A 72,089-nucleotide genomic window follows, 5' to 3' on the forward strand; every position below is an offset into this window, starting at 1 on the left:
TTAGCTGGATCATAAGTCTCATCATCACTATCAATCATGTCGAAATAATCAACACTATCCGAATGAGCAATGTTGCCATTGTCATTGTCTAAATGTAATCGCTCAAGCATTTGTAAGTCCTTCACATTTTGCACCTCATCTCCAACGTCCTCTTCAATAACCGTTTCATTGTCTACTTCCATTCTGATCGCTTCAGTTAAGTCTATCTCAAACCTCCCTTCTAGTCCCTCTTCTTGAAAGAACTCTCCGTCATATGTGTTTGGGTCTAAGTTGTAATCTTCATCGTTTGGGACAGGCACTTTACCGTGTGGCGATACCCTGTGCACAATATCCCAACCCTTAAGATGCCTTATGGTTTGACACGCATATGGGAGATAATAAACTTGCGTGGCCTGTTGGGCCACAATATAGACATCGTCTCCTGGTAAGACAGAATCCTGTCGAATTTCGACTAGCCCAAGATTACAATATGTCCGCCTCGTTACTTCAGGATCAAACCAATGGTATTTAAATATGACGGGATTAAAAGGTTTGGAACCATGAAACTTGAGTTCGTATATTTCTTCAATTCTTCCATAATACTCGACCTCATCAACGCCGGGCGTAAAAACTCCGGAACTTGTGGTTCTTCGATTGGGCCGACTCTGCTCGTAGCTTGTTGTGCGAAAGCGATATCCATTCACGTCATAACCAGAAAATGACCTGACCCTATAGGCAAAGCCATCGGCAACCTGTCTCAACTCGGCTTAAAACCTTGCTGAGATATCCGAAGAAGTTGCTTAAAACCTTGCTGAGATTCTTCGGTTTGCAAGCATCGTACGTGATAACTTGCTTAAAATCTTCTCAAATTTTTATGACAGCCTCCACATATGGTATCATGATATCTTGACAAGTTTCAAGATTTTCGGACTTTGTTTGCTTTTTATACAATTTAAAAACAACTCGATCGCAAGTTCGTGGTCATGTTTCGTGACCTTGATATTCGAAATTGGTGGTATGTTCCTGGATACGGTCTCACAATATACTAAATAACATGAATATCATTTTTCCATTCATTTTTTTTCATTATTCGAATGACTAGCAGTTATAATTTGAATTATCCAAGAAAATTCAATTAATTGAAATGAATTAAAGAAATATAGAAAAAGTCCAAGAAATGTGCCACATTGGAACATGGAGTACCAGGTACTGTATGAGTACTGTAGAAAAAATTTGGAGGCCAAAAGGAGGGAAAAAAATTAAGGTTTGCCGAGTGTTAAAAATTACACTCGGCAAAGACCCTCTTTGCCGAGTGCCAGATGTTTGCCGAGCGCTTGCTCTCTGGCACTCGGCAAAGATACTCCTTTGCCGAGTGTCCTATTTCTGGCACTCGGCAAAGAGGGTCTTTGCCGAGTGCCAGATGTTTACCGAGTGCTTTACCTCTGGAACTCGGCAAAGACCCTCTTTGCCGAGTGTCCGATAAAAAGCACTCGGCAAAGTATGGGACACTCGGCAAAGACGCCGTCTCCGGTAGTGTCCATTGACCTGCATGTGAAGAGACAAGAAAACACACTTTCTATCCATTCCAAGAGCTCTCTGCTCTCGTCATCCTCAACTCCGAGTTAGCACATATACCTCCATCCAAACGACAAGTAAACATGAAATGTGTTAAATCCCCAAAGCCCTCCAAATCTCAATTTCAATAAATATATCAAATCCAAGACAATTATTCATCACAAGTCATTTATCGACCATGCATGGTCTCTCAACTAAAAAATCGTCACGGCGTACGCAAGAGTAGCATTCGATACTCCCAGCTGTCGCACAGCAAGCCCTTTAAAATACATAATCTCCGGGTACGCATAAGTATACATGCTGCATACGTATACATACTTATTGACGTACGGACATACGGTGGGGGTATAGTACGTGGAGCTCGAGCTATAGCTTCAGTTGAAGCTGATGGGGTAGACGTGCTGCATGTTGGGGTAGAAGAGCCCCCAGTTCTGCTCCACGCCGCTCTCCTTCAGGTTCTCGTTGAACATGGAGAAGAGGTACGTCTCGGTGGCGCCCGGGTGGCGCGGCGTTCCCCGCCCGACGTGGTTGATCAGGTTCTGGTTGTAGATACTCGCGTACTCTGGCGTCGCCGCGATGCCACCACTGGACGGCCACCCGCTTTCCGACACCACCAGCGGCACGCTGGAGCCGCCGTGGTTGCCCATCGCCATGTAGAAGGCATCGACGGTCACGTCGAAGAGGTTCTGGTACCCGTAGGCGCCGTCCTGCACGACGGTGCCGGGAGCTGTGAAGAGCGCGTAGTTGATGTCCATGGCGTTCGGGTTGTAGGTGTAGCTGAAGTAGGGGTAGACGCTGGCCATGAGCGGCGCGCCGGTGCGCTCGAGAAACTTCAGGACGGGGCCCATGAATCCCTGCGCCTCGTCGGTGAACTCGGCGACGGAGGGTGGGCTGTACACGCCCAGGATGGACTGCGACACCGACGTTGTGACCTTGATGTGGTCCAGCCCGGCGGCGACCAGCGCGGAATGGATGTTCTCCATAGCCGGGGCAAGGTTCTGCGCCGCGCCGCCGTCCACCTCGTTGCCGACGCATACGTAGCGGAAGGAGACGGACGGGTAGGCCTGGATATTGTTGCGGACCCAGGAAGCGGCTGCGGTGGGGCTGGCGGCGATGCTGGACAGCACGTCGTTGGGCGCGCCGACAACGACGCTGATGCCTGTGCCGCCCACGGCCTGGAGCGCCGCCTGGTCTGGCGCGTACAGCCGCATCGACGAGATGCCGTTGGAGCTGTACATGCCGATGACGGTGCTTGCCGGCGGTAGGTTGGTGCCGCTCATGCCGTAGGACACCCCGATGGACTCTGCGCCTGCACGTATGATACATACCTTCCGTTAATCCTCTAGTCACACTTAACTAATCACAGTAAAATCATGAATTATTCACCGTCCATGTTAAATCTCTACCAGCTTCTACCGTGAACTATGGAGAGAAGATGATGGAAAAAGGAAATGGTGCATAAAATAACAAGAGCGCCGAGCAGGGGTGGTAGGATATATGCGATGCATGTAGAAAGCCTTTTGACTTGTTGTAGGAAATCCACTAATTTTGTAACTCTAGATCGAAAGGTGCAAGTACAAATCTTGTTACATGAGTGGATATAAATGTGCATGTGTATGCATCGCCATGTGATAGAGATCAGAGATGGTATCTGATAGGTGATTAACATGGGTAGCATGCAGCTGTGTTCACAAGTATGGGAAATCTTTGGTGCAAAATAGCAAATAGTTGCAAACGTGCCAACAAGGAATGTCATCCGTCTGATCTATCGAAAGATTACGGTTGATCCCATCGTATCACCAGTGGAGAGGTTATGCATATGTAGTCTGTCAACTTTGGAAATGGACTAGGTAGGGGTATGCTTAGATGGTAGAGGGGCAGAGGGAGAGAGGATTCTGGGAATGGGTTAATGCTTAATTTTAGTCCAATGTCCGCACTAGGACCGTTGGATAGTCCACGTATGATCGATATGGATCGCCAAAGCGGTTAGCTACCGCCGTGCCATGAGGCTAACGGCCGGCCGGCCAGCCTAGCTCTCCTCTCACGTGTGCTACAAATATCACTACTACACGCATGCATGTTTAACACAACGCTAATAACAACATAATTGATCCTACCCATCTATATGAAGGCTATACACCTGCTAAATTAAGCCATTTATTCAGCACATATCAAACTATGGTACTATATATGAATGTACGTATATATTCCAGCATATATCGATGATGTGTACTGCGGCTGACATGATTGATTAGAACAATTCATACTCCAGCAGCTAGCTAATGATATGCACCTGAGCTAACCCTGCGCATATACTAATTATTCTACTATATATCACCAAGTGAGTAAGTGATTTAGCAGCTAAGCTAGTGCTACAATTAAGATAAAGTGCATGCTAAAGATCGACGCTTAGCGATGCTTTATATATTACAGTATCATATAGATGAGGTAGCTAGCCAGCTATAGGAGTCAAACGATCGATCAAATCAATGGATTATTTGTACTTTTGAAGTGGCAGCTTGGACTGATGGACTCGATCGAGAGTCAACAATGGCGAAAAGCGAAGACGGAATTCATTAATTAAAGTGATTAGCCACGTACTGTGCGTGTGACTGATGCTAATTGCTACTAAGACCCTAGCTACCTTTGGTTTGCATTGCATGGATGCATGACGAAAGCGATCGAGGTTAACATGGCATTGAGAGAAATTAAAGATGGATATAAAGAGACTATCTAGTTATCTTTGCATGACATTGTTGATGAGAGAAAGGTGTGACTGTGTGTGCTTGTCTACTCCTATAACATAGTATATTATAAACAAGCTCACTCCATGGCTAACTAAACCTACCTAATCATTTTTGGGAACGAGAGAGAGAGAGAGAGAGAGAGAGAGTCACTTTGAGGGATCGAGGCAAAGACCCCGAGGAGCAATGCCGTAGCTAACATGGAGGCTACACCTTGCCTTGCCATTCTCTCTCTCCTCTCTAAGCCGCCTTGTATTCAAGGCTACTATATATCTTCTGGCTTTATGCTAACACGTCGCTCCAAAACTCTCTGCTTGTTCCTTTGCTCCTTTGCTGAAACAAAGCACTGCCTGCAGCCCCGTTATATAGAGTTGAGTCCGATCCGTTTTTGGCCCAACGTCTCCAGCACCGACATTGATTTAGCCTCTTCCAATTGACGAGCCAGGGGCCGGCCTCATCACACGGTGTCCGGTATCCGTGTTGCAACGACATAGACATTTGGGGTGTCGGTGAGTAGGCACGTCTCCTATTTTTACATGTCGAACCGATCTAATCAAATATTTATTAGACATGTGTGATCTCAGATCGATTAGAGTTAAATGATACGTACCTATATTCAAAGTCAACTTAGTTTCCCAGCAAGTTTCTTTTACGTAACTACACATCTTTTAAGCCGGTAGTTTTCTCAACTTCAAAAGATGAAAAAGGGAAAGGGACATTAGATATTAATTCTTGAATTTCACCAGAGATTATGGTATATAGCTGCAGTAAAATTTGTCTGTGCGCGGTAGCATTGCAAATACATGCAAAAAAAAAACAGAAGTTCTTATTAATTTTATGTTAACTCGAAATAATTCAGGAGATGATCTTATTGGATAGATGACCTTGAAATGGTCAATGGTAGTTAAACGCTAATTAACTTTACATGCCGACGTCAAGAGCGAGATCAATCGGTATATATAACTTTTGTTGGCAGATAGAACAGAATTGAAATAATATTTCTTTTGGTAAAGCATGGCCATCACATTCAGAAAGGGACAATTAATCGCATTCGATTGAAATGTCATAGCTCACCGCTAGCTTAAAGCAGACGATCGATATAACATAGACTCTGATAATAGAATAACCAAGATGTTTGTATGTATATATCCAAGATGGTGCACACAACAATTCCTTTCTGTTGGTTATGTTGCACCTATTGCTATGTGGATACCATGTCACCTTAATAAAGTAGCACATCTCTATCATACTTATGTGGACGCAATAACATACATCTTGTGCTGTCAGTAGGCAGCTACAGGCTAGCTGTTGATTGATCACGTTCGCTTGATGCAATTCTCTTCACGGTTTTGCTGGCCTCGCGAAGTGGTCAACTTCTTGGAGTGTGATTCTGCATTCTACAAATGTATCAGCTGTATGTTGTTTTTCGTGTCCGCAGTTTTTAGAGGTGGATGGCAACCCATTTTCACAAGCGTTTAGACATCCGTATCTGGTCAAAGACTTGTGAAAATGGACAATTTTTACATGCGCAAAATAGACTCCATATGGAAACCTATTATCAGAAACGGTTCACTTAAAAAACCTCTTGTGGTGATAGATTTTCACAGGCAGTTCCTTAAATAAATCGTTTCTAGTAATCGGTCCCTAAATCAACATTTTTTGACCCAAAAAAATCAAAAAAAAATTAGCTTGACCAAGCACCCTCCACAGCCATTACTAGTCACAAGTCACAAGATGTTTTACACAAAATACGTGCGTGTGTGGTACTCGAACCTAAGACCTCTTAACTTGTGAGATACATCATTACCATCACATCACAAAAGTACTAGTGATATTAATAGCATATACAATTATTTTGATCTCTTATGTCTGAAATTTTAAATGATTATTTAGATATCTAAATTACCTCAAATGAAAAATATTTCAACTACAAAGTTGTAGATCTCATCGAGGGCTACAACTTTCATATAAAATTTATCCTCATCTGATTTCGTATGAAAAAGTTATTGATTTTTTAAGATGAGCTATCATTACTCGAGATAATTCACATAAGGAACCGTCTCTAAAACTGACCTTTTACATAGGCGGTTTATATAAGAAATCGCTTATGGTAATTATCACATTTTTAGAGATGGTTCACGCAAGAAATCGACTCTAGAAATGACCTTTTACACATACGATTCGTATAAAGAACCGCATGTGGTAATTATCCCATTTTCAGAGACGGTTGTCGTAAGCAGCCGTTTATGGAAATTTATTTCTACAGGTGACCCGAAACTATAAGGACCTGCGGTTTGTCATATGAGCCGTTTGTGAAAAGGCACATTAGATGTCTCAAAAATAGTTTTTTTATAGTGCCTTTTGCTTTTGTTTGTTTTGCCGAGTCATTGCTCATACAATTTTTCTATAGCACCCCATGTTATCCTTATATTTAAAAGATGACAAAATCGTGGGAATTTTTAATTTTTATAAAATTAATCCAAATTAAAGTGTATGTATATTTGTTGAGCAAAGCACATCAAGTTCACTCAAACTTTAAAACTTCCAAATCAAACCATGCACAAATAAGTCCATGCCTCCATTTAGTTTATTTTGTATTTTACTGAATTTTTGTTTGAAGGTTTGAATTTTTGTTGAAGTAACAAAGTAGCAATCAAAGTAATTGTCAAACTGCTGCCTCAGCTCAGCCTTGCATTTAAATAATGACAGCAAGTTCATTACACATGAAAAAAAGTCTATATAATAGGACATGATGAAAATAAGTTCATGCAAGTCTTCCTCCACTGTCTAATTTTTCCTCTTGTCCTCCCATACCTGCTTAAGCCATGCAAGCAAATCTTCCATTTGGTGTTTTTAAAGTGATTAACACATCATGATTTTTTTAATAAGAAGTTGAGCGACACAATAGTGTTCATCACTTCCTTCTTCATCCCCAACCTCAATAGTTAAATCCAGCAGTTGAATTATCCCATCTTTAACATGGTCAACCACTACAGAAGGTGTAGAATTTTTGTTGCTTTCATCCTTCTTCTGGTATGCATCCGCCAGCCGCTTCATAAATTAATCTCTAAAAATTTTCTTTGGCAGCCTTACTTCAGGAGAATCATTAGCAACTCTTTTCTTTTTGCCACATTTGTCAACAATGAGTGAGACCATGGGTGCACCACTCATTCTCACCTCCATTTTCAGTATCTACGGGTGCTGCTCAATGAAATTTTGGAACAACTAAACTCTCATTTGTACAACTAATAGTTCCAAACATGATATGTAGTTCTTCATGCTCAAGTGGTGCAATTTTAAATTGGATACAACTTAGCATAGCCTAAAAATAGATACACCAAATACATTAGACCGATAAAAAATTATTCATGTTTATAAAGATAACATAATAATTACAATTCACAGCATTTTGCTCTAATCACCACTCTTCACTAGCTGCAATACATCCAGTCATTGGATCTCTTCCCAAATTGGAGGCTCTTATATTCAAAATCTTCCACTACACATACATTTTCTTCAATACATCTCACGTATTCTTAAGTTGGTCACAACCATATGTCCTCTTGATGTGTTTATGGAACTTTCTTATTAGATTTGCATAGCCTAAATTATTCAATCATTGTTACCGCATGTTGTTGGCACTAACCTCTTGCACACAAATATCTATGAACACCTTGCTAGAAAATGAATCCCAGTTTTGTAATAGTCTCTGATGATTTTTCCATCTATTAGTTGCATCGGAATCCCAACTAAAATTAGCAAAATTGACATGTATACAACAACAAATTCACACCAAAACATGAGACATTCATCTAATTAACACATATACATGGCAGCTAATCCATCGATGGAAAGTATGAGCCATCCATCTAATTGTTGCAATACATCGATTCATCATATAACTGCAGCTAATTCGCATTCCAATACACGAGCCAGCAGAACATGAGCCATACATCGATCCATCATATAACAATAGCTAATTCACATCAAAACATGAACCATTCATCTAATTGCTACAATCCACCGATCCATCATATAACAACAGCTAATTCGTATTCCCATCTAGCAATTTTTATCACTACCTAGCGAGGGGGGAAATAGGGATGAAGGAGTATCTTTGCATGGGGGTCATGGGCCAAGGTCGTCTTAGCAGTATCCTTTGCTGATGGAGACAACGCAGGAGCAAGGGAGCCACGCCAGGGCCTTGTTGAGCAAGGGAGCCAACATCACTCTGGCCGGCTGCTGCACTGGCCGCTGGGGAGGCAGATCCAAACACCTTCAGTCGGAGCGGACGGGTGGTAGCGGCGTAGTTCGTGGCTGGCGCAATACGGGCTCCAGTGGCAGTGAGGGAGCAATACGGGCTCCACGTAGTGCAGCAGAGAGGAGGCCAGCGGTGGCGGTTCTAACGCCTAACCCTAGAAGTCGTTATGGATGAGGAGCAAGTGAGACTGGTGCACTATTAAAAAACCAGATTTATATATGGACCTGTCACTACTAGTTACTAATAGACCGGTAGTGATCCAAGTCAAAAGCCATGCCAAAAGAATCAATGAATGTGGCTTATGAACCAGTAGTAATAAAGGGTATCATTGTTGGCTGATGGTTTGAGTCGACAGTGATGCTTCAGTAGTGATACCTGAACTATCAATATCGGTTCTAGCTACGAACCGACAATGGTAGTTCGTCAAGTATCACTGTTGGTTCGTGTTATGAATCGACAGTGATAATGATTATCATTGTCGGTTCGTACGACGAGTCGACAATGATAATAGATGACATGTTATCTTAAAAAATTTATAATGTTTTCATATGAAGTTAGACGGGAAAAACTTATTACAAAAATTGTAGCTCTCGATGAGATCTACAACTTTTGTAGCTAAAAACTTTTTACATTGAGGTTATTTAAATGCACAAACAATCTTAACAAAGTTTTAGCTGTTATCGATGACAGCCTATCTTAAAAAATTCATAACATTTTCATACAAAGTCGGATGAAGACAAACTTTATAGAGAAATTATAGTACTCGATAAGATCTACAACTTTATAGTTGATCATATTTTTATTTGAAGCCACATAGATGCACAAATAAATGCCTAAAGTAGTATAGAGGGAGTCACATGTCTGACCACAAACTTTTGACCTGGATCTAGTGTAAAACACTAGTAGGAATTATTGAAAAATACATAAACAAGACCATAAAGTTGAAAATTACAAAGTTAAATATTTGTATCGTGAGTTTGGTAACTCAGATTGATGAAACGTCTACGCAATACTAACTTTCAGACGTAGCACTATGTCTAAAAAAAATTCAAGAAAATCGAAGAAGGTCAATTTTTAACAAAAACTTTAAAGGTCCTGCCGAGGAGGGTTTTCCAAACCTTTTTGGGGTTAATAAAGATATAGGTCTAAAGTAGACTTGTATTTTTTCCGGACCTCTCTAGGTCTAAACTTTTAGACTTGTAGTTTTTTCAGGTTTAAGAAAGGTACAGTTCTAAAGTAGACCTGTAAAGGTCTACACTTTTAGACATGTCTTTTTTTTGATACGCCTCCTTGTTAGCTTCGAAAGTAGAGGTCGAACGTTAAAATCGGATTCCGTATGCAAAAATTATGGTTGTTTTACTGAACACTGCACAGATTGAATACAAACTTTTTTATACAGAGTCAGATGGAGACAAACTTATATTAACATTGTAGAACTCAATGAGATGTATAACTTTGTAGTTGATGACCTTTTCATTTAGGATCATTTAGATGTGCAAATAGTCATTCAAACGTTCAATCAAAAAAGGTCAAAAGGATTGATTTTGCTATTGTACTTAAGAATGAATGAGAGGTGAGATGGTTAGAGAGGTCACACGCGCATAGCTTCTGATCGAGGTCGTGAGTTTGAGTCCTGAAACTCGCGTAAAAAACATAGCGAGTGATAAGTGATCAATACTTGAGCTTTGGTCGAGGGCGGGTAAGCATTAGTTGGTCGGGTGCCTTTGGTCGGAAAAAAATTCTTGTTTTTTCGACCACAAACACTTTGAATCAGGAACCGGCAATCACTGTCAGCTGAAGCCTTTAACCATCAGTGAAAACCGACTATCACTGCCGGCTGAAGCCTTCAGCCGGTAGTAATAACCCTTTCACTACTAGTCTCCAGCCCAACAGTGATAGTCGGGGACTATCACTGCCCGTTGACCACTGTCGACTTCAAAACCAAAAGTGAAGGAGGTTTTAAAACTGACAGTGTTAAGTTTCTACAGTAGTGGTGGGGGCATCGGGACGAGCACGGGCTAGGGCTGAGGCTGGGAGGGCATCGGGGCAAGCAGTGGTATGGTGGGTAATTTCCATAAATATAAGAGGTTGTGTCAAGGAGGCCCTTATCAAGCTTGTGCGCAAGGGCGCGAACGTCACACCAGTGCTTATCAAGCGTCGGGTTTGAAATCGACACTGAAAACTATATCGGTACCGATTGATGGCTCCAACCGACACTAATAGTCAGTGACTATCAATACCGGGCTGAAACCAACACTGAAAACTATATCGACTATTTAGAGCCACCAACCGGCACTGATATGGTTTTTCCCGATTCAAACTTCTTGGGACCAAAAAAAGCAAGAATTTTTTTTCAACCAGAGGCATCTGACCGGTCACGTTGCTCTCCCGATCGCACAAGTCACGCGATTTTTGCTCGCATGTGGTAATCAAGACTCGAACTCACAACTTCACAGCAGACCCTCGCGTGTGACCACTCTAACCATCTCAGCTATCGTTCATTCTCGATTATAATAGCGAAATCAATCCTTTTGATATCTTTCGACCAAATGTTTGAATATCTATATGGACATCTAAATGACTACAAATAAAAAATTGATCAACTAAAAAGTTGTAGATCTCGTTAAGAGCTATAATTCTCATATAAATTTTGTCTCCATCTGATTTCGTATGAAAATGTTATGAATTTTTTAAGATGAGTTGTCATCGAACACAGCTGAAACTTTGTTAAGATTATTTGGGTATTTAAGTAACCTCAAATTAAAACGCTATCAACTACAAATTTGTAGATCTCGTCGAGATCTACAATTTTTATATAAAGTTTTTCACCATCCAACTTCGTGTGAAAAAGTTATAATTTTTTAAGATAAACTGTGACAATAGCAATCATCAGTGTCAGTTCGTGGCTAGAACTAGCACTAATACTGATTTATCAATGCCGGATTGTGGCTGGAACCGGCACTGATATATCTTTTCGTACCGGTTCTTAGTGGCTCACTCATTTTTCGCGCATGGAAGCTTAAGAACTGACACTAATACATCTTCAGTTTCAGTTCTAGTACAACTCACCTGATGTATCGCTACTTTTAACTCGTTCTGTAGTAGTGTACTTGTAGTGACATACTAGTTGACTTCTAAATATCAAGCAAGAATTTAGCATGTCAGCTTAAAATAATGAATAGGGCGGCAAAAAAATGTGCAGAAGAACAGTTCAAAGCCTTCCAATCCAATCCATTGATAGCATGATCATTGAAGCTTCAGCATAGAAAGTGCTACATCATATTCATACATGCATAGAAACAGTAAAATACTGCACCATGAGCAATGGATCTGCACTTGACAACCAACATCCTGAAAACCAAATTTCATTTTTCTTCCCTTCTTTTCCAATCTGAATTTCCACTGAGGTTAACCGCTAACATATACCATCTGCTATGCCGAAACAGGATGCCTCAGTACGGCCGGTACCCATAATCCATTCTTGATCTGCCTCTGCTTCCACTGAAAGCATAATCGTGTGTGTTGAGTTCACCTCCCTCCACTGTAATCGTGAACTCCACCAAAGTAAAGAAATAAAGCTCTTCAATTTTATTAGATGAGAGTAGAGTAGGGGAAGAGGTAATGCGGAACCTACTCATGTTTTATATAATAGAGATTAGCATCATGAGACTATAATTAATTCACGGAAGAATAATCGATCTGATGTGCAGCCCCCTCTGCCTTTCACCCTTAATTTTATTAATAGGATGCACTTATAATATAGTTTGCAAGAAAAGAACAGAATTAGATCTTCAATTGACCCCAAAAAGGAAGCAAAAATTGTCATATGTTACCGTCGTGTGTGTACATACATACATACATACATGCATGCATGCATACATACATACATATGAAGCCTTTTCTGTACTCCCAGGCGTACATACTCCTTCTCTAATAGGTGTTCAAAAATGAGTATGTACATCTTCAAAATTAGTATATACATCATAGAAAAAGAATATACTTCACTTATAAAAAATACACATATCAAAAAATAGTATATATATACATATCATAAAGTAGTATATACATATTATAAAATAGTATATACTTCCGTTATAATGGGATCAACTGTGTGTAGAATAACTATTCTACACCTAGACCCACGTGTAGCCAGTCCAACCCCCCGTGCGCCCCCGCCCTCACCCACGTGTGCATCCTGCGCCAATGCCCACTCGCCCCATGAGAGCGTGTGCACCCCTGTGCTGCAGAGAGAGAAGAGAGACGGAAGATGTGGGCTATCCTGAGGGTAATGAGCACGCATGGGCCATAGGTAGCGAAAATCCTACCTGTGGGTACCGTGCTTGATGAGCATGGGCATGGGCATGGGCATGCTTTTTTGCTCATGAGCATAGCGGGTCAGGGGTAGGTACGTTACTTTAACCGCAAGTGGCCACAGCGAACCCGAAATGCCTCCCACTCTACTAGGAGTTTCAAATTCATCTGCATATCTTTGATTCCGCCCCTTTTGTCCATATCTAAACAAGTCAACTGTCAAGGCCTTATCTTCTCCCACCGTCCATCCCTATCTGACTGCTCTCTCTCTCTCTCTCTCTCTCTCTCTCTCTCTCTCTCTCTCTCTCTCTCTCTCAGCCATTTTTCTCACTCTCGCTCAGATCCACATAGGAGAAGCACCGAGAGCCCCTCAACTCGACTGGCTACTCCACGCATTGCTTCCTCACTGATAACATCACGTGTGCGCCCATCGTCCTCAACACCGAGCTCGGGCCACCTTGATAGATCTCGGGTCATCCTCAACACCGAGTTCGAGCCACCTTGATAGATCCCAGGTCATCCTCAACTCCAGGCTCTGGCCGGATCTTTGGGATCAAGCCACCATGATGGTCCTTAGGCCATGGGAGGAGCAGATTGGCGTCGTTGGGGCCCGAGCCCATGGTGCTAGACGTGGCCCTACCCATCATCATCGCTGTCGAGGCAGCCCCCACGTCATCGTTGATAGCTACGGGTCATGGCAGTGGGGTCAAGTTCACGACGAGGATGAGTTTCTGTGGTGGTACCATCATTGGAGGGGTGCTCCCGTTAGAGGAGCCAGGTTCTGCAAGCTCTAGCAGCAACAGATCATGGGATAAGGAAGAGGAGAAAAGGGGAAGAGGAGGAATAAATAAATGACGTGTGGACCTATCTATGGGAAGAGTTTTTTTGGCGGATAGTAAAACCCACGAACAACCCACGAGTTTCGTGTATCCGGCAGGCACGAACACGTGCACAAAATTTTGTTTGTCGGCCTTCACAGACTCAAGTCGGGTAGCATAATTCTGGTATCAGGTCAGGCACGAATCTGCTCCGCCCGCACCTGACCCAACACATTGCCATCCCTAGCCGTAGAGGATGTGAGGCGCTCGTGGGCCAAATTCAAGAACATGCGTGCAGGCCATGTGATCGCATGGGTTGACACATCCAGTTATCCATCGTGGAGATCCTCTCTGTGGGTGGTTGCATGGGCCTCGAACGAAGCTCGCAGGTTCTTTTTGGATCTTAATTGTGTAGTTTCTTCTCTCTTTTTTCTTCTTTTTATTTATTATTATTGTTATGCATACTATCAATAATCTAATTATAGGGTATATATGCATAAGGAGTATACCACATTTGGACAGGATACATTGTATACATTCTCAACAACTCTGGAAATTGTGGATCCGAATCTGCAGGACCCGATATACTTGGGGATTTTCAAAACTTGTACTAGGAAGGTCTCGATCGGGTTAACCAACCTGAGTACGACTAATATATAGGTTGGATTCGGTTGCCTTACCTTGACCGATAAGACAAATGACTCCCTATCAACTATGGTTGAATCTAGGGTAGCACCAGGACCTCTATATAAGGCGAGGACCTAGACCCCCAGAGGATAACTTCTACAACATAGAATTCAACTTGCAAACCATCAACTCAATGCAAGCACCAAGACCATAGCTCCTCGAGATACTCGGCAAGTTTATCCCTAGATTAGCTTAGATCTGATCTACTTCTTGTAATAGGTCTAGCCATATTGATTATACTTGAGGCAATACATATACAGCAATACCCATACATGACGTAGGGTATTACTGCAATCAGGGAGCGAAACTTGTCTACATCGTGTGCATTGTTTCGTCCCCGACCCTTGATCTCGAAGGTACCCCAGTTCAATTACAGATATATTGCCGTGAATAAATCTTCAACAGTTGACGCATCAGGTAGGGGCCTTCTTCTGTTTTTTTAGGATCGATCATGTCTCGAGTTCACATCCGCATCAGATTTTCCGACACAGACTTCTACGATCATTTTGAGTCGACAGCAGTCATCTTCGAATCACCTCCCACTGGCTCTGAGATCACCTTTGGAACAATGATTTACTGTTGGGACAATCCGGGTGGACTAATCCACACCGGTATTCTCGAGTCCAACCCATTGGACACATACCGCGAGATGAGACACCTCGATTGGGATCCCAAGGAACCTAGTGTTCTTCAGTTCATAGACACCGATAGTGACGGGGAGAGTCAGGAAAGTGACAATGATAGCTCCATCGATGGCCAAAATAAATGAACAGATCAATTCATGTTTATGGCTGGAGTCGACGGCACCCCCAACGAGCAAAACACGAGAGATCCAATAGCGGTGGAGAATGATGGTGTGAAAATACCTAAAGATCCAGCGATGCCCACCACTATTCTAGGCACTGAAGCTGCAGGGGGGTTACCACTAGTCGTCGCCCCTGACACAACTCTTCATTGACGAACTACAGGAGGTTAGGTGCCTCCTATTTTCAACAACAACTTCTGGTGGGCACACCTCCAAGGGTAGCACCCCAAAGAGCAAGGAACAAAGTCCCTCAGGATAGTAATCATGGAGCAACATCGGCTTGACCCCAGTCGAGTCTGGGTAGCGATGTTTTCAGTACTCCAGAAGCTAATATCTAGGAGGCCCATATTATCTTAAGATCCTTTCCCAAGTTAGATCCGACAAATCCCTTGACCCCTGTGGTCAAACAACTCAAGACTTTGCTTGATGTGGCTCAGATCCAGGTAGCTCACGCAAAGAGCCCTAGTGGTTCTAGGCACCCTAGACTGCAAGGTGCCAGTTCGATGTACAATGGACGGAGATATCCCCGAGTCGAGAGATCACATACGGTAAGCTCAAGTGGTCAAACTCAAGCACAGCCGTACGGGCCAAATTGCAACTACCCTATCCATAGGCATAGAGACTAAGAAGACTTGAGGAACTATATTCCTCATGATAGGCACGATCTACGAAAAGTGATAGACAACTGTCAGGAAGAACATCGGGAAGACCATCGTCATCATCGTGACCACAGGTCCCCAGGATGAGATAGTCAACGTGACTCCCCTACTCTGATCTCCTGAACAGTTCTCTCAGTCCCAAACCATACTAGAGTTGGGTCTCTTTATTGCCATACTCAGATGACCCAACAAAGCACTGAATACATATTCAGAACATAGTGTTCCAGTTCCTTCATTCTCCACCAACTATTGCCCTGAAAACCGACACCATTTCTAAGTTTCCACAAAGACCAAAGAGCTACTGCACAACATGTATTCAGAACACTAGGGGGGAGAGAGAGGAGAGAGAGAGAGAGAGAGAGAGAGAGAGAGAGAGAGCTATCCTTCATCCTCTTCCTTATGTTCACCCACCCAATCTGCAGTCACAACCAAATCATCCTCCCCTAATGAAACAACAACGCCTGTGACTGGATGGGCTCATGGCAAAGAAGGAGAGGCAATGCTTCGTGAATGTGCACAATGTACGGTGGTGGGTCAATTTTGGCACCATGCCAGTGTCGGGGTGTGTTGGTGAGGAGGGGGTTGGGGCACGCTGGTGGGTGAGGGAGGCGTGAGGGGGTGGCACGAGGCAATGGGAGAAAGCACGGTGACTAGGGGTGATGGGAGGAGGCGTATAGGACAAGGGCAGTGTGAGGGGCCGATAGGAGGAGGCGTGGCGACTGGGTGCAGCACAATGGGGCAGTGGAAGCAGGTGCGATGACGGAGGGTCAAGGCTGGGAGGATGGATTTCATGTCGGGAGGAGGGATGGGGGTGAGGCATGCGCGGGGGCTGGGTCAGGCGCGCCAGGCAGCAAAGGGGTGAGCATCGGGTGCGCGAGTTTATATAGAGGGGGCCTAGTGTTGTAAAGTCTCGTAACAAAACAAAGAAGGGGCCTTCGGCCCACTGGAATGGTCCGAAGGCAAGGTGAGTGATATTCACTGGATAGAGAAATGTGTATTGTAATTAATATCAGTTATTTTGTTGTTACAGTGCTGCCCTATTTATAGGTTGTATCCAACCACTCTCTATTACTAAGTATAATAATACCCCTGTAACTACCACATTCCTGGCATATTCAAGGGCAATGCGATATTATTCCATAGCGTGTTTGTGCTATTTACAATTATGACCTTTTCGGTCCTTGATTTCTAGCTTCGGTTTCTCCTTTGCCATGTTCCCCTAAGGCCTACGACCAATGGCACCTTCGAAGCACCCTCAGTCATCTTCCTCAGTGCCCAATGCGATGGTCCTCGCCTGCCTCCGAAGGCTAGCCGAATGCTTCGCCTGCGACAACACCTCCAACGTCCCTTCAGTCGACTCCCTCACGAAGCCCAACGGAGATCTTTGGTCAACTCCCAAAGGCTCGCCGATGGCTTGGACAAAACCGCCATCTTGACATGCTTTGGTGGCACCGAACGCCTGCAAAGTGCCTTCGGTATGTCCGAAGGGTTCTTGCAACATGCGAGACCCATATCGATTGTAGATTGTTAGTAAATAGTAGTCGGAGAGGCCTTTGACCTTGCTCAAAAGGGGGCCTGTGAGACCATCCCCCAACAGCAGCCCCCCATGGTCAAAGCTCTTCTTCGATGGGCCAGACCCGTGAACTAGATGGTAGCACCGTCTTCTTCGGCCCATCGAAGGACTCTCAGCCTAAGGTTTGCCCTCAGCGAAGGAGCCCCCTTTTGCGTCCGATCGGCATAACTTTTGCACTCGTAACATCTTCTGGTGAAATAGCTCAAATCCTAAGATGTTTCTTAATTGATCGCGACAAAGGATATGGTTCTGATTCCAAGTGGATGCCTTAACTGCTGCTAAGGTCGGTTCAGATCTCAAACCGACGCTATAACTGCCATAAAGCGGATGGTTTTAACCCCGAACCGTTGTCTTTTGGACTGTTGGCATAATTTTTACCACTGTATATATGACCCCACGGGTCACTTTCACCATACCCTGCTCATACCTTTGCGTGCGGCTTTTCACGCTATACGAAGGCATTCTTAGCCACTCGGAACCAACACTAGGCAACCTAAATTGATGGCTCCGAAGAGCAAATCTAGCAAGCCAAAGACAAACTGGATTGGGAAGTCGAAGGTAGATGAAGGAGCCTTGGCCGATTTATGCAGAGAAGGTCTGATAAGTGACATATCGATGGTCAGGTTGCCTAAGGACTAGGAGACTCCAGAGCTAGTGGATGATGAGGCGATTATTTTTGTGGACTATTTCAGCTAGACTTTGCCTCCCATGCGATGTGATGGTGGCGAAGGTTTATCTCCATCAGTTGACTCTGAACGCCATCGTTCGGCTCAACCTTTTGCTTGGGCAGCGAAATCGGAGGGCGCGAAGGCATCAGCGAGGGCCTTTGTTGTCACCCATCAAATTCACCATCAGCCAAAGGCTATCTTCATTGACAACGTGCAATCTGAAGCTAACTACAGCTGCGCTAACTCTACCTACCTAGGCAGCCTGACCACACCTGTTGTAGCTTATTAGAACAAGTTGCCAAACTATTGGACGCAATGGTGGTTCTACCACAAGGTAGAGAACAAGGAGTACCTTGTGTCCAAGTGCCAGGAGCTCAAGGTAAACTGTGCCCCCAACATTGTCATGAAGGCGCTCACGGCTGGGACCTCATCCTAACCTGCTTTGGAATCAATAGACTCCTTTTCGGGAGCGATTCATCCTTCCTGTGCCTATCCTTTCACCTATGGCTAAAGGAGCACAACATGTAGGTCCAAAGTAGTTGTGAACAAAGGGTTACTTAGCTTCACCCAACACACTTCAATGTTGCTCGAAACTTTTGTAATATAACTATTCTTCGAGATATTTTGACATTCTTTGCTTCGTGTGCAGGTCCTCCCCTTGGACTCTACGCAGGTTGTCAAAGATGTTGCTCCCTTGACTATAATGCAGGATAACTTTTATATGTCATGGGCTTGCTGGGAATCATTTTGTCACCACCGTCTTGACATTCCATTCGACCGGTATTGGCAAGCGAAGGTCTGAACTTACAATGTCGGCAATGCTAACTCAAAAGCATTTTACGAAATGTTTCGCGCTTCGAACTAACAAGTACAAAGGGATGAGAGGACATCACGTAGGAAAAATCACGGATATTTTGCTCCTCTTATTGATCTCATAGAGCCGAAAGCTAAGCTAGTTGATGAAGAGTATGACCTCCCTTCACATTGACAGTTTTGTTACTGGTTGCGGCCGAAATCATCACAAATAATTACATCTACTGAAGGTGATATTGATCAGCCATCGTCTTCAACCAAAACTTCTTCGGATAGTTATGTCGGGTCTCTGCTGGACCCGATGAAACCTTTTACCACCAGGAGGGGCTTTGCTTTTCAACTTGGCCGTAGTCACGTGTATAAAGACTTTGTAGATCCTGGCATTGATGAATTTGCCGAATAAACTAGTTATCCATTGTTGTATTCATGATACGTCCCTAGCCCCAGAACGTCATGGTGCAAGGACCTTCGGCAACAATTTGAGTGAAGCGTCGATCGAAAAATGTCGTCCCCATGACTTTCAAGCTGTAGGGACTTTTGGCAGTAGCGTGCGCAAAGCATCTACCAAAAAATGTCGTCCCCCACTTTCAAGCCACAAGGACCGTCAGTAGTAGCGTGTGCAAAGTGTCACTCCAAGTTCTAGCGTCGCTTCGGTGTACATTGATGAAATTGTGTTTTTTGCATTTCTATTCAACTTGAACAATACTTTAACTTCGTTGGTATCAGAGTGTGTAGCTCCCACTTGGGTTTGTGAGGTGACATGTTTGTTCTTCATCGCCTTAAATCCTAGACTAAGTCATACATTGCAATAGTTTGACAATTCCCCTCTAATTGTCTACTTTGACTTCGGCATGAAGCTAGCATGCTTAGCCCCTAGCTTTTTATTATCCAAAGAGTTTGTTAATCTCTGGAGTGAGGGCGGGCACTCGAGACTCGTCTCTTGTTCTGAGTCAAGAGGTGTGCTGGCTTTTCTCCTAAGGTCTAGCGGCACCTTAACTTTTACTTGAGAAGGTACTTGGGTCACGATTGGTTTAGGAACACTTCATCTTTATATCTCCGAAAGTGTGTTTTGACTTTGGTGTGGGGCTGACACTCTTAGCCCCGTCTTTCTTTATGATACAAGGACATGTTTTAGCCTTCGGTGCGAGGACAAGCTCTCTTAGCCCTCGGCTTTTGTTTCGAGAGGTGTGCTGCTTTGTTTAAGGTCAAGGAACACTTTGGCTCTTTCTGGAGGGTTCGTACCCATCTTTAAATCGAAGGGCATGGTGTTAGGCACACTGACATTCTTTACCTTGATTTTTTCCTGGCAGGTTGCACCCACTTTGCCTCGTTGATTGGTGTGCTACCTTTAATCGAAGGCTTGCACCACTTTGATGATGAAGTATGCAGCAATTCAATGTCAACATATGCTTTCTAGGGGGTTACTTTTATAATCATAAGGGTTTACAAAGGTGTCTGCCTCGTTAAAAACCTCACACCAGAGCGAAGGGTTCCCCCTATGAGGAAAAGAGTACATCATTCATACATGAATTAAAATTCTTAATATAATAACGCTTGAAAGTAAATGACTTTTCCTACTACTACAAAGGTATCTCTTGATATCTTCGTTTACACATGGTACTTGTGAAGGCTATTAGCATTCCAAGTGTGTGGAATCTCTTCTCCTTCAAGAGTAGAGTGGTGATAAGACCCCGGCCTCTTCAAAGTCTTGACCAGAAAAGGTCCATCCCACTTGCTTCAGAGTTTTCCAACGGTCAAAGCATTTGGAAGCCTTTGGAGCACTAGGTCCCCCGAGATGCACTCCTTTGGAGTTATGCTCTTGTTCCTCTTGGTACTTCAACAGGTTTTTCACGGCCTGCATTCTCATTGCCTCCATTGCATCTTTGGTTATCATCTCTTCATTTTGATCCATTTCAGTTGTGACATGGAATGATTTGTTTTTACATTTCTTTGAAGTCATAGCTTCCTCACCGAATAGCAAGCGAAACGGCATGAAACCCGTTGCTCTTGTTGTTGTCATCCTAATTGACCATAATACCTTCGGCAGCTCTTCAACCCATTTTCCCTTCGGCAAACCTTGCAAATGCCTTGCCACTCCTGTTAAGATGATATTATTCGCCCTGTCCACAGCTCCATTCAACTGAGGATGGTAGACCAAATTGAAGTGGATTTTAATTCCCATGTCTTCGCAAAATTACTTGAAACCTTCGTCGCTACCAAATTGTGTCCCATTGTCAACTGTTACTTCCCGAGGAACACCAACATGCAGATGATGTTTTGCCACAAGAATTTTTGGACATTCCTTGACGTTATCCTTGACAACAGAGTTGCCTCCACCCATTTGGAAAAGTACTCAATAGCCACTATGGCATAGCGAAGGTTTCTGGAGCAGTTGGCAACTGTCTAATGATGTCAATCCCCCAGCGAGATAAAGGCCAAACCAGCGGGATAAGATGTTTTGCTGATAAAGGTCTGCCTGAACCCTTGGCCCTGTATTGGCACTTCGCATAATTTCGCACTGTGTTCTCTGCATCGGAGATGACCTTCGGCCAATAGAATCCTTGACTAAATGCCTTTCCGACTAGTACCCGAGTGCCAATGTGTGAGCCACACAATCATTCGTGTATTTATTTAAGCAAATTCTATCCTTTAGTTTGGGATATACACCGAAGCATTAGTGCACAAACTCCCATCTTATACAAGTCAGCTCCCGCAATTTTGAAGTTTCTGGCTCTTTGCATCATGTGCTTCGCCTCCATGTGATATTCGGGCTCATAATGGCCCTGAAGGTAAGCCATTATGGCAGAGCGCCAATCTTCGGTGTCAATGATGGTTACACTACGTGCGATCTCCTGAGGGGATCCGAAGGATTTTGTTCTCAAAACCTGATAAAAGACATGTAGAGGGAGTGGCAGACTTTATGCCGCAGCCTTGGCGAGGTCGTTGGCCTCATTATTATTATTTCTTGATATGTTCTTGATGGAGAACCCCAAGAAATGTTTCTCTATTCCTCGAACGACTGCCTTATACTTAGTCAGCTTTGGCTCCTTCGCATAAAATGTTTTATCTAATTGGCATGCTACCACTTGGGAGTTTGTCTTAATCAGCACCCTTCAGGCATCCAGTGCCCGTGCCTTACGAAGGCCGAGCAGAACCGCTTCGTATTCTGCAATTTTCTTTGTTGACTAAAAATAAAGTCTGGCTACATACCAAAGCTTTACACCTAAAGGTGAAGACACGATTACTACTGTGCCAGCTCCAAGCTCCATCACAATATTGGGTCAAATGTTGTTTCTTCCAGGCCCTCATTTTGTGGTGTCCAATCTGCCAGAAACTCCGCTAGGGCTTGTGATTTTATTGTTGTCCTTGCAACAAAGGTTAACGTGAATGGTGCAAGCTCCACGATTCATTTTCTGATCCTTCCAGTGGCTTCTTGGTTACCAAACATATCGCGAAGGGGTGCAGAAGTCAGCACTACTATCTTGTGCATAGTGAAATAGTGCTGAAGCTTTTGCGAAGCCACCACCACATCGTATGCCATTTTTTCCATTTCAGAATAGAACTTCTTTGGCCCTACCAATGCCTTCGACACATAGTACACTGGAATTTGTTTCAACTTGTCGTTGAGTTGCTTTTCTTGTACAAGCACATCACTTACCGCTGAAGGGGAAGCCACTATGTAAAGCAATAACTCAACCTTCAGATCTGGGCAAGTCAAGGTTGTAAGCTTTGTCAAGTATTCTTTTAGTTCGTTAAAAGCATTCTATTGCACCACACTCAATCGGAAAGGGCCTGAGCCCTTGAGGGTTTTGAAGAAAGGTAGGCTTTGCTCAGCAGACCTGGCTATAAACCGGCTTAGAGCTGCCAATCTTCACGCCAACCTCTGTGCCTCTCTTCTGTTCTGTGGATGCCTCATCTCATGTATTGCTTGGATTTTTCTAGGATTTACCTCAATGCCTATCTTCGAAACCAAAAATCCCAATAATCTCCCTAAGTACACACCAAATGCACATTTCTCTGAATTCAATTCTAATCCCACACTTTGCAAATTGGCAAAGGTTTCCCAAAGGTCATCCAAATGATCCTTCTCTGTCACACCCAGATTTTCAGATTTCTCAAATTTCTAAAAATTTCCAAAATTATATTGTAGATTAAATAATTAGAATAGGAAAAAGCCTATTTTCTAAATTCAAATTCAAATTTGAATAAGGTTATTGATTGTTTGAATGCATTCATGCTTTATAGGCAAGTAGGTTTTATTTTGGCCTTGTGTTTTATTTGGATTTATCTGAATTTTCTTTGATTTTATTTGAGCTCTTATGGATTTATTTGAGTTAAAAACTAGTTTTCAAAGGTCTCAAAATGATTTTATGAGATCAAATATTTTAAATGTTTTCATAAACTCAAAATATTAGCTTCAAAAATGATTTCATAAGCTTGCTGGAATTTTATTGAAGTTTTAAGCTTCATTTGGTGCTTTATTTGAATTTGGTTTGCTCTCATTTGAATTTCAAAAGAATTAGAAAAGAAAAGAAAAAGAAAAACCTTAATCTCAATCTAACCTAGTCGCCGGCCCGCTTCCCCCGGCCTGGTTCTCCTTCTCTCACTTTCTTTCGGGTCATTTCCAGCTCTCTCTCTCGGTCCAGCCTGCCAACCAAGCCGGCCCACTGCACTCTCCCTCCTCCTCCCCGACAGGGCCTCGATCTGGCCCAACGCCACGTACTCGCTAGCCGCTAGCCGAACGCACCCAGCATCTTTCCACCTTCGCTTGAGCCTCTACTGTGTGGGTGCCTGAGCCTCTGCCGTGTGGGTCCCACGGGTCAGGGCCATCTCCTACCTCAGGACGGAGACCAAGACCGACCGTCAAATCCTGCATGAATCAGAGCCCAATCCAAGGGGGAAAACATCTAGAAGCTCGTCCCATGATTCTTGTGATCTTTTGCTGGCTTATCTCCAGCGAATCTGTGTTTAAACAGGGAAAATTGAGCTCGAATTTGTGCCGTCGCCGCTGAGCAATAAACAAACTCTTCCCGGCCCCTCTAGTCCTCCTCGCCTATAAATAGCAACTCCTATGCTCTCCCCGAAGCATTCCATATCTTTTCCCCAACACGCTGGCGAGTTTTCGATGCCGTAGAGCCTTTTCATGCAGCTCCGACGTCCGGAGTCGCCGCCACTTGCCGCCAAGATGCTCCGGTTGTCTGTCATCCCTGCCAACTTCGTGCTCGAGTTTCCCGAGCTCCCGCGCCTCTATTCCGCCACTCGCCGGAGTTCCTAACTCGCTAGAGCCCGATCCCGGCGATTGTCCGGCCGTTCATCGCCACAATTTGGTGTTTTGCCATCTCTGGTCCACGGTAAGCCTCGTGCATTGAGTCCACCGCCCGTCCGCTATTGCCATGCACCCAATGCGCTGATCTAGAGCCGCCTATTATTACAAAAAGGTTCTTAAAACTTTCTATTAATTACAAATTAGTCCTTTTCTTTTTCAGATTAAACCCTAAGATTGTTTTAGTCATAACTTCTTCGTTTTAACTACGATTTAAATAATTCTTGTGCTCAAATTTTGATCTATGCAATCATGCCAATTTCAAATATCAATTCTCACATCTTTACAGTAGTTTTCCCTTAGTAACATCTAGATCCCTACAACCTTATCCTTCCCCGTAAAAACATCAGTCAATTCTGTTCTCCTGGTCCAGCCCAATCAATGACCCTAGTCTATTGTTCTATTCCTATTGTGTTTTTAATTTGGAGTTTATTTGGTGTTTATTTGATGTTGCTTTTGTTTATCGATAGAATTTGCGATTAGTCAACAACGCTTCGGATCTGTTCGAGGGATTTCAAGACCAAGGTTTCGTCAACACTGAGCAGCATTGGGTAAAAGGCAAGTGTCCTTGATCATCTTGAACCTATAATTTCAACTATTTTGTTTTACAAAATTGCATGCAGTGTGTGTCAATACAATGGGTAGTCACCTATGTTAGGGTTTTCCCTAGATTTTCCCTTATCATCATCCCCTTGAACCTAGATGGTTTATGGTTAGGTATCTTTGGTGGGTAGATTACTTAGTCATGCTTTTGGGACATTGGGAAGTGTCATAATGTTAACTAATAAACATATGCAACAATAGTGGTTAACTTGTTAATGGTTTAGCAACATGGAATCTTAGGCCTTGAGCATAGGGATGTTGGTGATATTGGTCATGATTATATAGTTGGTTTAGTGTTTTCTCAAGTGACCTAATTAAGGACTGGTTAATGGAGCGACAACCCAAGAAGTTTCGTAAAAACCACGAGACCTAGTATGGGACAAGCTTTGCATATTAATTAGTGGATTCTAGTTTTGTGCGTGCCAAACAGAAGAGTGGATATGTGGGGATGGCTAAGACCAGAACCATTTTGTTAGAGGTATGAGATGTGTAGTGGAAGGGAAGGGTGAAAACTTGTTGAAAACTACAAGGCACAAAAGGAGGCTTATGGGTGGCGTGAATACCACTTTGACGGCGGTGAAATCTAGCGGGTGTGCACATACTGGATGAACTTTGTAACTACTTTGTAGTGATTTTTGGGCAACACACCATAGGTGTGTGTTAGGTGCTTGGCCGGCATGGCAACAAGGAAATCACGACTCGTGGGGAAAGCTGGACAATCTCTGCAGAGTGTAAAATCTGATATATCAGTTGTGCTCGCGATCATGAGAGACTTGGATCCCCATATGATTAGTTAGTTTTGGGTATGGGAATGGTTGTGGTTATGGTTATGGTTTTTTGTTATAGGACATGAAGTACTAGGTGGTTATAGTTTACAAGGTGGGAAGCCTTGTAGGTTGGTTGGTTGGTTATATGGGATACATTCACTTAACAACTATTTAATGCTTTTCAATTATATTACTATTTTCTTAACTTGCATTTACGCAAATATACCATGTGTTAGCATATTCTTGTCAAAAGCCTGCATGTCATTACTTTACCACACTTGCTGAGCTCGTCATGTGCTCAGACTTGCTATTTTCCCTATGACATGCGACATGTGTGGTACTGCTCAGTGAGTGAAGATGTTAAAGACTATAAAGACGAGGTTGTGACGTCCTAAGTGTGTGTCTCTCGGTCGGTTGCCTACGGTGTTGTTGGACACCAGTGCTTCTGTTCCGCTGCAGATATCTACATACAAGATAATATATATCAATTGCTGTAAGAGTTAACATTTATTCTATAAAAGTATTGCTTTTGATACTTCACTTGCGATGTCCTTATGTGTGTTGAACATCCTGGACACCCATAAGTCACATCTAGTTTTGTCCGTTAAAACTAGGTGTGACATTCTCCTTGTTGCTTTGCACGACTATGTCGTCAACATATGCAGATACATTTCTGCCTAATTGCTTACTTAGCACACTTTGTACCAATTTGGCGAATGTTGCCCCAGTACTCCTAAGGCTGAAAGTCATTCTTACATAGCAATATATTCTGAAGGAGGTTCTGAAATTTGTTTTTGCTTTGTCCCCCTTCGTCATCCAGACATGATGGTATCCAGAATATGCGTCTAGAAAGCTTAGCATCTCACAACCAGCTGTGGAGTCAACAAGCTGATCAATGCATGGCAAAGGAAAATCATCCTTCGGACAGACTCTGTTTAAGTGTGTGAATTCAACAAACATTCTTCAACTGTCATTACTTTTCTTAACGAATGTGAGACATCTCTTGCCATTTCCCCATCGTTCCTGAGCTCTAATCGATCCCCATATCATTTAGACCTAAGTTCAACTCTAGCCTAGAGCTTCTCTATGGGGTGTTTTGAGTTTAGCCTGGTGAATGTTCTCCAAATCACCTTAGCAACACTCTACTAGTCCCATAGAGTATTTCGATACCCTTCACGGTCGAAGGGATCACTGAAACCTTCGTCGGCGGGCATCGAAAGGTGTTGCCGGCAGAGTCTCAGGGTCTGACTGCCACTAGGGTCGGTCTGGCAGCCAGACGACGGTATGACCACCGACATACCATCAGTCTCATCGCCAGAGGCCAAAACCTTCTACACGCCGGTGATCTGACCGCTACTTCAACACTGGTCTGACCGCCAGTCACTTAAGCTATATGCACTTAGGTTGTCTTATCTAGGGTTTCAAACTTCGGAATCCTAATCATTTGGTGATCGTTTGCAAATGTTTTTGAAGTAAGACGCTCTATTAATATGCAAACATGCATTATATGCACACTTTTCATCATTTGATTATTTATGCAATGCATTCTTGATTCATTTAGAGGGCATTACACCGGCAATCCAAGCGAGTGAAGGCGATGCCAATCTATCGAAGTTATGTGAGTGTTGCGCCGGAAGTATCAGGCAACCACTAGAGCAGCAAGGCAAGCGTCTAAGCATATTGCACCTTTGTTGAATTGAATGGAGTCTAAATTGATAAGTTATCGCTTACGTATCATTGTATAGTTAGCGAGTCGATGTCGGGTTTATATGGGTAGAACATATATTGAATTACATTATCTCTACCTTAAGTTGTTGATTATCCATATCCTTATAGCCTTAATGACATTATTGATGCCTAACTTACAAGTTATTCGAAATGCTTAGCAATGCATAGGTCTCCGGTAGAAGTCGAGCGATGGTGCAATAATTGTTCGCGAACTTATGAATTACTTATTGTTTACAAACATAATGACAATGATGTGGGTTGTATGGGAGGTGAGGATGAGACGAGATGTGGGCGGTGCTAGGGGTATCTTCTGCACCGGAGGAGTTCTTCGGTGTAGTTCGAGAGAAGAACTTGGATGTCATAGACTGCTTGCATCATTTAAGTATCGTCTGTCGGTGCAGGTTACTTTAGAACTTTCTTTACTTACTACATATCGCATATGGGAATGATAAGCCGAATACCTTTGTAGTTGTGGCCTTTTGGCGTGCGATTCAATGGTGTTGTGGGCATAATAGGCTTGCAGGGGTATCCAATTTGTTCTGGGAGTAGTTCTGGATGGTCCCCACACCTATCAACGCGTGATCAAGCGATTGGTGCTTATTGGAAAAGGTTGACACGCATACCCCCTTACGTGGACATGTGTAAACACGTGAGCAGAATGGTCCTCGAGTCGTATAGGTAAAGGAGTACCCCTACAGGGTGTAAAAATAATTCGAATTATCACGCTCTTGGTCAGGAGCATGCTTCTGTCCATTTGTATCGGTCATAGAGTTTCTGGAGTTTGTTGATGGGTGATATGGAAGGGTATGTTGGAAATGGTTGTTTATGACTATTGATTACATGAGATGATTCCAGTTATATTTATGTTCAAGTTATTGTTTACATGGTAGAAAGATATATGTGGATAAGTATAGGTGCTCATACATATGTGTCAGGTTACTTACGCATATGAATTTATTTAACCTTGTGGCGTACTCCTTGCTAATGACTCAATTGCATAATCCTTAGAGTCAAGTTATTATATGTATCCATTATAGATTAAATCTTATGAGTACCTTCGTACTCACGCTGCTCTGTCAGATTTTACCGATGAGGAGGGGCTAGTGTTTAGCTATTTCACGCCCACCAATATAGGTGGTGGGAATGAGTAGTGCAAACTACTCATGTGGCGGGGTTTTTGGGTGGAGCCTAAGGGTATATGGCTTCACCTAGCTTTTATTGGTTTATAGATGTTAATCATCTGTTGTGTAGTTCGAGTTTGGTTAGGAGATAATATGTTCTTTATCCTCCTAGCTTTCTTTTATTGTAAATTATTGTAAATGGTTAAATAGTTAAGAACTTGTAATATAATTTAATTATTCGCTCTTTCTTAAGCTCTATTGTGACGCTATATGTTGAAAGATATGTTTTCTAATCTTGTGCACAAAATATGTGCCGGAACTACCGGGATGGTATTCCGGTTAATCATCGTGGTCATAATTAAGCTAATGATCGTCCTGATGATTAATTCGAATACTATTTAGACGGTTCCTCACATATTGGTACTCAAACGCCTCCTCCCTTCATCCTTCCTCCTCTGTAGCGCGCCGTTGCCGCCCATCTTTGCCGCCGAGCCACTGCCTTCATTGATATGCTCCCTTGGTAGCTCCCTCGCGTCACGCTAGTATTGCAGGTGCTGAAGTGAGAGGGGGGAGAGAGAGGATCCGAGGATGGCTTGGCACTCTGCTTCTTGCTCTCGGCAACCAGAATGATGAAGTGAGAGAGAGGAGAGAGAGCCAGAGGGGAGTGGATAATGGGTGCAAGGATTATGGAGGTAGAACGAGGGCATTTCATTCCATATGGAAATAAGGAATGCTGAAAGTGGGAACAAAAACGTTAGATACATACATAATGGCATGAATCAAAATCAGGCAAAGTTATAATGGCATTAGCCTGATTTCGGTTTTTATAGTGATATTTTTTTATTTCTGCAAATTTATAATGATATGGATCTAATTAACCCTTTAAACTGCCACCGTCATACACTAGTTTTCAGTGTCAAAGATTTGTCAAGAACGATATTTGGATCGTGGTCGTCCTCTTTTCGTCAGGAATTTCGCGCAGCAAGTGAGATACTTGCTGGTTTATTAGTTACAGTGAATCCATGGCGCCGGCTTCCTAGGGGCACTTGGGGCCTCCCCTCTTGGTCTTCCAGTTGCTGTAGCAGGGGCAGGACTCCTTGTTGCCGTAGGTGCCCGCCGGCACGCACAGGCACGACGCGCAGCACTTCTGGCAGAAGAACAGGCACGGCTTCCGGTACGCCGTCGCCGAGCACCGCGCCGCACACCGGCCACCGCACTCTGTGACATGACACGCAAGCACACAGAAACAGTTTTGATCCTTTTCTAATCGGCCTTTGACATGCATGTGTATTGCGAGTATTTGCCAGCAATTCAGAGAGCGTTATTACCTCTGGGCTTGAGGCTGCCAGGGGTGACACCGTACTGCAGATTTCACAGGGGGAGAAAAGGTCATAAAATGCTAAGCACGAGTGTCTCAGTAATTAGATTAGAAGATCCATGGAGATAATTTGGAGGGATTAATGTGTCACATTGTGACCATCCTCATCTTCAATTGTTCTACTCACCATAGGGAAGGTGGTGGGCATGGCCGGTGGAACAGCAGACGAGCTGGTTGGTGGCGGGGTTGGCCCCGGAGACGTCACGTAATAATAATTGGCCTGAAAAACAGAGTTGGACGGCATATGACGCAGTTGCGGAGTAGTGATCGGAGAAACAAGATCTATCTGCTTTATCTGCCGAGAGAGAGAGAGAGAGAGAGAGAGAGAGAGAGAGAGAGAGAGAGAGAGAGAGAGAGAGAGAGAGAGAGAGAGAGAGAGAGAGAGAGAGAGAGAGAGAGAGAGAGAGAGAGAGAGACCTGGCATTCTCCAGAGAGAAGCACAAGCACTACCATCGCGACGCAGCAGCAGAGCAGCAGCATCCCTCTGCTCTCCATGGCTGTTCGATCCCACACTCCACACTCTCTCAATTCAAGCTAGATAAAAGAAGCCAAGGAATGCAGGTGAAGCTCCTAGCTCCTCTACCACTTTATCTCTCAATTCAAGCTAGAATGGGGCTGTTTGTCTTGTGAGCGCACACAGATAGGCTGCAATCCCATTTGGCCTGTGAGCTAGCTGTTTTATGAGCCGCATGCACCGAAAGGGCTCCTGTTGCTACCCAACCGGGGCCAAGCACTGAAGGTGCAGTTGGATCCGGACAATGCTTGCAGTTTGGTAGCTTCTGGCGCGTGGCCGCGTCATGCAGGCGGGTGTGGGGTGGGGGCGATGCAAGCAGGGGGTGCCGAGGCTAGCTCGTGTGCGGCAACTTGCATCGCTGCATCGTTTAAATAGCTAGCCCCCACCTGGGCCTGAGCTGTTTTTTTTGTAACAGAGAGAGCCTGATGAAGCCCGTGGTTCTGTTTCCTTTTTCCTCCTAGACCTCTCTTCTGCATAGGCAGTGGCCAGGGCGGATTTTTCGGGCCGGGGCATAGTCGTGGCTCAAATTTCTTGAGTATTGCTTTAGTTTTTTTTTCGTCCAACCTGCATTAGACTGTGTCCAACGGATTCCCTTCAGGGGCTAAAATCCCTTCACGACGGGATTTTCGTTCCCTTCAGCGCTCCAACGGATTCCCTTCACGGTTCCCGTCGCGAAGGGATTCCCAGGGTCATTCCCTCCAGCACGGGTTTCTCTCTCTTTTCCCTTCGCGATTCCCCTCGAAGGGAAGCTGTTGGAGATTAGAGGAAATAAAGGGAATGAAAATAGGAAAAGGAATCGGGAAAGGAACGAAATAAAGGGAATATTATTGGGGACAGTCTTACCATGGGCCAGCTCTAGTCATCGTCAGGTAGCCTAAAGGACACATTGAATGGCCCCAGTACTTAGTCCAGCCTGACTCTGCCCCTAGTAGCGGCGGACGCAAAGTTATAGAGGAGCTGATTTTCTTTCTCATCCTCTCCATCTTATATCGAAAATGCTTGCCTACATCCGAAGAGATAGGATGTTTTGTTGGGCGATCTATGTACTTGAACTTAAAAATATAATTCATTTGAGTTAATTTTTTTGTCCTCGTATCTCTAATGTTTTAGACGTTCAAGTTTAATATTTTAGACGTTATGAAAATTTATTATTATAATTATTTTCGTATGTTGCATTCTGAAATCTCTTACATACAGATTCGGATCCGAAAAAATTATCCATTCGAGTTGATTCTTATATTTTCGTATCTCCAATATTTTAGACATTCAAATTTAATATTTCAGACATTATGAAAATTTGTTGCTATAGCTATAGTTATTTTCGTATGTTGCATTCTGGAATCTCTTGTGTATAGATCTGGACCTGAAAAAATTATCCATTCGAGTTTATATTTTTACATATTCAATGTTTTAGACGTTCAAATTTAATGTTTCAGACGTTATGAAAATTTATTGCAGAAGTTCTTCGAGAATGTTTCACATATCATCCGACGAAATTAACTCAAATGGATAATTTTTCGAATCCGCTAATTACTTTTTCGTGTATGTATTTTGATGTTACAAAAGTTGATTTTCGATGTTGCAGAAGTATCTTTTAGATATTGTAGAAATTTTTTAACAATGTTTCAAGGAAACATCCCACGCGGCACCCAGATCAAACATCCACGCTAGCAGCCCCGATCTTATATTCCTCATTTTCTCTTTTCCTTGTAAAAAAATGGTAAATAGTCTGGAGGACTAAGAGGGAGCGGCAGCCGAGGGCTTGAGCCCCTCCTGCACCCTAAAGATCCGCCGCTGTGCATAGGCAGATGCATGCAACTCATCAGAACTTCCAGTCGTGCGATTCAAAAAAGTACCACCAAAGCTTGTGCTTTGTTAGCTGTTATGTCACATCGCGGTTGAATTGATAAACACAAGCAATTCCACGGGCGGCCACAAGCAAACACACCGGGGCACAAAGAACACAAGCTCCCCCTGCCCTGCCCATGTGATGTGAGCATGCAGGATGCAGCTCTCTGACTCAGAGAATAACATAAGCCAAATGCCATGCCGTTTACATGCATGCTTGTCGAAGCCTCACATGCATCCACGAGCAAAGAGCCGGCCGGCACAGGGTTTGGATTTTGGAAGGCCGTCCGCGTCGTCGATCACTCCATCGATCGGCCGCGGCGATGTGTTTGCCTTGTCCGACGTCTTACGCCACCGCACGGCTGATCGACACGCGATGTGTGTCCGCGCACGATAGGGGCTAACTTCTGAGTCATTCCTGGTCCCAGCTCGCATCGCATGGAGTTCGTAGGATTGCCTGACGACGCGATCGATCTTCTCCCGTGACCCTTGTAGCAACTATCTGCACTAGGAATCCAAAACCTCCGTAGCATCTTCCGCTACCGTGTAGTCATCATCGGCGTCTGTATGCTCATGCTGTGATGAATGGCTGTGCGTAGTAGAGTGTGACGCTGCAAGTTCTGTTTTGTTTTGTTTTCTCTGACAGATTCGATTCTTTGCCGCACCAAATGTCCATAGTTCAGCCAAATCTATACTATCCGGATGCCCCCACCTCCGAGAGTCCGCACCAGCGATTCGGCACCCACAGCCGCCGCCGGCGGCCAAAACCAGCCTCCCCCAGCCTCGATCCTCCCCGGAGAGCCACGCCCGCCATCCCCACAAGCCACAATCCACCACATCTCCCGAAAGGATCCACCATTGCCGCAGCTCAGACCTGGAATGGGATTACCCGACGTTACTGTCGTCCCCACCAAGATCCGGCTCATCGCCGGCTGAGGACGTCGACTTCGTGCCAGAAACACCGGATCCCAAGACCGGAAGGACAGATCCACCGGTCTCCTACACGGCTGCGGTTATGAGAGGAGCATTCAATCCTTCCCTCCCAGCAAGACCACGGCTTGCCTCCAGTATCGTTGGGCCGCGTAAGATTAAAGCTAACGGCTTTTCTCTTCGTGGAAAAAAATCCTGTCGTGAAAGGATTTTCGTTTCTTTCAATAATTCAACGGTTTTTCTTCACAGTTTCTATTATGAAAGAATTTCTAAGGTTATTCTATTTAGAATGAGATTCTCTCCCATTTTTTTTCGCGATTCCCCTCGAAGGGAAGTTGTTAGAGATGAGAGAAAATAAAAGGAATAGGAATAGGGAAGGGAATCGGAAAGCGAATGAAATGAAGGAATATGGTTGGAGATGGTCTAAGCGAAGGTTAATCTAGCTTCTAAATGTACTTTTAATAATTAATGATAAAATTTATAGACTAATAATTGTGTTAAAAATTATTAGTAGGTTATTCCTTAGATGATGAATGGAAAATTGAGCATAGATTTATTGAGGATTGCTACGTGATCAAAAGAGATGCATCAAGACAAATATAGTCTAAGTGATACTTATAAGATAAAAGAAAAATTCAAGAAGATTGACGATAAGTGTGAAGATTAAGTCATTTGTGGAGATTAAATGAGTAAGGTATAAGATTGTTAATTAAGTTTTATGAACTAACTCATGTGCTATATGCTTAAGAGTGAGTAGGGCTATGTTCCGTATGAAGATTGACAATAAGAGTGAAGGCTAAGTAAACTATGGTGATCAAGTGACTTAAGGTATAAAGTTATCTGTTAGATTTTATGGATTAACTCGTGTGTATTGTGATTGAGAGTGAGTTAGAGTTAGGTTCTATAAGAAAACATAAGTTGAATTGAGATATTAAATATACTAAGTTGGAAAAGCAAGATCAAGACAAGTTTATTAGACAATTTATATATTTCATGCTTGCGATTCATGTCTTGGTAGTAACAAAATGAAGATGATGTGAAGAGAGAAGTCTTCCATGCTTAGTGCAATAGAAGCAATCAAGTGAACTTCATTAAGCTTCCAGAGATCAAGTGAATATCAAGATAGAAGCGAGGATGATCATCGTCATCAAAAGAAAAGGAGTTGATGACGAGCCTCAATGATATATGAGAAGCGTCAAGGCTTGGATGGTGTGTTCATTAAGTCCGACGGGATTGCTCAAGGCAAATGTATAATTATAATAGATTTTTTAGTGTTGCCGGTCTTAAGGAGTTTGGTGGGAGACTAGATAATAGGATATATAGCCGTACTACTAAGAGGGACTACCAAAAGTGTTGGTTGATTATTGTATCAAGTGCTCAAACTATGTGCTTAGTGCGAGATGTGTTTGTGTTGAGAGTTCGTTTTAGTAGTCCAAAGTATCTAAAAGATGTTCTAGATCTAACCCTTTGTTGTTGTCGGCCTTGGTGATGAAAAGTGGTTGTAGCCAATGCTTAGTAGTGCTTAGCATGTTCCTTGTGATACCTAGTTTAATCTTGGGTGATTAAACTTTGTATAATGGGTGAAAGTATCTGAATCAATTTTTGGAGTGTTCTTAGTTTTCGGAAGTTTCGATGTGAAATTGGAAGTTTCAATCCAAGTTTCGATGTGTCGGAAGTTTTGATGGGTCGATCAAAAGTTTTGATGGGTTGGAACCTCTGATTTTCAGAAAGTTGGGCTCTCGGGTTCTTGATTTTGATTTAATCGAAAGTTTCGATCCAAACATCAGAAGTTCTGATGTGTAGTTTTTAGCAGATATGGAAATGAATTTCGCCTAATTCGACCGTTGGGATTCATGGAATCGGAAGTTCTGATTTGTGTAGTTGGTGTCCAACGGCTAGTTTTTCAGAGTGGGATATTTATACCCCTTGGCCTCCTTGCGTGGGGCAGGTTACTTAGCTGCCTTTGTTGTGCTTGGGAGAGGTGTTAGAACTTAGTGTTCCACCTTTGAGTGCTCCCCTTTCCTCTCTATTAAGAATTTGTGAGAATCAAACATTTGTGGCTTAATGAGGATAGATTGAGGTGTGTTGAGCTTGGGTTGCTTGCATATGTCACATTAATTGCATGTGCTTGAGCATTTGGCGTTGATCATGCGCTAGTTTGGGAGTTTATTACTCTTGGATACCACCGTCTCCTAGACGACTCAGTGGTGGATTGACAGCGATCTCCTTAAGTGAACATTATGAGGAGACCTGAAAGTGGTAGCGGAACTCACTATCTCTAGAGTAGAGGAAGAGTTGGCCATAGTGAAGATGAGGAATGCATACGTGCAACCTCGTGAGGAAAAGAATTGAAAAAGACCCGGCTCAAGTGTGATCGAGCTTCCTCAACGAAGACATAGGATATCGGTGGATATCTAAACTTCGGTAACAAATTATTTGTCTCTGTATTTCTATACTCTTATGCATTACTTTGATATCCATGCTTGTATACGCATATATATGTGCTTTGAGTTAATTTTGCGAGATTCAATCTAGCTATTTTTACATATATATATCAGAACATTCGAAGCCAATTCGGAACTTCTGATGATCAGTAAAATTGGAACATCCAATAAATAGTAACAGAACATCCGATTAGAGTTTCTTGCATATCTTGCTAAATTTGAATAATCTTTGTCACCCTAGGATTATAACATTTACATTTGTTTAGGGTGATTGTGCACTAGCTGAACCTAAAATCTGTTAGTTTATTTCCACTATAAGTTTAGACCAAATATTATAGGGAGACCACCGCTCACTCGGCCTCATGCCACGATCCAGGGGTCAGACTGCCCAAGCTCCGTCAATGACGATGATGCCAAGCCGACATCCAGAGGCAGCCTCCCCCGCGTCCTCAAAGCAAGCGTGACATGTGAGCTCACCAACCCCCCATTTTGCTGGTGGCACATCCCCTCGACTGTTGCGCGCCTGATTGCATGGCAGTGGTAGACCCGGCCACCCGACCATAATCAGATGCTTATCACGTGCCCATGTCTTCTAACCCCATGTGGGAGCTCGGTGATTGCGAGGCGAATGCCTTGGTACCATGGGCGCTTAGTGTGCCTTGCGGTACCACGACAAGAGATGTTGAGGATGTCGTCATTGCCGACCTCCACCTCCGTTGTGGAGACATCACCGTGTCCATGCACCAACCAGAGGCCTTCCTCTTTTGGTTTCGGGACCGAAAGTAGTGTGCCGACACATACAAGGAGAGGCACATCACTCGCCATGGCTTGGACATGTGCCTCCGTCATTGGACATGTGCCTCCATCTGTGGTGCAATCTCAATCAGGCCTTGACAATGAAGATGTACTACAGAGTGAGGCTATGTCTTGATGGCATTCCCCTCCAGGCATGGTCGCTCAACATCATCGAGCAAATCATCTGCCGCATCTGCTCTGTTGACCTGATTGACACGGACCTCGTGCACCTAGTGGACACGCGCTCCGTCGACCTCTGGGCATGGATTGGCAACCCGAGCGCAATTCCGAAGGTGGTCTTCCTCGTCTTCACGCACCTCGCCTGCGTCAACGCTTCCTCTGGTTCGGGTGATGATAGAGCCATCAGAACATTAGCATCAGGGACTATGACATCGCATCATTGTCCACCTAGAATGGATGGAAGACTACAAGTTCACTGCAAATGATCCCGAGCACCCATCGCACATGTGCCGCATCGATTGGCACTATGGGGTGGTCAATGACGCGTCGATGGATGCCCCCTCGTCGGTTCCGGCACGCTATCCATTACCTCCGCCACCACTCCCACCTCCACTGCACCAAGACCGCGGCAGACAAGAAGATGGCTAGGACCATAGCCAGGACGACTGCCCCAACCGGTGGGAACACCGCACCACCAGAAGATTCTCCGATGACCACCCCCATGCCTTTCGCCTGCACGGCCATCGTGATGACATGGACGAGGACTACAACCATGGACCACATGAATGATGCGTCGACCATTAGGAGCATGGGGACATCGTTCATCGCGAGTGCTCCAGGTCCCTGAGGAGCAGAATTTGGCAAGACAGGGGCACTAGCGACCATCGTCATGATGACATCAAGCAGATCCAAATGGTTCCCGGTGATCACACGCCCCAGGTCGGCTTCCTCAACTTCCACCCTAGCATGTCTTTTGCAGAGCAACTTCAAGCCAGAGGACTGGAAGATCTGTTGTAGTTGTTCTGCTACCGGGCCTCCTTGCTATGTAGTGAATTCGCCAACATCATTGGCTCCCAAGCCGTGAGCCTGATGCATGATTAGATGCGCATCATCAAAGAAGTTTGAGATAGATGCCTACTCAAGGCCGATGAGTACATCCTCAAGGCCTCCCTCCTCGCTAACAAGCTGCAACTCGACAAGGTGTCACTCCTGCTGGCCTCTGCTCCGGGGATTGAAGCCTTTTCTACTCTACCATGAGTTGCAGCCGACTTGGTGCTGCCTCTGCCCCAGCCCCCGTCGCACCTGCCAACAACCGATAGTGTGGGTACGATCGCTGACGAGAACAGGGATGCAGCAGGCTTGCCAGCGACCGTGACAGGTGCCTCAGACCCTCAATCGGTGCCTCCTTCAACTACAACCATGCCAGTACACGAGGCGTTCACAAGGCTCAATGAAGCCCTACAATTGCAGCCTCTCCTGGCTCCAGTGACGGTGGACAACATGGACCACGCCCTACACGCTATGGAGCTGCTATCGGCGTGTCAAGACATGGAGATGCCGGCTTGCCTCACCATGTCGACTTCCCATGTTACCAGAGATGTGACCCAGGCTATGGAGTAGACAGACGCAGGCAGCTCTATTGCAGTCGGGCTAACCACCCATGACCCGGCGCTGGTCGTCAAAGCAAGTGCGGTTGGTCTTAACCACGCGACGATCGGGGATCCTGGAGCAAACCTCGTTGCACCTAGTACATAGTTTGTATCTTCTTCCTTCTTTGTTTCGGATGACTGAGATGTTCAGACACTATCCACGCGGCCTTTTGCCGCCGTCTCCACCATTTGAGTGCACTGTAATGGCCATCTGACTTTTTATCTTTCTTTTCAATACAATAGGTAGTTCTGCTATCAGTTTAAAAAAACAAATCTCTACTATATAAAGTAGGTGGTACGTCACCACTTAATCTCCCTTTCCCGCTCCACCTAATAAAAAACTGTAAAAATCATTAAAAAAACCCATAAAGAGCCGGATACGGCCCATCTACTAACCCGGTGCGTCCCCCACTACTTCAACTACACTGGTCCTCTTATCAGATTTGTCCCCAGCTCCCGCTGCCCTACCTCTCCTGGAGGATCTCTCAGATCCATCCCCGCCGCCATACCTCTCCCGGAGAGGATCCCTATCTCAAATCTATCCCCGCCGTCCTACATCACCCGGAGAGGGTGTGACGTGTGCAAGCGTCGCCCATTGGTGGATGCATGATGGGCCGCTTTGCCTCTCCTGTGGCCAAGGTACGGCTCAAGGGGTAGCGCGTGATGGTGATGTGGTGCGAGGGGATGGTCTTCTCAGGCGGCTTGCAGCGAGGGAGGGCATGGCTAGGGGCACCTAGCGGACATTGGTGACGGAGGAGGCGAGGGACACGCAGAGCATATGAAGGAAGCTGAGGAACTACAGAGAACACTGATTAGATACGACGATGTTGTTCCCAACCTCGTGCGCGAGTTGGCCCATGGGGCTGACGAATCTTTTGGTAATTTTGATCCATTCCCCCTCTCATTCAATATCTTTGTGTCAGACCCCAAAGAACTCGAGCTCTGAACATGGCGAAAACACGCACGCGAACTGGAACACAGAGATGGTGGAAGATTCTGGAAACTTCCCGAGAACCAAGAGAACTACTGGCCTACACTACCAACTACCAGACAACAGAAATGAGCATCACATATCCATTCCCATTTTCTCTATAGGTTTTAGCATCCAATGTTCATGCATAGTTAGAGAATTAGAGTTTACAAAGGTGTATTTCGCCAGACAAAACGGAAACAAGACACAATAACAAAAATGACGCCAACAGTAAGAATCAGGGTGGTAGATATTTCCCGCCTCAATGCTGACCGTTTGATCTTCATAACTGGACCCTACTGCTTCACGCTTCGTTTCTTCAGTCTTGAGAAAATCTTCAGAGTTTCAGTTTTCTTCAGTCTGAATTTTTCAAGTCTGACAGGTCTCCCCTCTTGAGCTTCACCTTGTCCTCAAGGTGTAAAATCAGGAAAAGTCTTCTGGATGAATTAAACATCTTCCCATGTGGCATCTTCCTCAGATAAATTCAACCATTTGATCAACCATTGGCCTACAGGTTCTCCCTTCCTCGGAAAAACTCTTCTTGCCAGGACAGCAACAAGAGCAATTTTCAGTTTACCATTTTCCCCCACCAAAGGCACACCCGACAGAGGTACTACTCTATCATCTACATGTTTCTTCAACTGGCTAACGTGAAAAACTGGGTGAATAACAGAATCAGTGGGCAATTGTAGCTTGTAAGCAGCTGGTCCCATTTTCTCCAAGATTTTAAAAGGGCCATAATATTTAGATCTGAGTTTCAGAGAACCTATTAGTCCAAATGCATTTTGCTTGTAGGGTTGTATCTTCAGATAAACCAAATCTCCCACTTCAAAAACCCTTTCACTTCTTTTCTTATATGCATACTTTTTTATCCTTTCTTGAGCTACACGTAAGTTCTGCCTCAATTCCTTCAGCATGTGTTCTTTCTGAGGTATGGTTACCTGGGCCTCATCTGAAATATTGCATGGCAAAGAGAATTCTCCCAATTGGGGTGGAGGGTATCCATACAAGGCTTGGGAAGGAGTAACTTTCAAAGATGTGTGGTATGTGGTGTTGTACCACCACTCAGCAGTAGGCAACCACAAACCAGTCCTGGGGTTCCATGAATACCATAGCTCTCAAATACGATTCTAACCATTGATTCACTCTTTCTGTCTACCCATCAGTTTGCTTGTAAAAATTCTATCGCTACCACTTATGATGGAAATAGGTAACTCATGCAACTTAAAGATCTGGTCCAGGAATACTTGCACTACTTGTTGTACTAAATAGGGATTTGCCATAGCAATGAAATATGCATATTTGGTCAGTATGTCCACTATCACAAGAATAACATCTTTTCCTTTAGATTTTGGCAATCCTTCTATAAAATCCATGGTAATATGGGCCCAAGCCATCTCAGGAATATCTAAAGGTCCAACAGACCAGTACTGGCTACATTCTCAGTTTTAGTCAATTGACAAATGAGGCATTCAGATATAAACTTCTCAATTTGAGCTTTCATTCTAGGCCAATAGAATTTCTTTTTTGTGATAAGTTGCTCTCATACCTTTTTTTTTTCTCGAACACGCAGGAGAACTACGTATCTTTGTATTAAAGAGAGAAGGAACAAATACAAGGACCCCGAAGAAGAGGGGTTAACTCAAACACCCACACCAACAGACCTCAGGTCACAAACACAAAACCCACAACATACACCATAAAACATACGCTCCAAAGAGAGATAGCGTGTTGACCAACACAAACCGACTAGCCGACCTAATCTGGCCAGAGGGATCTCAGGCCTTTTGCCCCAGCGAGGCATCACAACCTGCACTCGTCGTAGATATCACGAAGGACATCCGCAATTCTTGGTGTTTCTTCGTTGAAGAGGCATTCATTGCGATGTTTCCAAATCCACCAAGCTCCCAAGATGATGAGGGAGTTAATCCCTTTACGGCGAGGCTTGTCAACCTGTCGATGAACTCGCCTCCACCAATCCGAGAACACTAAATCATGTTATTCAGGTGTAAGCTGAAGCAACCCAAACTGAGAAAACAGCAAAAACCACACTTGCCGGGAGAAGATGCAATTCGTAAGGAGGTGTTGGGCACTCTTGTCCTCTTGATCACATAACGGGCAATGCTCCGGATGTTGCAACCCACGACGAGCAAGTCGATCCGCTGTCCAACATCGGTTTCTTATTGCCAACCATAAGAAAAACTTGCATTTGAGAGGAGCCCAATATCGCCAAAGCCGCTTCCAAGGTTCAAAATCAATAGCCCCATAAAAATAATCATTGTAGGCTGTCTTGGAAGAGAATTGCTCAGAGTTTGAATGTCTCCATAGATGTTGATCTTGCTCATTTGGTTGCAGCTCAAAATCTTGCAGCGTGTCCCAAACAATTAGATACTCCATAAGGACATCAACGGACAGCCCACCTTGGATGTCAAGAATCCAGCGCTGATCAGTTAAGGCCTCCGCCACATAACGCCTTTTTCTTGTCCGGGACGACACCGCAGCCACAAGAGATGGCGCCAAATCAGATAAAGAACAACCGTGAAGCCACCGGTCAGTCCAAAAGAGGGTGGAGTGACCATTGCCCACCTGCGAAGAGATAGAGATGGCAAACATGGCGACTATGTTCAGGTGGACATGTAATTGCAGACATGCCCAAGGTCTATCAGGCTGAGTTTTTTGGAGCCATAACCAACGCATACGAAGAGCTCATCCCATTAATTCTAAATTATGGATACCAAGACCTCCAAGATCTAAAGGCCGACAAACTTTGTTCCAAGCAACAAGGCAATGGCCTCCATATATCTGCTCCTGACCTTTCCAGAGAAAAGCCCGTCTCCTCTTGTCGATGGCATGAATTGCCCATTTAGGGAGGTCTAAAGCAATTAGATGGTGGATTGGCATGGCAGTGAGAACAACCCTCACCAAAATCAGGCGTCCAGACTTGTTTAGAAGAGCAGATTTCCAGCCGGGCAACTTGTCCGCAATCTTCTCAATCAAGGGCATCAAGTCAGCTTTAGAAAGTTTCTTAAAAGAGATTGGTAGCCCCAAATAAGTGCAAGGGAAATCAGCAACCTCACAGGACAGCACATTGTTGATATCATCCCGGACGTTATCAGGACATTGAATAGGGACGGCCGAACATTTCTGAATATTTGTTCGAAGACCTGATGCATCACCAAATGAGGACAGAATTCCCATGATCAACTGCAGCTCAGAAGAGATAGGCCGAATAAAAAGAACGACATTGTTGGCATATAAAGAGACTCGATGTCTGGGAGCATCCGTGGCCAGCGGAAGAAGAAGGCCATCCTCACAAGCTTTACTGATCAGAGAATTAAGAACATCCATAACAAGGATGAACAACATGGGGGGAGAGAGGGTCCCCTTGATGAAGGCCACGCCGGTGCTTAATCACATCCCCCGGGTCACCATTAAGCAAAATTCGGGTGGTGGCGGAAGATAACAAATTGCACAGAAGATTGCGCCATAACGGACCAAAACCCAAGTGAGAGAGGACCTCCAAAAGAAACGGCCAAGAAACTGAATCAAAGGCCTTAGAAATACCAAGTTTCAAAAACAGCCAAGGCTCTTTTTGGCGATGAAGAAGCTTCACTGTCTGTTGAACAATGATATAGTTGTCACGTATGCACCTACCCCGAATGAAGGTGCTCTGATTTGGAGAGACCAATGAGGAAAGCCGCAGAGTGAGGCAGTTAGCCATTAATTTGGTGACAAGTTTAGCAAAACTATGAATCAAACTTATGGGCCAAAAGTCCTTGGCCAAGATAGCATCTGCCTTCTTTAGAATAAGAGTCAAATAAGCAGAATTCAGCAAGCCCAATTTGCGACCATCACCTTTTAGAAGGACCAGAAGAGCAGCAATAAGATCTCCTTTTATAATACCCCAGCAACATCGATAGAAATGTCCAGTAAATCCATCGGGACTGGAGGTCTTCTCTGGTGGCAATTGTTTTATAGTCTCCCAGACCTCATCTTCTGAGAAAGCCGCCTCTAAAGAAGAGAGATCAATGGGGCCACGAAAGAAGCTCTGAAGATCAAGAGTGTTGGTTCTTGTCTCAGTCGAACCAAGAAGACCAGAGTAAAAATCAAATAGGACATCATGCTTGTCAGAGTGAGCTGTTACAATCTGATCGTCGGACTGAAGTTTAACAATGCAGTTTTTTCTCTTGCGGTAACAAGCTTGCAAATGAAAGAAAGCTGTGTTGGCATCTCCATCTTTCAGCCAACCAATTCGGGAACGGAGGCGAGCAATCGTTCTTTCAAGAGAAGCCAAGCCGAGACAATGCCGCTTCATATCGCGCCGCAGCCATTCTTCAGCCAGAGAAAGAGGGCGATGATCTTGGGCAATCTCAAGACGGTGAAGAATCTCCTTGGCAGTCTGCAATTGGAGCTTGACATCCCCAACTTGTTGATGGCCCCAAGATTGGAGAGCCCGAGTCAGCCGCTTAAGCTTGACAGAAAACAATTCTACGGGGCAAGCGACATTAACCGGAGCCTCCCAGGAGGCTGTCACTGCCCCCAAGAATCCGAGAAGTTTGGGCCAAAAACCTTCGAAGTGAAACCGTCTCTTGCCCTTGCCCAAGGCGCCATCATTCAAATCCAGAGTAAGTGGGCAATGGTCAGACATTTCAGTAGCTTGGCTTTGCAAGAGGAAGTTTGGGTAGAGCAGCTCCCAATCAGCTGAGCACAGGACGCGATCAAGCTTTACCAGAGTTGGCGCCACCCTCTCATTAGACCATGTATAACGACGACCGAGAAGAGGTAAATCTTTTAACTCAAGATCATCAACCAAATGCCGGAACCTTCCCATCATAGCCTGTTAACATTTGTGTTGCTCTTGTCCACGGATTGATATATTACATTGAAGTCCCCTCCGATCGCCCAAGGACCAGAACAGACCGAACGGATATCACGCAGTTCCTGGAGAAAAACGATCTTGTCTACATCAAGCTGAGGACCATATACGCCCGTGAACCACCAAGCCGGTGCATCAGCCGATTTGAACTTCACAGAAATAGAGTGTCGATCCACCCATGAAGCCTCATCACAATAAACAAGCCCTTTCCAAGCCACCAGGATGCCACCCCGAGTGCCATCAGCAGGGAGGAAGATGAACTTATCGAACTCAGAGCCTGGAAGAGATAGGACCGAGTGATAAGAAATATATGCTCTCATACCTAAGTACCTCCAATTGAAGAAGTGTGGAGGTTCTCTATGATCTTCTACCTCAGTTCAGCATGTTCACCCACATATATTCTCCCTTCGAATTTAAGAACTACTCCATCAGTGGTATAAAACCTAGACTGAGATTGACCTTGATTGATAAGCTCCAATAGGTCTTTACACTTTTGGTCATTGAGATACTGTGCTTGACATCCTCTATCCAATTAGGTGTCAATACAGTAATGTTTTGACATTCTGAAGATCTCCTTGACAATGCATCTGCTGCTAAATTTTCCTTGCCCTTTTTGTATTCAACTGAATAATCAAATTCCAACAACTTGAGCAATAGCTTGTGTTGGATTCCATCAATGTGTAACTATATATTTAAGGCTTTGCTGATCTTTCCTTATAATGACTTTGCTTCCCAGTAGGTAATGCCTCCACTTCTTTAGTGCCTCTAAGATTGCCATTGCTTCCTTGTCATAAGTGGATTTAGCAGCAAATCTTTCTCCCAATGTTTTGCTGAAATAGGCTATAGGGCTCCCTGCTTGCATTAATACTGCCCCCAATTCTGAGCTACATGCATCTGTCTCCAGTATGAATGGCTCACTGAAATTTGGTAGTGCAAGCAATGGGCTTGTGGTTATGACCACTTTCAGCTGATTGAATGCCACTGTTTGAGTATGGCTCCACTCAAAGGAATCCTTCTTCAAGGGATCAAAGAGTGGCATGCAGATCTGCCCATAACCCTTGATGAATCTCCTGTAGTATCCTGTAAGCCTTAGAAAACCTCTTAGTTGAGTCACATTCTGAGGAATTGGCCAATTAACCACATCCTTAATCTTACTTGGGTCTGTTGACACCCCCAATCCACTGATGATGTGAACCAAATACTACACTTGCTTGATTGCAAACTCCCATTTGCTCAGTTTAGCATAAAGCTGCTGATCTCTAAATATGCCCAGCACCATCCTCACATTACCTTAATGTTCTTCTTCATTCTTTCTATAGATAAGTATATCATCAAAGAATACCAAGATGTACTTTCCCAGATGTGGACCAAAAATCTTGTTCATTAAGGACTGCCAGGTGGCAGGGACATTTGTCAGCCCAAAAGGCATGACTGTGTATTGATAATGCCCTAGGTGGATTCTGAAAACTGATTTAGGGATGTGTTCAGGCCTCATTCTAATCTGATGGTATCCAGACCACAAGTCCAACTTAGTAAAAATTGTAGTTCCATTCAAGGCATCTAACAAGTCCTCAGTAACTGGCATAGGGAACTTGTTCTTGATGGTTAATGAGTTTAGCTTCCTATAATCCACACATAATCTTCAGGAGCCATCCATCTTCCTAACCATGACAACAGGAGATGCATATGGGCTCAAACTTGCTTGATAACCTGACTATCTATTAGGCTTCTGATTAAACCTTCCATGGCCTCCCTCTTGTAATGGGGTACTCTATAAGGTCTAACGTTGGGAGGTTCTGATCCTTCCTTCAAATGAATAGCATGATCACATTCTTCTCAGGTGGTTGCCCCTTTGGTTCAGTGAAGACATCCATGAATTCTGTCACCAGTGGCTTCAACAAGTTAGGTATGTCCTTCTGCCCCTTCTTCTCCTTGTTTTGGTCCACACTTACTTGCAAAAAACATCCCATCACCCCCTTCTTAACTAGTTTTTCCAGCTTACTTGAGTTGATCATACAATTCTTCTGAGGATAAGTGTGATCACTGAATACTACTTCCTTCCCTTCTCTGGTTATTGAAAAGGTTCTCTATTATAAATCCAGGTTTACTGGACTATGCTTGTACAACCAGTCAACTCCCAAGATTAGGACATAGCTGTTTAGCTGGAGTAGCTTAAAAGAATTTTGAAATTTAGATCCCTGAATATAATATTCCAAATTTTCAGTGGTAGTATCCATTAAGAGTTCTCCTCCTGTCACTGTCACTCTTCTTCCCTCAATAGTCTGTAGTCGACAGTTACTCAATACAACAAGCTCGTAACTCGTGAAGGTATCTGTGCTCCCACTATCCACTAGGGCTACTGTCCTCTTGCCTTGGATGTGAGTGATCAGAGAGAAAGTCTGATGACTAGAGGTCCCTTCAACAGCATGTGTAGATATTAGCATTACCTGCTCCTGCTCAATTTCAGAGTTAGTCTGCAATTCACCTTGGCCATTCAATGGACTGCTTAGGTCTGTTTTAAGCTGGTTGGGTAGTGTGTTCCTCTTCCTTTTCTTCCAGATCTTCACTGGAAATCTCCATTAAAATGGTGTGTAATCTCTTCTTGAGTTTGCAATTATGTTGAGGGCTCCAAGGCTCTTGACAATACCAACAAGTTTTCTTGTCTGTACCCCATCTGTTGCCCTTTTCACCCATTAGAGTCACTTCCTTCTGATGGCCATTTCTGCTGGTTGTGGTATTTGGCACATTTGCTTTGGGTGGTGGAGTGAATACCCTTTTGTATATACTAGGTTATTCCAAATGTTTTGCATACTAGAAAGCTTCCAAAAGGTTGTTGGGCTGGTGACAGGTAACTTGGTGCTGAATGTGATTCTTCAGACCCCCAATGAAGAAAGCTTCCAAAAGGTTGTTGGGCTGGTGACAGGTAACTTGGTGCTGAATGTGATTCTTCAGACCCCCAATGAAACTGCTTAAAAAAATGATTCCTACATATATGGGTGCTCCATGTTTATTAACTAGTCTGATTGGCGCGCTTACGCCGCGTCTTTTTTCTTTTGCACAACGCATGACGAAAGAAGATTAAAAAAATTGGATTCACCAATTTAGGATATCTCAATATTTATTTATGAATTTATCAATATTTAACACATTCACTTAATTATAGGGAAAACAGTAGTACTTTCATTCATGCACATAATTTCAACACGTAGACAACAGTAATACAAACCTAACAAAATTTATTTCATATTTTTTGAGTTTTATATATTTTTCTTTGCATTTTAGATTATTTCAGTCGATTTATCAATATAACTAATATTCCTTTCGATATTTTTTGGAAATTTCCAAAAATAAAATTATATTATATGGGTAAATATACGTATATGTATACATGTATATACATGTATTTATACATATACATATATACGTATATGTATACATGTATATATATGTATACATATATGTGTATTTATACATATACGTATACATATATATGTGTATCAATATATCTATACATACACATATGGGGCCTACTGCAACAGTAGCTACAGTGCCTAGACCCCTGAGATGGCTCGAAATCTTGGCTGGATAATATATGTTATAGATATACATATGCATATATATGTGTATCAATATATCTATACATACACATATGGGGGCCTACTGCAACAGTAGCTACAGTGCCCAGACCCCTGAGATGGCTTGAAATCTTGGCTGGATAATATATGTTATACATGTACTGGGTGACTGTCCCTATCTGTTGGAGATTTTGAAACTTACACACTGCTTCATAAATACCCAGTAATGAAAATCTATCTTGTAACATTCTGCTGAGCTACTGCCAAGATATCAACTGCCAAGGTACTCCTAATCCCATGAACCAACACTCAGCTTTGTCCACAAAATGAGCAGTTGCTAAGTTAACCCATTGAGAGTATGGAGTTCCTGACACCTCAAAGAACCTCTCACATTGCCTAATCCACTCACTTGGATTATCTCCATTGAATAGTGGAATTTCCAACCTATGTCCTTTAATAATTGCTTCAACATATGCTTGATTGTTACCTGTGGTGGGTTTCCAATTACACTCTTTTGCTCCATCACATTCACTCCAAAATAAAAACCATTCCCTGGCCTATGTCCAACATCATCCTGACTTGAGGCTCCCAACCCATATGGATTATAATTTGGCACACATGGGTATCGGTTTGTCATGTACCTGAAGAAGGCTACCAGAGAGTATCAAGACGCAGGAAGCGATCAACAGCAGGAAGTGGAGGCTGTCCTAGGCGCGTCGCAGCAACGAAGAGCCTAGCGCATGCGCAAGCCCAACCCAAGTTACATGGGCCCTCAGTGGGTGACCAAATGAGCAGCCCGTAGTGGCTTGGAGAGGTAGATCATGAGTTGTTAAGATAGGAGGTGTGGCGTGTGTAAAGGGTAAGAATTCTGTTAGGATAGAACCGGCTTGGCCGGCGGAGTGGCGGCGAGCTCCCAGTGAACTCGATACTGAATTTTATCCATATATCCACATATCGATGCTAGATCGTAACATTTGGTAATCAGAGCCCGATTCATCCTCACCCTGGAGATCCCGGAGTATTTGCAGCGGCCTCAGTACAAGATGAGAGAACAGAGGAAGGCGATGGAGGCGGCGAAGCAGATGAGCGAAATTGTGAAGGCGTTGGCGGCGATCCAGGCGCAGAACGACTCCTTCAAGGTCTCGCTCGATCGCAACACTTCAGTGGTGGAGAACATCACGCAATGGAGGCCCCAAATTGATTCTCAGGTGCATGATCTGCAAGCCACCGTGGATGATTTGCGTTTCAAGCTGGATCAGATCGTGTTGCATCAGGAGAATCAACAAGGCAAGAAGATGGATTCCTCTTGGATGGAGACGCCGGTTGCTACTCATTTGGCAACATCCTCTACTGAGGCGGCACTCGGGCAAGATGGCCACGGCTCAGCACAATGCCACTGGAGGTCGGGACATGGGTATGGCACTACCCTTGAACCACCTCCGATCACAGGTGTGAATCATACTCGACAACTTACTCCAATTCCATTTGGATCTAGGTTTTCTAGTCATTCTGGATTGTATCCTGGCCACTCTGGTTGGAATGCTGCCTTACCCCAGTTAGAATTCCCTCAATTTGATGGTAGCAATCCTAGGATTTGGAAGAAGAGATGTGAATCTTACTTTGAAATATACAATATACCCATCCATATGTGGACTAGACTAGCTACTATGCATTTTGTAGGCTCAGCAGCATTTTGGTTGCAATCTGTTGAATCAAGAGTTCAGGATGTTTCTTGGGTAGAATTGTGTAGTGTTGTTTGTAACCGTTTTGAGAGGGATCAGTATAACCATCTCATACGACAATTCTTTCATATGAAACAAAATGGATCCGTGCTAGAATACATAGAGCAGTTTGATGGTTTAGTTCACCAATTATTAGCTCATGATCCCAATATACATGCTGTTTTTATCACCAATAGATTCATTGATGGTTTGAAGGAGGATATTAAAGCTGTTGTGTTAATTCAGCGTCCAGTGGATCTAGATACTGCTAGTTCCCTTGCCATTTTGCAGGAGGGGGTCACTTTGATTTTGTCTCGGAAGGAAATCAGAAGGGGTGATTCACTTGTTCACACTCGAAACTCTAACAGAATGAACATGGCAGTGTCCCTAAGTAATGCCAAGAGTTCTCCAACCATCACTTCTGATGAGAAGAAGAATACTGAAGCTTCAAAAAATTTTCCTTCTAAAGATAAAGCATCAGCACTGAGGAATTATAGAAGAGCTAAATGTTTATGTTATAAGTGTGGACAGAAGTGGAATCCTAATCACAAATGTGCTTCAACTGTATCCCTACATGTGGTAGAAGAATTGTGGCAAGCATTACAAAACAATGAAGCTCCTGAAGGGAATAGTCCAGAATGTGACAATTCTGAATCTGGGGATGATTTGATGCAGATTTCAGTGCATGCTGTGAATGGGACTGAAGCTCCCAGGACCATAAGATTACTGGGCTCAATTCATGGGTTTCATACCATTATGCTTTTGGATTCTGGCAGTTCTCACAATTTCATAAGTGAGCAATTAGCAGTGAAGATCCCTAAATGGACTGCTCTGGCAAATCCATTAAGAGTCAGAGTAGCTAATGGGGAAGTTCTTTTGTGTACTCATCAGATTCCAGATTGTCAGGTATGGGTTCAAGGACATTGCTTCATTGTCTCTTTGAAGATACTCCCTCTGAAATGCTATGACATTATATTGGGAATGGACTGGTTGGAGTTACATAGCCCCATGGAGGTTCATTGGTCAGAAAAATGGTTATCATTCTCTGACCAAGGGGTCAAAATTCAATTTCAAGGTGTTCAACCAAATCTGACTCAATGTGATCTATTGAGCAGTAAGCAAGTGGAGCAAATTATGCAAAGAGATGAAGTATGGTGCATGTTAGAATGGTGCATGCTAGAACTGTGTCTAGTTCAGACCAGTGAAGGGAAAGCATCTTGGCCCATTGAGGTTCAACAATTGATAAGACAATTCCAGGAATTATTTGAGGAGCCTAAGGGTTTACCTCCCAAGAGATCTTGTACACACATAATTCCTTTGATTTTTGGTGCACAACCTTTTAGGCTTAGACCGTATAGGTACAATCGAACTCAAAAGGATGAGATTGAGAAACAAGTAAATGAGTTGCTGAAAAATGGGATGATCCAAACTAGTTCCAGCCCTTTTGCCTCACTTGTATTATTGGTCAAAAAGAAGATTGGAGAGTGGCGATTATGTGTAGACTTCAGAAGGCTAAATGCCCTAACTATAAAGAACAAATATCCTTTACCAGTGATTGATGAAATTTTGGATGAGCTAGCAGGAGCAATGTGGTTTTCTTCCTTGGATCTCAGGGCTGGATATCATCAAATATGTGTCGATGAGCAAGATCAGTACAAAACTGCCTTTCAAACTCATAATGGACACTATGAGTACAAGGTAATGCCATATGGACTCACTGGTGCACCAGCCACCTTTCAACATGTCATGAACACCATGCTGGCACCTTTTCTAAGAAAGTGTGTAGTAGTGTTTATAGATGATATCTTAATATATAGTAAGGATTAGGAAGAGCATTTGAAGCATTTGAGAGCAGTATTCGAAGTACTACAACAAAATTAGTTTAAGGTGAAGCTATCGAAATGTTCTTTTGCTCAGAAACAACTATCCTACTTGGGGCATATTATTAGTGAATCTGGTGTGGCAACTGATCCCAGCAAAATATCAGTGATTAAAGATTGGCCAACTCCAAAGTCAGTGAAAGAAGTCAGAAGTTTCTTAGGCCTAGCTGGATATTATAGAAAATTTGTAAAAAATTTTGGCCTTCTGAGCAAACCACTGACCACTTTACTTAAAAAGGGTGAGCTATTTATCTGGACTTCTCTGCAGGATGAGGCATTTCAAGCTTTAAAACATGCCCTTATTACTGCACCAGTTTTAGCACTTCCTGATTTTCAGAAGACCTTTATAGTGGAAACAGATGCATCAGACAAAGGTATAGGTGCAGTGCTTCAACAAGATGGGCATCCAGTGGCTTTTATCAGTAGAGCTTTGGGACCAAAGAATCAGGGATTATCCACTTATGAGAAGGAGTGCCTCGCTATATTGTTAGCCATTGAGCATTGGAGATCATATTTGCAACAAGGGGAATTTCTCATTAGAACTGATCAGAAAAGCTTAGTCAGTTTGGATGATCAAAGGCTATCTACTCCTTGGCAGCATAAGGCTCTTACCAAGATGATGGGATTGCAATACAAGATTTGTTACAAAAAGGGGCAATACAATAAGGCAGCTGATGCTCTATCTAGAGTACCCAGGACTATTCATTCTGAAGTTCTAGCTTTGTCTGAAATGCAACCTATTTGGCTCCAAGAAGTTGTAGATGGTTACCTGGTACATCCTAGTACTTCCCAGTTACTAGCATCTTTGGCCATCAAGGGCACAATAGGACATTACACTCTGAGAGATGGTTTGATAAGATACAAGGGTAGAATTTGGGTAGCCAATTCTCCTATTCAGACCAAGATTATACAGGCTTTACATTCAAGTGCAGTGGGAGGACACTCTGGATTCCAGGTGACTTACAGACGTGTTAAAAATCTTTTTGCATGGCCAGGAATGAAAAATATGATCAGAACAATGGTGGCTTCTTGCTCAATTTGTCAACAAGCCAAATCTGAGAGGGTCAGGTATCCTGGTCTCTTACAGCCCTTGGCTGTCCCTGATTATGCTTGGCAAGTGGTGTCAATGGATTTTATTGAGGGATTACCCAAATCAACTTCTTTCAATTGTATTATGGTGGTGGTAGATAAGTTTTCTCGGTATGCTCATTTTATACCTCTAGCTCATCCCTTTACAGCATTCAAAGTAGCTATGGTATATATGGATCATGTGTTTAAACTCCACGGTTTACCTCAAGCCATCATTTCTGATAGAGATAAGATATTTACTAGTTCCTTATGGCAAGAGTTGTTTAAATTGACTGGCACTGAGTTGAAAATGAGCACAGCCTACCACCCACAAACAGATGGGCAAACTGAGAGGGTTAATCAATGTTTAGAAGCTTACTTAAGGTGTTTTGTCAGTGCTTGCCCTTCAAAATGAAAACAGTGGTTATCTTTGGCTGAGTTTTGGTATAACACTAGTTATCATTTCACTTTAGAAAAGACACCTTTTGAAGTCTTGTATGGTTTGCAACCTAAACAGTTGGGCATTGATAGAATTGAGTCCTGTGCTATTCCTGATCTCAAGACTTAGTTGGCTGAGAGGAAAATGATGACTCAGCTCTTGCAACAGCAATTGGTTAGAGCACAACAACGTCAAAAATTTCAGGCTGACAAAAAGAGATCTGAGAGGTCTTTTGAAGTGGGAGAAATCGTTTTTCTCAAGCTGCAACCTTATATCCAAACATCAGTGGCCCCTAGAACCAATCATAAGCTCTCATTCAGATATTTTGGTCCATTCAAAATCATTGCAAAGATTGGATCAGTGGCCTACAAATTACTGCTTCCTGCAAACAGTGCCTTCCTGCAAACAGTGGCATTCATCCAGTTTTTCATGTATCGCAATTGAAGAAAGCAGTGGGTCCTCCCCATCAGGTCAGTGCAGAAATTCCTGATTTCACTAACCAATTTCAGGTCCCTGTCTAGATCTTGCAGCGGCGTCTTTGTCAACAAGATGATCATGTGATTAATCAAGTTTTGGTGTAATGGTCTCATTGGCCTTCGTCCATGGCTACCTGGGAAGACGAAGACAAGCTCAAGGAGTCCTTTCCTGCTGCACCGGCTTGGGGTCAAGCCGGTCCTAAAGGAGGGAGGGATGTCATGTACCTGAAGAAGGCTACCAGAGAGTATCAAGACGCAGGAGGCGATCAACAGCAGAGCAAGGAAGTGGAGGCTGTCCCAGGCGCGTCGCAGCAACGAAGAGCCCAGCGCATGCGCAAGCCCAACCCAAGTTACATGGGCCCTGAGTGGGTGACCAAATGAGCAGCCTGTAGTGTCTTGGAGAGGTAGATCGTGAGCTGTTAAGATAGGAGGTGTGGCGTGTGTAAAGGGTAAGAATTCTGTTAGGATAGAACCGGCTTGTCCGGCGAACTGGCTTGGCCGGCGGAGTGGCGGCGAGCTCCCAGTGAACTCGATACTGAGTTTTATCCATATATCCACATATCGATGCTAGATCGTAACATGGTTTTCTCTCAAAGGAAAAACAGTAGGCACTGATGAGTGGGTGTACAAGTTGTGGAATGACTTGGGTGCTCTGAGGAATCCCACCATGCATCTAATTCACATCCACTTCTCTAATCACTCTAGAAACTCCCCTCCACAGTATCAGATACAATAGGTAATATGCAAGTTGAATTTTAGTATTCAGGTTACCTGAACCCCCATAACTTGGTACCCTGACCATGGCTTCGTTGGTGCTAGCTTCTTCAGATTCTTTCCTCATCATCGTTCACTTCAGTCTTCCCTCCATTGTCCGAAGTTGATCCCATCTCCACAAGTAGATCTACGGGCAGCTCAGAGTTACTCCACACTATAAGCCTGTAGGATCCTGGTCTACCACCGCCTGAAGTCAGCGATCGGTCGAGGAATTTTATGCAAGAACTTGTCTCGCAACCCAAACATGAATCTAACTTCCCGCCGTCGCCACTGCAGAGATCTCAATCTCGGGCTCCCGGAATTTTACACACAGACCACTGCTGTGCAACCCTCGATGTTGACTGAGGCTCCGCCGATGATCGCCTCTCCGAGGACCAGAGAGTCTCTGATACCCTTATGTTAGACCCCGAAGAACTTGAGCTCTGAACATGATGAACACACACGCAAACTAGAACACAAAGACGATGGAAGGTTCTGGAAACATCTCAAGAACCGGGAGAACTACTGGCCTACGCTACCAACTACCAGACAACAGAAATGAGCATCACATATCCATTCCCATTTTCTCTCCGGGTTTTAGCATCCAATGTTCAGACATAGTTAGAGAATTGAAGTTTACAAAGGCGTATTTCGCCAAACAAAATGGAAATAAGACACAGTAACACAAATGACACCAACAGTAAGAAGTAAGAATCAGGGTCGTAGATATTTCCTGCCTCAATGCTGACCGTCTGATCTTCATAACTGGACCCTACCGCTTCACGTTTCTTTTCTTCAGTCTTGTGCAAATCTTCAAAGTTTTAAGTTCTTTAGTCCGAATATTTCAGGTTTGACACTTTGCCCTTTGTAATGTATCTTTTTTGAGAGATTTTCCTACAGAATCTTGGCGTAAGGAAGTTAGGAGTGTAGCATAGGAAACATGTTCGATGAAATGCGTAGGAAGAAACCCGAGCTATACCCCCACCATGCCACTGTCAAATGCAGAGCATCCAAAGAACCCGACCTATACCACGAGCGTGTATATGCAATTTTACCTGGACACGAATACGAGTGTTGGAATCCGACTCGGACTTGGGTGTCCAGTTCGGCAAAGAAAATTTGGACATGCGAAATACAACTCGAAATCCGACACGGGTGTCGGAATCCGACTTGAATTCGGGGTGTCTGATTCGGCAAATAAATTTGAACACAGGTGTCCAGGTAACACTATGTATATGCAGTTGTTGCACTAAACACGATCCTAGGGAGATGGGGCCTGTCAGCATCACCATTGTGTAGCATCAGCGGGGACTCATGCAGCGACATCATGTTGACAGCAACTCCAACATCAACTCGGCCATCAAATGTGATTGCTCCATCAACGCCTACACCTTTTACAACATCACAAAGATGTACGTTCCTATCCTTCCTTCTTGCCCTCCCTCCCTCTAACTCAAACAACCAACACACCCAACGGTTGTTGCTGCTAGCTGTTCGATGAATTGCCTAAGATCTCAGGCCCTACTCTCTGCTATCTATTCAGTAGTTATTCAGTAAAAAGGGAAATGAAATTGAGAGTTGTTCCACTGTTTTAGCATCTCATGGACTTCAGAGATGTCAAAATCTGATGCTTGATGTTGTCTGAAGCAGTGCCGGAGAATCGCATAAGGTCAGGTAGCTTCCTTAGTTTTTAAGGGCTTATCTAGATGGACACTGCTATTCAATGTTTAATGGTTTTATGTTATCACACTATAGATATTTGACAAAATGACAAGTTGTCTTTCTTTGTTCTGTTGATTTGATAGATATTTGAGCGGAATGTGAGTATAGGGATCAGGATGAAAAATCATTGGCAAGTGAAATATTTGATGTTTGATTGGGTTTTATTAAAGGAAAACCCCAAAATATTTTAAAGTTTGAGTATATTTAGTTTAATTTAATTAGTTGATCTTTACAAGAATTCACTAATAGTTTTTGTATCATTCTTGCAGATCCCATAGAAAGAGGGCATGATGTAGGCCTTGTGAAACAGTAGTGCAATGGGGCCCATGAAGAAGAGGTACCATGGTGCACATGTCAGTGGTGGTGATATATGGGGATCCCCTTGTTGATGTAGACTCATGAGACTCTTGCATGTAGAAGAACATAGGGTAAACAATGATGGTGATGATGATGATGATGCAGGAGAAGTGGAAGCCACCGTTGAAGTGCATGAGGCAAACTCTATTCTTGCGGTGGGCATCATTCTAGAAAACTTGCCTCAATGGAACTCGACTGCACAATTCGATCTGAAGATTTAGTTATTGGCTACAAACTTTGATAAATGATGAATGCCCTTTTTTTCTTGACAATGTGAAATGTTTTTTTTATGGATTATATATATGAAAAGGATTTGGAACAAAGCAAGGAGGCTCCAGGAAGTGAGCAGTGAAGTGTTTATTTGATCCTAACGTTCTTGGATGCAAAATTCTAACTAATGGAGTAATGTGCAGTATAGCATGTGTATTTAAAGAAGTCTATCTTCTTCGTGTGTGAAGTAAAACAATATTGTGTACTTGTAATGCAGGGGTGCAAAATTTAAGATTCGTTGCAACGCACGGTCATTGTACTAGTGTCTTCTATTAACTAAATTAGGCCGTGAGTCCGCAACAAAATAGATATTATTTGTTATAATACAGGCTTATCTAATGGGCTGTATATGTGGACACTTAATAAACTAGGCACATAGAGTATAACCCATTAGTGATAGTAAATGTAGGGTGATTCTTATAGGTAGTGCGTCCGTAAAGTACTTAAGGTGAAAGCGCTCTGAGATTGGTGTGCGAGCCCTTAAAGTACTAAAAAAAGTTAAATTTTGTTTTTCAAAATGTTGAATGCATACAAAGGCGCAAACTACAAGACTAGAGAGTGAAATTAAAAAATGTTGAACTAGTGTACCAAAATTGTTGAACTTGCTTTTGCAAAATATCGAATCAAGGTTTCCAAATGTTGAATGCATATGAAGGCATAAAATTGCAAGATTGAGTCCAAAAATGTGAAGAATACGAGCCACGCACCATCTTGGCCTAGCTTCCCTAAGAGGTTTTGAAGTATAAGCAAATCCATTTGTTGATGTGCCTTGATGGGCCGTGCTAGCCATATATTTTCGGTCATCTTACCTATAGAAGGCCCCAAGTTTAGTCCCATGTTGCTTATCCATTTAAAAAGGACCCCTCCTACGGTCCTACCCTCATATAAGGAGAGGATGGTTTTCAAGTTGTATACATAATCATCAATAAAGTGGAGCGCTACCAAACTACATCATGTGCCTTCTATGGGGTTGTTTCATTTAAATTCTTGTTCGATTAGCGTGCAATAACATGATTATTACAACAAGTTATCAACATGAGAGTGATTGCTAATTAGGTATGTCCCCGTGTACTAATTTCTTTTAAATTTAATCTTTTTTATTAAAGTTTTGTAGAAGAAAATATTGCGATGCCTTGGCATTGACACACCCCAGTCGATCGATCAAGTCTCCATGGCGAGCTCGCCGACGCACCTCCTCGGCCACTGGCCGCTTTCGTGGGTCGCCATGGACCATGGGACAGGACAACATGCAATGCCTTGGCAGGGCGCGCGACGCCGCCGATGGCATCGCCATTGCCATACTTGCCTTGGCGAGGTAGTTAGGTGGATATGCCAATGGCAGACCAACATCATCTCCATTAACCTCCTTAGTGTGATGGAAGGCTAGTGTCATCACTGGCAATGCCACCAATTCACTATGGTGGATTTGGGCATCGTCAACGGTTGGCAGCTGCCACTAATCCATCATGGTGGATCATGATAGTCATTTGGCCACTACGAAATACCATGCCGTCATGCCACCATCACACCACGCCTTTGAGCAGGTGGTTGGGCCGATCGACGTGTGGGTGCATGCACGTGCCGCCACCGTGCAACTCTTCGCCTTGGCAGAATGGCTGATGACGAGCAATGTGCTGCTGTTGCTACCACCATGCTAGCCCTTAGGCTGGCGGGTGTGCCTGTGCAACGGTGTGCCACTCTGCCACCACTGTGACATGCCTTCGGGCTGGCTAGCGTGTGTGTAGGTGCACCACCACACCACTGGCGTCGTCGTACCATGCCCTCGGGCGGGTTTGTCGGCCATACATTTTGCATATATGTTTATTTGTTGATTTATTGCATTTAGTGTTAATTTTGTTCATCCTTATTGAGTTAATGTCTAGATCTGGCATATACTCCTAATATGATGGATGTAGATGTGGAAGGAGATAATCAGGTGGATGACGCACTTTCGGGAGGATTTTCAGGAATTTCCACCCCACATGGAAGCATCTAGAGATAGAGATGAATGCAACCAAAGAAGGAATGCCATGAATGGAGTTTCTAGATGGTTATAAGGGCTGTGGTACAGTCATCTACAGTGCATGTACCACGTCTGTACCACTCTCCATTGGACCCGTCTCATCAAATGGAAAAATATTTGTGAAGGGCCCCGGGGCATAAAAAGACTCCACTGCAACATGAAACCTAATATAAGGAGGGAGCGTAGTGCTTTTCATTTTTGCATTAGCTTATGTTTGTTTATTGTTTTTTATTACTTGTCTTTAATTTTAATTGTACCATTTATTATTATCGCTACTTTTACTAATCAATATATTGAAACCTTAAAATCTAAATGTGTTCTATAGATGCTACTTGTTAATGCTTTGGTATTTCAGTTGCACCATCTAGAGGGAACTTCGAAATAAATCCTCATATCTTAGGTCGATTGAAAGGTGATGAAGGAGAAGATACATATGTTTAAATAGAGGAATTTGATAGAATATATTCTACTTTTAAACTCCCAGCTTTTTAGTATTGATCAGGTCAAGGTAAGGATCTTTGCATTAACATTAGTCGGGGCAACACTTTCCTTGCTAGCAGCTCAAGTGCCTGGTAGTTTTGACTCATGGGAAAATTTATCGAATGCTTTCTTGTCAAAGTTTTACTCGCAGCAAAAGTGGCATGACACTCAACTTTTTGTTCTGAATTTTCGACAACGAAGGTATGAAACTTGAAATCATGCCTATCAAAGGTTTCAAGAATTAGTTTTGAGTTGTCCTCACCAATTTTTTTATTGGTTAGTTATAAATATTTTCTACAGAGGATTAGATGGTGAGATTAGGTCTAATGTTAATGCTATAGCTTTAGGTGTTTTTATGAATTTTGCAGTTAAACAAGCATGCGACAAACTTGATGAAGATCATCTTAAAAGGAAAGTTGGCATATAGATTGTATGGGAACACTTCCGAAGGAGAATATTTATGCTTGAATTGAATCTTTTGCTCAAACCGAAGGTTTATAATAATTTATCTAAAACTTATCATGTGGATCATGATGCTATTAACGGTATCTTAAAAAAATATCCTAGCCATTTGAAGTTACCTAATGAAGGTTGGGTTGAATATAAAGAACATGTTCATGATCCTTTACCTTTCAGTGTTTCTCTCACAAGTGTTACAGGTAATGAGGGAAAGAAGGAACCGATAGACCCAACTATCCTATTTGAACCTCAAGTCCCTTATGGGAAGGACAAGCTTCAACATGCACTTGAATAAAGGGTACTTAAAAGGGCTAGTGTGTCATCAAAAGGATTTCAACCTATAGAAGGACCACAAATATCAATCGTCAAGGACCTCATCGCTGAAGGCATAGAAAGGGAAGAATTGGTAAGACTGGACATGCTATCCACAAATGCGGTGAAAGGTATTACACAATATGAGCCGTGTGGTAAACTATAGTTCCTTGTACTTTTGGTGAAATTTCTTATCGTGGTTTATGCGAACTCGGTTCTAGCGTAAGTGTTAGTCTATATTTGTTGTATGAAGAAATTAAAGAACATATCGAACATGCAAACCTTAGAAAGACGAAAATGGAGATTCAATTAGCAGATAAAAGCATGAGAAAACCTTTAGGTATGCTTAATTATATTCATATTCAATTAGGATGATTATTTATCCTATTGATCTTCTTGTTATGGATATGCTTCAAGATGATTTTTTTCCTATTATATTTGGGAGACCTTTTCTTAATACTGTAGGTGCAACCATAGCTAGCAACAAAGAAAGATGTCCTTGGTGAAGATAAATTTCACTTTCCTTTATTTTTTTTCTCTAATCCATGCAGGGAAGAAAAGGAAGAAAATGTGGTTGAACAGCTAGCAAGTATACATATTCAAGCACATAATATTAGGGATGCAATCAAATCAGATACAGACGAATATCGCTGAATCTATATCCTATCTCATATTTTTTTTCTTGAGTCGGAGCTGAATACATATAGTGCCGGATACAGATATGGATGTGGATAGTCTCAGTCACGAATACGGTTCAATTTAGATCGAATGTGGCATGGATATTTCTTCGGATATTGAGTAAAAGCAACAACCATATATATCATATATATCATGATCATTTGACTATTTCACAAGTCTAAAATCCAACTACATTGTGGGCCAAAAGTATCAATAAATCATAAATAGGGACAAATAATTCATTACAAGTCTTGTTGGACAGCACAAATGACGAGGCTTAACAATGTAGATGCAACACATATCAGTAATACAGTACCAAGCAGTGATATAGCCAAGCAACCCCATGCCATACAGTGATATCAGTAAATAGAAAGCACTCGTACTTGCAGAGTTGCAGACTTGTAGTTGCACAACCAGGCAACCCCATCAGGGCTAAATAAAACCAAAACAAACATTCATTTCAATATTCCGCCACTGCCAGGTTGCTGAAATCCATCAGCAATGAAGGCACATTTTTTCTACAATCATGTGCACAAGATCAAAGATTCATGGCAACCATACAAAGTGTCAAGATTTGAATATTGAAATGTAATCAAAATTGTCAAGCAGAGGAGAAAGCAGACCTATTCTTCATCTTAGTAAAATTTAGTCGCTCTCGTCCTCCTCACAGCCTTTTGTGACACACCACTGAACAAAACTACATGAAACAACGAAATATCCAAAGGATCAACACACAACAATTCAGTACGATAGCAGTATCACTTGGTTGAATGGCAGTAATACCAAGCATGACGGCAACTCAATTCCACCACCAAAAATAGCATCCTTACTAAGAACGGCTGGACTTAATTCATGAGTTAAAAAAATGCACATTATCTAACTAGGTACTCGCAAACAGCGCAATGATATAGCCTCATGAATGGCACAGCCAGAATCGAGCAAACAAGGGATCGAAACGAGGCGAGGAGAAGGAGAGGTCACCTCATTGATGGCGATTGGTGATGATCTGGATGTTTGCTCTTCTTCACCTTCTTCAGCTTGTGGAGGAAGTACCTGCACTGCTGCACACATCAAACGTACAAGCTTGCGTAGACTACTATCGTCTGTTCAACGGGCGAGAACAAGATCTTGTCAGTTTAACGGGTAAGAACTTATGAACCCCGGCGCTCAATGCATTAAATATCCAGAGAGAGAGAAAGTTCTCACTCGTTCAATGGGCGAGAACTTGGTCTCGCCGGCTGAACGTGTGAGACCTCCGTGGCTGCGACACTAGGCAGACCCACCCAAAAGTTCTCGCCTGTTGAATGGGCGAGATCTTTTGTATATTTAATCCAGCCACATCAGCCCTGCCGAAGTCAGCCTCATTTCATTCCCACACACCCTAGAGGATAGGAGAGGAGAGGAGGGAAGTGGAGGAGAGAGGGGGATATTGTGCAGTGAAGCCCTGCTAGAGGAAAAAGGTATGTTTTTTCTCTGATTTATTTATAAATCTGATAGGATAACCACTAGTGCTAGTGTGAGGACCCATCCAAACAGTATTCAAATTAATCACCAGACGGATCATTATTCATAATCCAATCTCGACGATTAGCCCGAATACCATTCTGGCAGTCCCGGCACATGTTTTGTACCCAAGTATCAGAACACATACCTCCAACATAGTGCATCACAACATAGCTTAATAAAGAGCAAGTAATAAATATTTATATTATAAATATTAAGTATGCAATAAGTTATCACAATTTATAGCAAAAGAGAGCTAGGAGGAGACTAAAACCTGCTCAACTCCTAACCAGCAAAAGAACTAAGCAGCGGAAGACTAAAAGCTATATAACAAAAGGATATGGAGCCACATGCCCTTAGGCTCCATACCAAAACACTGAGTTTGGAGTAGAGTGTGCTACTCCTGCCCGCCACCCTAATCGGTAGGCACAAAGTAGCCAAACACCGCCTCTTCCTCGCCGACCTGCGAACCTGCATCAACTTAAGGGCAGCACCCTGAGTACGAAGGTACTCACAAGTCTTACACAATATAGAGTACATATACATAGCTCGACTTCAAGAATCATGCATTAGCTGGTAGCAAGGATTAAACATGGTTAAGTGAATTAAAGCGGTAAGCAACCTAGACATATGTGTGTGCAACTAACTTGACCAACATATATGACACTACCCTGCATCACCAACTGAACATAAGTAATTGTAATCAACATGTGTATAAAAAGTATAATAAGTACCAACTCTTACCAGACCCACATAACCACCATGTCCATACCACCACCACAAACCCGAACCACAAATCCACAACGAACCTCTACGACCGATACGGATGAAACAATATCATGCTCATGATCGAGAGCGCGGCAGTTCGAACTGTTTATACACCCTGCAGGGGGATACTCCTGGACCCACATGACACGAGGACCATACGGCTTGTGCCACCTGTTAAAGTGCACACAAGGGGTACCCGTGACAACCTTTCCCAACCAGCCCCAACCGTGTGGAGCATGCATCGCTCGACGCGACGATACTAGAACTACTCCCGGAGCAAACTAGTACCGCTTACAAGCCCGCCCGCTCACACCGTCGATGTTCACGCCCACAAAGCCACAGCTGCGAAGGTATTCAGCTTGCCTTACCATTAGATCGACATGTGGTGAGTAAGGTAAGTGCTAAAGCCAACGGTACCGACGAACGGCCTTAAACGATGCAAGCGGTCTATGGTGCTCGGGTTTCCTCTCCCGACCTGCCCCCTGGACTTTCCACCGAGGCAGACGACACCCCTAACACCGCCCACATCTCGTCTCATACTCATCACTCACCAACCACCTCACCAACAGCATGTATTTGTAATCAATAGTAATCCCTATACTCGCGAACAACAGAAAACACCATCGTTCGACTTCTACCGAAAGACCTAAGCATTGCTAAGCATGTATATCGTACTCGTACCTAGACATAACACCATCTCTAGGCTACAAGGAAATTACTTGAACAATTGACCAAGGTAGAAAGATGCAATCGGCATAGGTTCTACCCAAGGGTACCCGATACATGCATACATACATAAGCATATTCATCAATTGAGACTTCCAAATTTGACATGGGTGAAATATGTTAGTTGCTTGCCTTGATGCACTAGTTCACAAAGGTGTGGCACCTCGGGATCTACCTCGGTCTCCGGGATCGATCGATCGGCGTGTTCTAAGAAACATAACGCGTGCAATGATAAGCATAAATGAAATGCAACAATCTAAGCCACGAGGTGCAAATGATGAAATGTCATAAAAATATGCTTTAAAACGTAGAAAAACATTTTTCCTATCTAGACCAAGTTATAAGAAGACTAGAAAAATTGGTTTCATCCATTTTGGGCTTGTAAAGAATTAATGGTGAATTAATGAAGCTTAAGCCTCATTAATTAGCCTCAAACATTTAATTAGACATTTAATGGTTGGGGATATTTTTAATAGATATAGTAGTTTATTATGAAACTAACAAAATTGGTTTCATGATTTTTTAAATTCGTATGAATTAATTATGAATTTTACAAGTTATCAGCAGAGGCTGATGAACAGTGCACCCGGCTACTCCGGTGAAGGCCAGATATTCCGGGGTACCGGAGACTCCGGGAGACTCTCCTGCAGCACCCTCTCTGTTATTTTCGACTGGGGCTCACCCGGAGACTCCGGAGAAGGCCGGATACTCCAGGGACTCTGGGAGACTCTCCGGCAGCACCCTCTCTGTTATTTTTGGCTGGGGCTCACCCGGAGACTCCGGGGAAGGCCGGATACTCCAGGGAAGCTCCAGAACTGGACTGTTTTGAAGGGAAAAATACCCGGAACGAATTACGATCTTCTCCAAACCAAAAGGGAACATGTTTGAGCTAGTTCAAGGGTTCTAAAAATCGTTTAACAAACTAGAAACTCCATTCCTAACTCAAATTCATTTAATTCCTCAAATTAGGTCTAAAACATCAAAAAATGCCCAAACTTCACCACCTAGCTCCAATTCGAATTTCGACCAACCAAATGTGTATCCAAGCCATGGGAAGCCTAAAGGACTTACCCAAGGTGCTTTGCCGAGGTTGGGGACCGCTGGGAGAAGGAGAAAACGGTGGGAAATCGAAGAACTCCGGTGTTCTTCACTTTTCAACCTTAACACCAAAAGACATCCAAATCGGCTCAAATCCTTTGGGAATGAGCAAACAAATTGGAGGAATGGAATGCTTGTGAACTTGTGATCGCAATGGTACCACATGCATACCTTGATTAGGCTCCTAGAGCGCGGATTTGAGGGAGAAAGGAGAGAGGGAGTGAGAGGAAGAGTGAGCTCTTGTTCCCTTGCTTTGGCTGGTTGGGAGAGCAGAGAGGCACGTGAGTGGGAGTGAGGGAGCAGGTGGGGCTGCTGCCCAAGTGGAGGGAGAGATGGTGAGGCCAGGTGGGTCCCACATGTTAGAGACAAAGAGGTCTATTTTAACTGCGAATTTAATTCTTTTCTCTCCCGAATTTCTTTCTCTCATCCAATTGATTTCAAACAAAGTGCCCTAGTACGTGAAAATAATTTACCTCAAAAATAATTATGACACTAATGATGCATGATTAAGCTTAATCATGCGATTATGGAATTTGGGACGTGATAGCTAGATTTTGACATAGGTTAGATGCTAGATCTAGAATTTTTTACAAATCTTGTAGGATAGCCACTAGACGTAGGTTAGAATGTAGATCTAGTTTTAGAATTAGAGTTAGATATAATTTAGCAATTAGATGCTTTTTATATGCATTTTTTAGCAATTAAATGTAGTATTTAGACATATGTTAGGTAATAGATGTGGGATTTAGACATAATATAGGTATAACTGAGGTAGTAGATGTAGAATTTAGAGGAGTTATTTATAGTGATCCGGGGATAATTTGTTGTAGTATAGATTACTTGTTGGGCTATGTTTGTGATCAATTTTTTTATTGTAGATGTAGTTTTACATAATTATTTTTGTTCTATTGCAATAATGTTAGTGTTTTCATCGATAGTTGCTAGGTATGTCAGACATGTGGCAGCAGAGGCCCTCGCGGAAAGATAAAATAAAATGTGAATGTTTGTGAGGGAGGAATATGGTAAACATAAAGTATTAGTAACGAGGGAATCTAATTATGATTTTTTATGGAGACAGTAAAATATTATATAGTCCGAAAGGGGTAGTACTGTATATATTTCACTCAATGGATAAGGGTATCTCGAGACCTATGCATAAAAGTGTCAGACACTTGTACGCCTGGTTGACGCGGAGTTTCAAAATAGACCCCGAGATTCAAGACATGACCATTAGCATTGTGGGCAATCAAGTGAGAGATGGTGTGTACTGGGAGGTGTACCCACTATGTGAAGATTTAGTGTGGAAGAGGAACCTACAGGATGCTATGCACAGAGGTTGGCCTCTTATGTTGTTTGTGCAATGGAAGAATAAGCAGGCAGTGGGGGAGATGCGAGGTGGGGGGTACGCGGAGGAGGGTGATGAGGAAGAGTATGAGGATGATGTCGATCCGAATGATGCACATTCATCGGAGTATCCGACTGAACTGACTGGTGAGGCAGACGAGGGGGAACAAATACCTTCTCTAATTGAACAGATAGAGTGGGATGATCTTCAGGCTGACGAATCCTTTGAGTATGACATCTCGGATGATGAAGATGATGCTCTTGTTCTAGTAGACTGGAACAATCCTAACTTCAATAATCTTGTGGTGAATGTGGGGAATCAGGTGGCCTGAGAGTATACGTAGAATGAGGTGACCCAGAGTGCTAAGTATCCTACCAGTCAGGCATTAGGAGCATGTATCTAAGCTTTCAAGCATTGCCGGTCTATCCTATTTATCGATGATACTTTTCTTACCAACAAGTACACGGGACAGATCCTAACTGCTATTGGGGTTGATGGGAACAACCAAGTTATACCGTTGACCTTTGCATTTGTGGAGAGTGAGAACACCAAAAATTGGTATTGGTTCCTGTACCATGTGAGGATGATAATTGTTGGTGCTCGGTCAAACTCGTGACTTATACATGAACAACATGCTAGGATGCTCGCGGCAATTAAGGATATGCAAAATGGAATAGATGTTGGTTTGATTGGACCTGTGTGGTTAGATCTGCAGAGTATGTGGCGCATGAGGCATTTGGGTGCGAACTTCTTCTGCCAATTCAAGAACAAGAACCACAGGAACATGTTCAAGAGGCTATGCAGTCATAATCAACATCGAAAGTTTGATGCTCTTTGGAAGACACTGGATGAGCTGACGAAGAAGCAAACACATGAGCATGCAGGGAGGCCCGTGAGCTGACCAGAGGATGAACCAGTACCTCTTGAGTCCCTGCCAACGGACAATGAACCTGGCATCATGTGGAGGACTGGGTCATCTACCATGTCATTTAGTGCGTGGATTGAGAATGAGCCAAAAAAGAAGTGGGCTCTTCTCTACGACACAAATGGGCTAGGTATGGTATTATGACTATAAATTTAGTAGAGGTTTATAACTGGGTGATGAAAGGTGTGAGGGGGTTACGGCCAGGGTTCAAAAAACCATCAGTAACCATCCAAAAATCACGGTTACCGACCTTCCCGGTCCGGTCCGGTTTCAGAAACCGAACGGTAACCGAAATTTGAATTCAAAAATTTTGAAAAAATAAAAAAATTCAAAACAAATTCGAAACAAATCTTAAAAAAAGCTAGACACAATTCTAAGACCTTCTGTGAAATTTTTTTTCAAAAATAATGTCGTTTGCATCATATTCTATAGGGAGAAAGTTTGAAAAAAATGAAAAAAATTGAAGCGTGCGGCTCAATTATTAACTCACGTTAAGGAAAAGTGTAACATGCAAACACATATTTTTCTTGTATAAAATGTATTTTAAGAGAATCTTTAAAATTGATTTCACTTTATTTAGAGTTTTATTAAATTCTCTATGATTTTTACAAAGTTCACAAGCATAAAGTGAATATGTTAAGAAACAGCACTGTAATTAACTTTTTCATGTCTACTATTATTTTTTCTACGTAAATCATAATATAAATAAGCTAATGAAAGTGGTTTCACTAATTTTTGAGGTGTGATGGGTCAGTTATGAATTAATCTAGTCGCAACACATTTACACAATCATGCATGTTACAATAACTAATTCATGAGTTTATATATTTTTAAAAGATATAGTATAATTTAATAAGACTAACAAAATTAGTTTCATGATTTTTGGATTAGCAAAGAGTAAACTATGCATTTAACTTGGTTTAACAAATAAAATTTCTCACAGAAAATTTTGAACTTTTTTATGAGTATAAATACTTTTATCATGTAGATCATGTTACAAGGAAGCCAACAAAATTTGTTTCACTTGATTTGAAGCTCAGATGAATTAGTTATTAATTTTACAAGATTGAACCCTTTTTTAGGTTTTTTGTTAAACTGCGCTGAAATTCGATAAAACCGCTCGATAAATCGAGAAAACCGAGCGGTTACCGACCAAAACCGCTCGGTAACTGACCAAATCAAAAATGCGAGAAAATCGCTCGGTAACCGACCCAAACCGCTCGGTAACCGACCAAAACCGAGCGGTTACCGAGAGGGCAAAAACACGATTTTTTCGCAAAAATTCAAAATTTGCCGAATGAATTTTCTCTGAATTTTTTTGAATTTTTGACCGGTAATCGCGGTTTTTTGGTTACCGCCGGAGGTCGGTAACCGACCTCCGGTCGGTAACGTGAACCTTGGTTACGGCTAGTGACGATTGTAGAGTTGATCTGCAAGTATTTTAGGGACCTTTATGCGGTAGCGCACACGGAGTTGAATGATGCTCGTCTGATTTATAGGAAGAAGATGACTAAGTACATGGAAGACAACACGGAGAAGGCAAAGATGCACCAGGTGAAGACCATGGGAATTGCACAACATATATACGAAATTTTATGCAAGGATAAAGGAAGGAGAGGGGGCAAGCATGAGAGAGTTATCTACGAGTGCACCATCTTCGATGATAGGTGTGTTTGCACCTGCTACAAGCTGAGTCTACTACATAAACTATGCTACCATGTGATTGTTGCGTGTGCTGTGACAGGTATGAGGACTTGAAGATACGTCTTTGAGTACTTCAAGAAGGAAGCTCTGTTCGACACCTAGAACCATGAGGTCTACGGTTTCTGGATGTGAGGTTCTTTCACGAAGGAACTGGGCCCAATTGTGTATTCATCCCTGATCACGACAAGATGAAGCAGAAGAAGGGATGTCCCAAGACTACGAGGCTCCGTAATGACATCGATGAAGCAGAAGCTAGGCGTCATGTGAAATTGTGCAGCAAGTGCAACGGAATAAGACACACTTACAAGAAATACACTGTTGGTGTCCCAAGTGTGAACCCTACCAAAGCAGGTCCTTTCTGGTCTTGTGCAGAGGAGAGACGTCCTCGAGGTCGTTGGTCATAGGCCAGGTTGGCTCATTGAGATCGATTAATATTGTAATTCATAGTGTGATGGATATTCATATGCACAACATTGTACTTTACTATTTTAGTACTGAGACTGTTAGTATATGCAAGGTTGTAATGTGTTAGGTTGTCATTTGTTCACATATTTATGTATGATTTGAAAAATCTATTATGTCATATTATATGTTAGATGTTTGCTTGTTTAGTTCCCATAAATAAAGACTAGTTTGGACCAGGTCCAGAGTGGTCAACACTTCTTACTCTATGTTTGTTTTTCATATACAAATGTAAATAACTTATGAACATGCAAGTATGGTACACATGGAGCTGCTTGACCCTGAGCTCAACGTTAGGCACCGTTCGTACCGCACCGCAGTGCAAGCTGAGGAGCTCTCGGAACTACAACCTCGTGTGCTAGATATGAGCTCATGAGGATTGACGAGCGCTGGATCCCGAGGTTTGTCCATTTTGAATTTAACATTTCATACCGATTTTTATTATTATTTATCTATAATTGTATTATATTTATATGTTGCGTGTTACTGGTCTACTTCTGCTATGCCGGCTGGTGGAGGTGGACTCGTTGGTAGGGCCCTGAGAGGCGGCAACACGGTTCAGCTATGACAGGGCCCTCCTCGTGGTCCTCGTCAACAAGTGGTGTCTCGAGATGCACACATTCCACCTCCCATGTGGCGAGATGGCACCCACACTTGAGGACGTCTCACTCTGATGGGCTTGCCTTGCGCGAATGCCACTGTTGGGGCTAGAGATGTGGGCATGGGCTGACCCGACGAGATACTGGCCCACTTTTTCGTCGTTGAACGGAGGGACGGCATAGCCCCGCACATGCCTTTTTCAAGGACCGAGAAGCATGGCCCGATGAAGGACTTTCTCATTCAGTTTGTTGTACATATGCCTTGTACTTTATTCTCATCTCCTTTACGTTACTAATGGATGTGAATATTGGTACTAGTTCCTTTTTTACAGGTGAACAACATCCACCCACAGCTAGCGACGAGGACGTCTCCCGCCACCTGGAGGTGTACCTCCTATGGTTGTTCAGGTGGGTCATGCTCACCGAGACCCACGACAACACGGCCTCGATGAGTATGATACCATACACTAGAGAGGTTGCGGCCGTCGATGCGGGGGTGGTCCCGCAGTACAGCTGGGCTTCAGCTATGCTGCCTGGGATGTACTGCGGTCTATGCGACTGCTGCACGAAGATCGAAATCAATGTGATCCTCACTAGGTGTCCCCTGCTGCTTTAGATGTGGTTGTACGAGCGCATCGCCATCGACAGGCATGTTATCGACCATAGCGCATACTAGTTCGCTGCGGACAGGGTCAATAACCCGACCATTGGGTCCTTATGGTGCAGACGTGGGGTAAGTGCTACGCTACTAGTGTACATATATGTTCAATGATTCTTTTTTTGTTTCTCTCACTTAGTTTGGTTGCACAGCCGAGTTGGTCCAGTATGCAGGCACACCGCACATACTCAAACTTTGTTCACCAGTTTGATGAGCTGACGGTGGACTATGTCCGCTGGAGGCCATAAACAGAGGCCAAGGTACATCAACGCCCCCCGCTAGGACTTTCGGTTCTCTGCTTACGTGATTGGGAGTACTGGTGTTGGTGCAGAATTTGGCAATCCTATGCAACACGAATCCGTCCTAGATAACCATCGTTTTCACAATGACACGCGATTTGTTTATGAGCAAACAAGCAAAGAACTTTGATCAGCAACCTTGAGGATTGCCACCCAGATGATTTACAAGCAAATCGACAAAGAAGTACCACCTAAATTGTGGGGACTCAAAGTAGCAGCGAAGAACTACTCTAAAACTACCCTAATGTGGAGGAAAGTAAAGAAAAATGAAAAGTAGATGTAATAGTTGCGATTGACTGAGTTGTTGTTGCAATCGGCCTCCATCCTCAACTATTTATAAGGGGGGCATGGTCTTAGCCCTAGGGAATCAAAGTAGGAATCTATTTCAACCCTAAACACGCTCTGTTATGTCAAAAACGTGAAAATAATCTGAACAGATCTACAAATCCAACTCGAGTCGGACTCGGACTGAACACCAAGTGACCTGGTGAGAACGAACTTTTGATCACTGGACTATCCGGTGAGTTCAACTCGGCTATACCCCAAACTCTTTCTTAATATACACCGGATAGTCCAGCATTTGAAATACACTCACCAAAAGCTATCACCGTACTAATATTTACAGAGAGCAAATCAGGCTGAAAAAATTTGAAATACATGCACCGGATGATCCGGCGTTTACGTTGGAAGCCTCACCAGATTAATTCTTATACAGAGCAATTTTCTCTACAAGTTTTTCTTGAACTCACCGGATGATCCAGCGCTACCTTGGATAACACATCGAACTATTTTTTGCAGAGAGCAATTCTCTCTACGCGATTCAAGCTATAAGCACCGGATAGTTCGGCGTTTGCACCGGAACCCTCACCGGACAACTTTTTGCAGAGAACATGTTTTCAGCAAATATCAACTTACAAGAATGGATAGTTTGGCGTTTGCACCAAAGCACGAGCCAAACCAATTTATATAGAGAGCATGCTTTCTACATAAAATCGCCTTCTACTCACCGGATAGTTCGGTGATGACATTCGGTGTGCATAAAAAGTCTGGCCATGCCATTTTTTGCTATCAACAACTAACTCATGACTTGTGCCCTCATCTTCGACATCTACATCAAGGAGTACTCACCACATCACGTGATGTGGCAGTTCGAAAAGTTACAGGCGTTCCCGCTACAGGTGACTAGGTTGGTGCCTATCAATATATATAGGTGTGTAACATTGTAATTACATTTTCATACAACCCATGTCTACACCATTTTTCACCTATATATGTTTTTGTAGGTTGACATGGAGGGGCTCATTCCACGAGCGCATTTGCGTTGCGTGTGCAGTGGTGTGTTGACGAATGGGACTAAGTTGCCGAGCACGTTGTAGATAAGGATCGACCATACTCTGAGGAGGCATACACGGAGTACCTCTCGTGGTTCGTGCCTCAGATTTGGATAGGTCACGTACACACCAGCCCAGCTTCCACGACATGTGGCAGACATGCGCGACACTTACCCGATGCACAAGGACCAAGTTTGTTCTCTTGATGTATGAATAACACTATGTGAGTCCTCATTTACTACAATAGATTGTAAAAAAATTGTGTAATAAAATGAAGCTTTCCTTTACAGAGGGACATATTACACCAGATTGATGTCGAGGCACATGCGTTGAAGTTGCTGCTCGACAGTGGTGGCGAGGTCTTCAGGGCCGAGATGAGCATGGCATTTGGCCGAACTATCCAGAACGTGGCGAAGGTCTTTCAATCGATGAGCTGCAGTTCATCCTCAGACATTACTATGTGACCACGAGCGTCGTCTCATCTTTCAGCATGCCCGTCTGCTACATTCAACGAGTTGTCGCACCCACCGATATGCCCAACCTTTGCCACCAAGCTGTCGAGGGCGTCTTCGACCCCAACTTCCTCTTTGACCCCTATTACGGTGAGGCAGTCCTTCACCGGGGCTGGACACCCCTAGTACAATCATGTTGCCTCGTC

At 43.3% G+C, this 72,089-nt stretch overlaps 2 protein-coding genes and 1 long non-coding RNA gene across 4 annotated transcripts; 1 reads left to right on the top strand and 2 right to left on the bottom strand.

Annotated features, from left to right (window-relative positions):
• Positions 1 to 1,645: 1,645 nt before the first annotated feature.
• Positions 1,646 to 4,648, bottom strand: LOC133928790 (lichenase-2-like). The gene is made up of 2 exons (XM_062375280.1): positions 4,452 to 4,648; positions 1,646 to 2,863 (listed from the first exon to the last, which is right to left on the bottom strand). The coding sequence occupies exons 1-2, from the start codon at positions 4,522 to 4,524 to the stop codon at positions 1,929 to 1,931; spliced, it is 1,008 nt and encodes a 335-aa protein (XP_062231264.1). The 5' UTR covers positions 4,525 to 4,648; the 3' UTR covers positions 1,646 to 1,928.
• A 24,291-nt stretch (positions 4,649 to 28,939) lies between these two features.
• LOC133929777 (gibberellin-regulated protein 6-like) lies at positions 28,940 to 30,649 on the bottom strand. Of its 2 annotated transcripts, XM_062376552.1 has the most exons (5): positions 30,231 to 30,649; positions 29,941 to 30,033; positions 29,764 to 29,797; positions 29,598 to 29,653; positions 28,940 to 29,564 (listed from the first exon to the last, which is right to left on the bottom strand). In XM_062376552.1, exons 1-5 carry the CDS (start codon positions 30,306 to 30,308, stop codon positions 29,472 to 29,474), a joined length of 354 nt encoding a protein of 117 aa, XP_062232536.1. In that variant the 5' UTR covers positions 30,309 to 30,649; the 3' UTR covers positions 28,940 to 29,471. The 2 variants fall into 2 exon arrangements, with proteins under 2 accessions (XP_062232536.1, XP_062232535.1); XM_062376551.1 differs by having other exon boundaries at positions 28,943 to 29,653.
• Positions 30,650 to 38,346: 7,697 nt separating this feature from the next.
• Positions 38,347 to 56,096, top strand: LOC133928791 (uncharacterized). The gene is made up of 3 exons (XR_009911530.1): positions 38,347 to 45,706; positions 46,616 to 46,723; positions 55,704 to 56,096. It is a non-coding gene; the product is annotated as an uncharacterized LOC133928791 (long non-coding RNA).
• Positions 56,097 to 72,089: the final 15,993 nt, after the last annotated feature.

This window comes from Phragmites australis, chromosome 9, assembly GCF_958298935.1.
Source record: "Phragmites australis chromosome 9, lpPhrAust1.1, whole genome shotgun sequence".
NCBI classification, from domain to species: domain Eukaryota; kingdom Viridiplantae; phylum Streptophyta; class Magnoliopsida; order Poales; family Poaceae; genus Phragmites; species Phragmites australis.

Bases quoted from the DNA above. Each gene is read 5' to 3' on its own strand.
- LOC133928790 (XM_062375280.1), bottom strand. From the start codon at position 4,524: ATGGCAAGGCAAGGTGTAGCCTCCATGTTAGCTACGGCATTGCTCCTC. The intron at 2,864-4,451 runs GTGACTCTCTCT...TCATACGTGCAG, and splicing joins CTTTGCCTCGATCCCTCAAA to GCGCAGAGTCCATCGGGGTG.
- LOC133929777 (XM_062376551.1), bottom strand. From the start codon at position 30,308: ATGGAGAGCAGAGGGATGCTGCTGCTCTGCTGCTGCGTCGCGATGGTA. The intron at 30,034-30,230 runs GTCTCTCTCTCT...TCTGTTTTTCAG, and splicing joins TTCTCTCTGGAGAATGCCAG to GCCAATTATTATTACGTGAC. The intron at 29,798-29,940 runs GTGAGTAGAACA...TGAAATCTGCAG, and splicing joins TGCCCACCACCTTCCCTATG to TACGGTGTCACCCCTGGCAG.